This window comes from Notechis scutatus, chromosome 4 (genome assembly GCF_049901735.1).
Source record: "Notechis scutatus isolate UNSWTSFEM ecotype Mainland chromosome 4, rNotScu1.2, whole genome shotgun sequence".
NCBI classification, from domain to species: domain Eukaryota; kingdom Metazoa; phylum Chordata; class Lepidosauria; order Squamata; family Elapidae; genus Notechis; species Notechis scutatus.
The window spans coordinates 136,497,751-136,559,228 of NC_142012.1; the positions used below are offsets into that span (position 1 = coordinate 136,497,751).

Sequence of the window (61,478 nt, forward strand, 5' to 3'; positions counted from 1 at the left end):
CATGGAAAAAAATATTTTATTTTCAGCTGTAAAATTTTAATTATTTATTCTCCAGAAGGTGAAATTCTTGGAATTTCATAATTAAGAGACCATAGTGGTGTAATATTCTGGGAATTAATGTATCAACAAATATTAATGACATCAGTTGGCAAAAGGTACACTTGAGAATAAGATTTTTTGGTCTTTAAAAATGGTTGGGAAAACAGATTTTGTGCAAACACACCTTTATTTCTTAAAACATTTTCCCCAAGTGTTTGAATAAATTGATGAATATTAAGTTGCCGAATCAACTTGTTAAAAGTAGAAAAATACTTTTTCAGACTTAGAAGTTTGGGGGATAAACTAAAAATCCCAGCACCATCTCTTTTAATGAGTAGCAGTTTATTGCTTTGACAACTATATGGCCCAAAGAAAGCACTTCTTTCAAATTATTTTTAAAACATGGAGCCACTTGAGAGAATAAATCTTCAAATCCAATGTCCCCTTCTTTAGAAAATATTAATGCATTAAAACTTACTTTTGTATACAGCTGCTCTGTTTAAAAAGTCAATTAAAATGCAGATTAAATTAAAATATATTACAGTATATTTAAAAAATTGTAAGAAATTATTTTATTGAATGTATAAATTACTGGGTTTAATTTTCCCCTTAAGAACAGTTTTATAAAAATACATTTGTGTGTGCCCAAGTTAATAGAACACTTATATTTAATCAAGTTGCTGGAAGGGTTAAGGTTGGGGTAAGAGTTCAAGCAGCTAGAAAGTCTGAGAAATTCTGCCTACTGTTAGGTTAAAAATCTCATTAGCTTTATTAATAGATAGCAAACATAGTTGTGTGTTAGAAGTGCCTAATTCAATAACTTTTAAATGATTAGCAATTTATATGGCAACAGGATCTATATTGCAACAGATTCCATTAGCAAACCTGGCTGCTATGAAGATAGGCAGGATCAGATCTAGCTACTATTAGGAGGGGTAACTACTAGAAATCCCAGGCCTGAACTGAAAGCAAAAATGGATTTATGCATTCAGGAAGAAGGGAATGGGTAACTATTTTCATAATGTTGCCTAGAAAGCACACGGTTACCTCCACGTGACCACCAAATTAGAACTGTTTATTTTTATATTTAGATATTCAGGATATAAGATTCTAAAACTGCCTTATATAGTTCATTTTATTGTGAAAACCTTTAGATAATTACTAGAAAACCCAGGTCTTATTGGGTCATTGTTTCAAAGATCTTTCCTTACTTAAACAGAGAAACAGAATGACCACAGGAGGGCAAGAAGGAGGAGGAGGAGGAGAGGAGGAGGAGGAGAGGAGGAGGAGGAGGAGGAGGAGGAGGAGGAGGAGGAGGAGGAGGAGGAGGAGGAGGAGGAGGAGGAGGAGGAGGAGGAGGAGGAGGGGAGGAGGAGGAGGAGGAGGAGGAGGAGGAGGAGGAGGAAGAAGAAGAAGAAGAAGAAGAAGAAGAAGAAGAAGAAGAAGAAGAAGAAGAAGAAGAAGAAGAAGAAGAAGAAGAAGAAGAAGAAGAAGAAGAAGAAGAAGAAGAAGAAGAAGAAGAAGAAGAAGAAGAAGAAGAAGAAGAAGAAGAAGAAGAAGAAGAAGAAGAAAGAAGAGAGAGCAAGAGTAACTTTCAACTTCCTGGTGGCTCCCCCATTGAGTTTCTTGGTGGAAAGCTGCCAGGAATCATAAATGAACTTCCTTCCTCTGTCTAAATTTCTCTTGCAGGCTTTCCACAAAGTAAATGAGGAAGCTGATAGGAATTAAGGAGGGAATCACGGCTCCCAGATTCTGTAAGTTAACCTATTTGAGGTACCTTGGTTTAAAAATTATTTCTCTATGATGCACTGTTTCACTCAGTTAAAGGTCATGATGGGAGTTTTAATACTACATGTATTAAAATGTACATGTAGTGTGCAAGTGTTAGGGAGTTGGGCAAAAATGTTATAAATTAAGAACACTTTCAGAAATACAACTGTTAAGTTTATTTTTATCCATTAACAAAATGGAAAGTAAATGAACAGAAATCCAAATCAATATTTGATGTGACTACCCTTTTGTCTTCAAACAGTATCAATTCTTACACTTGCATAAAATCAGAGTATTTGTAGGATAAGAGTCAGGTGTATGATTAACCAATTACACCAAGCAGATGCTAATGATCATCAGCTTCATATATAGGCTGAAACAGTCATTAACAGAAACACCTGTGTAGCGTCAGGGGTCCAGCGATTGCCTTAATTAAATCATGAGCCTCGAGCCAAGCTTCAAAAGAATCCAAAAGATTACGAGCAACATGTCAGCATTGAGCCATATGAAGCCAACTCTGCCACATGTAACTTACGGTCACCTGTGACCCTGTTTCCCCATTCCCCCTGGGTGTCTCATAAATCAGATTCTCCAATGAAGCATGTTCACGTGTTGGGTATCATCAATCACATTCTCCAATGAAGGATTTTCACAGGCAGATCCGGTAGCCTAGGCTACAATCTTTGTAAGATAAGCATAGAATGTACTTCTGTTTTTAATTGCCATACTGCTCCTTCAGGGGTTTTACCCCTCCTGCTTATGGCAACTCGAAAACAGGCATAGGAATGGAGGACTTAACACTGGGTGATGAACAACCAAACTCTGCTACTAAGGTGAGATTGTGAAAGTTTCCTGTCATTGTCACCAGTCATAAACCATGGCAATTCTGCGCATAGGAACAAGACAAAAGGTAGTTATATCCTGCATTAGCAAGGTCTCTCTCAGGAAAAGATTTCAAAGCACACTAGGTTTCAAGATGTCTGTTCAAGCTCTTTTGAAGCACAAAAATATTTTTGTGGACTGTATACACAGTGGTTGGCCAAGGAAACTTAACGCAACAGATGAAAGACACATCATACTTCTTTTCAACACTGGAAGATGTCCAGTAGTGCCATCAGAATAGAACTGGTGGAAACCAATGGAACCCAGGTATACTCAACTGCTGTCTGGAGAAGTCTGGCCAGAAGTGGTCTCCATGGAATACCTAGAACAACTGATGCTGTTTCGATTCAAGGGGTGGTCACACCAAATATTGATTTGATTTCTTTGTTCATTTACTTTTCATTAATTGATAACAACAAATTATTAACACTTCTATTTCTGAAAGCATTCTTAATTTATAGCATTTTTGCACAACTCCCTAAAACTTTTGCACGGTACTGTAGGTACCATATGTCTTCAGAGAGTTCGCATCTTTATTTAATCATCATTCTCTGTATATGAACTCTGTAACCAAAGGAAAAATCTCTATTGTGTTATATAAAGCTCATCATGTAATGATGAGAATGCAGTATTGGCCACCACTTTGAGGTTGGCTGTAAGTCTTCTTGTTCAGTGCCATCATAACTTCAAACTGTCACTGAATGGTCATTAACCAAGGATTACCTACACATATATTTTAAAAATAATAATATTCTGAATAAAAACAATCACACAATATCAAAAAAAAACAAAAACAATTAAGTACACATTAACTGGTCTAATTAACATTAGCAACCCCAACTGCAAGAATATTGCCTATATTTCTGTTACAGTTTTTCATATTGCAGACAATAACTCAAAATGATCTCCATAGCAGGAAAAAAGAAACAGGAAAAACAGAAATCTTTCACAGTCAGGGGAAAACATTCATTACTAATAGCAGCCTTGCAATGCAGAACCAGGCTTACCACTTTTTATCTGCCTAAGCAGGCTGTAAATATTCAGTGCGGGGGGGAGTATCTGTTATACAAATGTACAAATAAAGTACAACAATAACACATGAAAAGATCAGTGAGAACTTCAACTTTGCAGGTTGAAACAGAATTCAACTAGTTCTCTTTCCTATATATGCTATACATTTATTTTTTTAAAAAAATGTTACTCTGTTATATCCAAATACTATTTATGAACTTAAGCTAAAATTAAATTGATCAGCAGCACTTCACAATTTGTGCACAAAAAAGATAGAATCTTTTGTTGTAAAACTAGGTTATACAGTATAGAAGCTACATAAAGTTTCATTTGGTATCAAATTACACAGTGAAATGCTATTGCAATTATTTTTCAAAATCAAATCTTAAAAGCTTTAGTAGTAGTCAAAACTTCATCCTTACCCACTTTGAGAAGGAGAAAGTACTTGTTGCAAGAACTGAAGATTTAATAAGATCAAAGTAACAATATTTATTGCATTTTAAGATTGCATTTTAAAACAGTAAATTAATAGTGCACAGTGGCTTCATTTGAATCTCCTGAAAAGTGAGAAATGAAAAAGGCATAAAATCCCCTTCTACCTCATTAATGTGCTTCTCCAAGGGGCAGTATTTGGTTTAATAAATTGCCATCCCTGTGCTCTAATACATTTGAATTAGTGGTCTGTGTACACTAAATCCATTTATTTTAAATTTGTTTTGTCTACATTGAGTGAAATAAAAACATCGCTCTGTACAATCCACTATGAGCAGTGAATACAACAGCAAAAAGTATGATACAAGTTTATACAGACTAATGTTTTCCCATTTCTCCTATAAAGGAATCAGAACAAACCTAATTAGTATGCAACTTAATTTGGAAGATCTCAAATGACAAAAGGGAAGGCCAAATATTACAGCCCATAATTGTGCCGAAAAAAAGGTTCTTTCTCATATTAACTGGAATACGAATGAGTGTAGGGGGAAAGAAAAACCAAGCCATAATCACCAGGCTTTTATAAATTTACCAAATAGTAAATTAAACACGGTTCTTTAAATAAATGTCCAAAACAGAGCATTATTTTGAAATTCAATCTTACCATCGTGTGTTTTTCTTGTAACCCAACATACACAATGCACAAAGTGCTAAGCAACACTACAGAAAACACATTTACATCAACACTGAAGATTCGGGGAAATGAAATTTCAACGATTTTATTTTTTTTAATGAGCTGTATTTTCTAAATTTGTTTTTATTTATTTTTTCCTGTTTTCATACAGTATTGAAAACAAAAACGCGGCACATTTACATTTTCCCGAGGAAACTGTAAGGATGATCTCTACAGGGATAAATGCTGAGAAGCTTGAAGCTCAATCATTTTGATGTTGAAAAACTTTCTGAAGGAGTAAAGGCTTGATCTGACTGGTCTAGAACATGTATTGTAATTTAATGGAAGATATGGTCGTCTCAATATTTAATGATTTTTAAAAGAACTTCTCAGTTCATGCGAAGAATATAGTCCAAGAATAAATCATAGTTGTGGGACACGTTTTATGCTACGTAAGTGTATACTTTGCGGTCCTCAGGTGTTCGTGCCAAATATTCTCGCTCAATAAGTCCTTCAATACGCTTTTTAATAACAACTGGACTTGGGAGGAATCGTGCCTTCAGTTGTTGAGTTACCTGGAACAGAAGGTAAAGTATTTTAATGCTAGCAAGTAAGCAGGCCTGGATATGACTGTGTAAAAAACAAAACATGTAGGATGCTTTTTCAATTATTGATGCTTTCACAAATTTCATAAACTGAAAAACTAATTCTGTATTTTGGGGATCCTATGGTAAACATCACTAACTATAAGCAAATATATGATAGCTGGAGCTAGGACTGTCTCTAAGCAGGTGCAAGCACTGGGTTTGGAAGGTAATCAGAGATGGACATGCTAATATTTAGGTACCAGGGCAGTAAATTAAAGTCAAAAAGATCCTGAAATGTGATGATGGCAAACAACCTCACTACTGTTGTCCAAAAAAAATGCATGACTGCATCCAGGCAGTGAAATATTTAGATATATATTTACTTTTTTCCTCTCCACGTCAGCTGTAACTCTGTTTAGGAAAATAAAGCCTGCTTACATGTATACATGCAATATTACATGAGATTATACCGACTATAATACACCATAAAGAAGCTAGTGTTTTCATGACCAACTCAAGGGACTGGTTTTGAGACTAAAGTGACCTGGGTCTAAATTATTTACTTCCAGAAAAAAAGGTGTCAATGTGTAAGTTTTTAAAAACAAGCATCACTAGCTTTGGTAGTACAAACTACTTTTATGCTTAGTATTAAGATTATAAACTGGGGCTAGAATTATCACCAATCCTACAGAAATCCTTCCTCAGGAATATGTGCCTAACTCCACGAGTACTTTTAAAGAACTGCTTTAACTCACTTTAATTGGGACAGTTTTCATGAATCTTTTAACTGTGAAACTTTAATTTAAAATTGTTTAGAAACTTTTAACTTAAAGTTAAAACTTAACTTTAATTTCAATGTTTCAGTGATTAATTAAATTACCTCTGCTACTAGCACATTATGTTGCATCTTCTTTCTAGATTTCATTATCCGCACTATAGCAGCCTCTATCTCATGCTTTCTGTCATCATCTACTTTTTGCCTTGTTTCTTTTCTTTCGGGGTCTGACTCTCCTTGTTTGGCAGCAACTGAAAGAATAGAATAGACCCACACAATTAAAATAAAATAAATTAAAAATAATAAACATCAACAATTTGAAAATAGGACAAGTCAAAGTGATCCAGTAGTGTAATAATGAAACCTGTTTGATTTTCATTCCTTAATCAAGGTGAGGTTCTTATGCTCTTCCCAGATAAAATTCCCAGCATCTTTAACTGATTATGCACCCAGAAAATTTTGGAAATTGTCTTTTGGCAATATCTGGAAACAGTGGTGAGATTCAAATTTTTTTACTCCCGGATCTGCGGCGTGGCTTGGTGGTTGTGGCAGGGGAAGGATATTGTAAAATCTACAATCAGAGGTGGTACTTGCTGGTTCTCCAAACTACTCAAAATTTCCGCTACTGGTTCTCCAGAACTGGTCAGAACCTGCTGAATACCACCTGTCGGGAAGGCACCTCTGTCTGGAAGAGTTCTTTGTTCTTCCTTTAAAAGAGGACTGATGCTTTTCATGAAGGAATACTTTAATGAGAGACATTTTGCTTAAGTCTCCCGGGGTAATATATTAACAGACCCAATATAGACAAAAGGATGAGCCTTGGAAGAAACCCTCAGCCAGAAAAAGAGGAATTTGAAAGAATGATTAGACAGAGAATTAGCTGCTATAGAATCACAGAGATCTAACTGATAAATAACAAAGTGAATCAAAATATTTCGGGACTGGATCCAGAAATATGAGAATGAAAACCTTTAGATTTCGCAATTTCAGTGCAATGTCAAAGAGAGACTATCAATTCTAGAAAGGAGAATGGTGTTAGAATGGAAAATAAACTAAGAATTGCTCCCTCCCCTTTCCTTTTTTTTGGTCAGGACAGTGAAATATTTGAAATCATTGGAGCAGAAGCCAGAGAAGAGACCTGTGTTGAAGAGTGTGAGAGTGAGCAATCATGAATCAAACAGTGAAATTGACAGCTAAGTGAAAGTGAACATACCTGTTTGAATCTTGACTCTGTGCAGTTTGGATGTGAATTGATCATTCACTGTAAATATATGTCCATTTTCTATTTCTTTTGATTTTGGCTCCTTTGTAAGAACCCGTTGTGTAGGTTTTCCACATGCGAGGGACTGCAGCGCTCGTACTAGCTCTCTTTCAGGAATATCTGTCTCTTGTTGAATCTCCTATATCAAATTGAATAAAGATTTCGTACACAGAAGGGCAATTTTTTAAAAAGAGCTCTTGGGATACTATCGTTCAATCTCCTGATCAAACAGAGGTCACAAAAAAGAATTTGTGTTGTGATGTCACCAAAAGAGCATTATGAAGACTTCAGTCTCCATAATGCATTGTTAAGGGTCTTCGAACTGGGAATGACAGAGTAGCTGGCGTGAAGAGTGAAACCTGAAATGGTTTTCCCTTCAGAGGGTTAATTCCCATTGTTATTGAAAAAAAACAACCCACTCCAAAATTGGTCACTTAGTGGTTGAATTTATATGGTATGTACTTAAGATATGGGGTGACCAATTAAGATATTTGGGGAGTTGTATACAGACTGTAGGTTATCCATTCTGTACAAGGGCATAGTATATTTTCAACACAGATAATAACAGTAATTCTTCCTCACTCTTTTGCCCTTTATCACTTCAGAAAATAGGCCACTAAAAATAACCCACGATATTCATTGTTTCTCAAAATAAAAGATGTTTTAAACAAAAATATGAAAGTGCATTCAAAAACACAATTCTGAATTTCAAGTTCCAAATTTCTAAAGTCAGTGAAAGTTGTTTTCACTTGCCTAATAATTATGATTATTCTTAGCAAGATTTTTCACAAAATACTTTAAATACCAAACTAAAACAATATTAAATATTTACACAACACAATCAACTTTGATTTAAAATATATTTTTTTAAAAAAAGTTTTAACTAAATTGCCAATCCACTAAATATTCACTTTTAAGATAACTTCTTACTGAATTTCAATGCCATGTATGGTGACATTTGAATGCAATAATCTGTTATACCTATATCACCTGCATTTTACAGCTCATTACACAGCAAAAAAGAACATTACAGAAAAAATATGCAGCATGAAAATGGTAATAGTACCACTAAATACTCTAAATAAAAATAATGGGAGGGAGAAATTGCAGCATGTCAATTTCATTTACAATGGTGTAATATAAATTTCAAGATATTAAACAAAAAATGTAAAGCATAACAAATATGGCATTCTCAGATTTAATTAACAAAATGGTTAGTAAGATTAATTAGTATTCTAGGTATTAGAATTGTATATCGCATATAGGAATTTTCTATGCAGTTGGTCAAAGATATGAATGATTCCATTTCCCCATGATTTATGAAAATAAAGGCATATTCAAGAGATAATGTGTACAGCTAACAAAGACTTAGCTCATACCTCAAAAGTGTATTTTTCTCTGTTATTAAAAAGCATGAGTATTGTCATCTGGAAAGTAGAGACTTGCAATATGTGCTTCCTTGTATTAGAGCCAGTTACTTGGGCACCTCCTACACCAACCTCTGAACCATCTTCCTGTTTTAATTATAAAAAATATCAAAAGTCATTCTAGAAATATTTTCATTTACTTAGTATTTAGTGTACTTACTAAAAAGCCTTAAGTTGTTACATACTTTTCATTTAAAGGTATTTATCTTTGTTTTCTTGTCACAGGATTTAAATTATTTGCATTTAATGATTGGCCTATTTTTTAACAAGCTATTGGAAAATCAAAGTTACCAGTATATCTTTTAAAAAACCTTTCAAACTATAGCTGAAAGCATGAAATGCAAAAGTATCTGTATATTAAGCCAAACCATAGTTTGTTGACAAAGAATGTAATCTGTGGAACAAGCATAGCAAAAAAAAAATCTTTTTTGTCTTCGCTAATGATGTCTTGAATGTCTCTGGATGGTTTTGGGAAAACAGCAGAAACAAACCGCCAGAAGCCACAAATAAACCATATGTATATCACAGTGCTACTATTGGTTAAGTTCCCAACAGATCATACTGTCAAGCTGTGCCTTGTTACCCTGAATGAAACTAAAAATATACAATTTACAGCTGTTTACAGAAATATACAATTACACCTCTACAATGCTTTTTATGGAAAGCATGCCTAGAATGCTGTAAAATCACACTATGAAAATTATGAAGTTGTGGATGTTCTTTAAGAAGAGATTGGACAACAACTTGTCTGAAATGGTGTAAGGTTTCCTGCTTGAGCAGAGGATTGGACTAAAAGATTTCCAATGTCCCTTCCAACTCTGTTATTCTGTTATTTTGTAAGCAGTGATAAAAATTATTTTAAAATAAAGTCAAACAAGATGGGCATGTCAAGCCTGGAAGAAATAACATATCTGAGACTATGAAACCACTATAAAACCTAATAGCCATAGGCACACAAAGCAAGCCAACAAACAAACAAACAAATGTACAATCCCTGGCCACTGACAGACCATCCTGTGCCAAGAAACAAAACATAACATAGTAATTATAATGGCTGCATTAAAAACTATAAACAGAATAATTCCATGTGGCACCTTCCAGCTATATTAGAATTTCCAGCATCTCTTTGAAAATAGCTGGCAACTGTAACACAATACATCTGGACACACAATACATCTGAACACATTTAGCTTTGGGAAGGCTGCTATCCCCATAAAGATACTGTGATGGAGAACAGAGCAGGTAGTCCTTGCTTAATAACTACAAATGTGGCCAGCAACTCCATCACTAAGCACTGTTGTTAAGCAAGATATCACAGGACCATAATGAACCCACCATATGACTTCCCACTTGATTGTTATGCAAATCACCATGTGTAGTTAAGTGAGACATCACCTGACCACAACTTGTGATTTCACTAACTCTGCTTGTTGAAAACTGGCTGTGAAGCTCACAAATTGTGATCATGTGGCTTCAGAGATGCTGTGGCACTTATTAGTGTGCGGACCAGTTGTAAAGTTATTTTTTCAATGCCATTATAATTTTAAACAGTTGCTAAATGGGGCGGTTGTTAATTGATGTCTGTATCTACTATAGGAAGAAATTTGAAGTTTATGTGGTTCTGATTCTCTGACAATTTTTGGCAGAAAAACTAGATACCTTTGTTATATCACACTGTAAGTTCATCCGTACATTCACAAGACTACTTCATATAGTAAATCTCCCAAAATACAATTTTGTGTAGCATAAGATTAACAATGGTGGTCAGTGGCACAAATTAAAGGCTTAATTTCTTTACAAGTTAGCATTTTTTCCAATTTACCCAATATACATATTAAAAATACGTTTAAAATATATTTCTTTAATATATGCATTTTTATTACTCTAATGAATATATTCATGTTTATGTCAATTATTTCAGAATCACATTTGAATGCATTTTTTGCTTAAAGCACATGTAAAGTTTGGAAAGTGGCTATTCTGAAAGATAACTGAATGCCAAATGAAACCTTTTTTGTAAAGTATAAATATAGTAAATTGTCATTAAAAGATGACTCAGACCACACTATTTATAAGCAAAGGCACTTACTTTTTTAACAGGGCCATAGAAGGTGGCATTAAGATCTGCCGAACCCATGTGATGTTGGAGTGTTAGCTGCCGTCCACTATGTTTGGCTAAATAAAATCTACAAAATTCAAGAAAATCAATTGATAGTTGCATAACTGTATTGCAAATTTTCAACAAAAAGTTTTTTATAAACATTTTATTAACAATATTTAATTTATTACAAAACATCAGCTATTTTGAAAATTTCATTCAGAAACTATAGTTCAAATGTTATGTTATCTTAAATATTTCATACTAATTATAATCTTAGAATTGTGAACCAACCAGAGTCCACATATGTAAGATGACTCGGTACACAAATCTAATAAATAAAAACTTATTAAAACAACTGCATGCAATCCAAAAAATGTTTCTAAGCCTTCAATGTCTACATTCCTTTTTCTCAAAAAAAATCTTGCAATAGTAGAATACTATTTTTGAAATACCTAGTGGGGATGCAGAATAATTTAGCACATAAACGCTCACAAAAATCTGGGTGTTGACGATGTTTTAAAATAAACAAATTCCAACCCACCCACCCCCCCCAAAAAAAATCTTAAGAATTTCTTACCTCCTAAATATTTCAAAAGCATGCCTGGGGGCTGGGGGAATGTTGCACTTTGGTGTGGCTGACTGAGTGGGCCAGTAACCTGTTGTGAGAACTCGCACTGTCAGATCAACACCGCCTAGTGAGACCTATAAAAATAAAGGCAAACAATGCATTGTATCCTATTATAATTCTGCCCTTTCAATATTCAACATGTTTTATATATCTAGATATAGGAATTTATATTCCTAGTTTTCATTATACTGGCACATAATTTATTTATCAAATTTATACAGCCGCCCAGTTGACCAGAAGTGACTATATTTTACACACAGTGGTGGGATTCAAAAATTTTTACTACCAGTTCTGTGGGCGAGGCTTGGTGGCCGTGGCAAGGGAAGAATGTTGTAAAATCTCCAGTTAGAGGTGGCATTTGCCGGTTCTCCGAACTACTCAAAATTTTCTTCAGAAGTGGTCAGAACCTTCTGAATACCACCTCTGTGCACACCATAATGTAAAATATGAAGTGATGCTGAAAGAAACATATTCTATTGAAGATAGGGAACTGAAAAATCAATTTCATCAGACACTTCAAACATTGGGACTATAATTGTAAATGAAAGTTTAAATCTAAGATCCCTTTAAAGCTTTCAGAACTGATGGCCATTCTTAACAGTTTCCCAGACAGGTAGTCTTTGATTTATGATAATAATTAAGCCCAGAATTTTGGTTGTAAGTTGTTCAGGTTATAAGTTGAATCACCATGTGACTGGATTTAATTTGATCACATTGTTAAATCAGTCACAACAGTTTTTTTTTCTGGAAAATGACAAAAAAGTTGCAATCTGTGATCACATGATACTGCAACCAATTGTAAATATGAGCCAGTTGCCAAATGCCTGAAATGTGATCATGTTATCTGTTGGGGTAGGTAGGTCAGTCATAACTTTGAGGACAGGTGGTAAGTAACTTTTTTTCAACTTTTGTGTCATAACTTCATTAAGCAATTGATCATAAATTGAGGACTACCTATATATTGTGCTTACCCTTCCATGCAATTTTGCTATCGGTATTAACTATTAACCATTAGCTAAATTTCATTTGTTCATGATGCTGAGAATATAGCTATTATCTATGAAAGTTGGCCTTTCCAAATTAACAAATAGCATATCCACTTTAATAGCTGATAAAAACAATAGGAGAGATTGAATATAACAATGTGTAAAACATTCTACATGTGATCTATTTTGTGAAGGAGTGGTCCAACTTCAAAGTGAAGTATACACATATTGGGTATTTTGTCCATATGTGAAGCAAAATAGAGTTGTTCTATCCCAGAAGTAATTTGGAGCAGAAAGAATAGGGAGAAATTCAAGAACGTAGGTATCTAATGGGAAGAAAGGAAAGTACACAATAACTGAGAACACAGATGGGCCAATGGCAAATGACACACATGAATAACTGCTGAAAAGTGAAAGGGAGCACTATATAAGTAGACCACAATGGAGATAAAAATTTCTACTGCTAAGTGCAATATTTGTTAAGTTTTATCCCATTTACGACCTTTCTAGCCACAATTGTTAAGTGAATCACTGCAGTTGTTAAGTTAGTAACATTATTAAGTGAATCTGGCTTCCCCGCTGACTCTGCTGGTCAGAAGGTTGCAAATGGATGATCACATGACCCTAGGACACTGCAACTGTCATGTATGAGTCAGCTGCCAAGCATCTGAATTTTGATCATGTGATCATAGAGATACTGCAACAGTTGTAAGTGCAGAAAATGATCATAAATCAATTTTTTTCAGGGCTGATGTAACTTTGTAGTCACTAAATGAACTGTTGTCAGTCAAGGACTAGCTGTACATTAACCCTGCCCTCTTCATGTTGCCTAGATTTTGTTTCATCCCAAATCCAGAACAAGATGAGAAGGGTAGTTAGGTAACTTTCAAATTATTGCAATGTAGAAGAGATTTTATTACATTTTTAAAATGTATGAATTACAAAAAGCTTTCAATGCAATACAGTGCTGCCCTAAATACGATCAGATCTTAAATTATTCAATTAGTTTTCATTACAAAAAAATCAAAATCTGCCATCTGCTGGTGAAGCAATTCAGTTAGATTTTTGAAATATATCTAAACAAGGTTTCACATGTAAGGATGGAATGAGCAATTGTATGCAAATTAATGAATATTATGTGTACAAGTTTGTCCCTAAACCTTCAGAACCACAGCAAGCATTTCTTTTGTAGACTCCAGTATGCAAGAAGTGATTTTTGAATGAAGCACTGAACTAACAGAAGTTGATTTATGATTGCTAGAATTATGTACTGCTTTCAGCTGAAGAATTACAGAATTATTGGATTCTTTTGTACCTTGTGTTTTAGTTATTTTGACTTTACAAGATAGCAAGCCTTGGAACCATTGATACATAATGATACTATGGATACTATGGAAATATAGCCTTTCAGTCTCACAATTTTGTTTCTGGAAAATCTCTTTTCTCAGTCGATCTAATTCTAAGTTAATATTATTCAGCTTTCGAGTTGGTTGTTCTAGCTTCATGGCACCAACTCGGCCTTCCAGGCTGCATTTTATCCCAGTTTGCTTGCACCTAGAAAACAACTACTTTTACAAACCCGTTTCTTCCCCAAGCCCCAGTTAGTTGCACTTACACAATCTTGCCCCCCCCCCCCATTTGACAGGGACAGTTCTGCTACACTTATCTTTTGCTAGACACTCTGCCTTAAGGGCTACAGCAGCAGCGCTGGATTTCTCCTCACAAATATTTGCACAACTGCAAACCTTGTCCACCCACTTCACTATTTTGATCTGGTTTTGTCTCACCCAATTTTCTCTTTACCTGATTAACTAGACGTTCAACATTGCTAGAAATAAGGAAGATTCTTTGCTTTATTTGTAGAGATGATTTTATTAACTTTCATTTTCAATCCTTTTAAATTCTAACTTCATGCACTTTTCCTGGCTGGCGTCATAAAATCATCTATTTAGAACAATTATATGATATTGCTGACTCTACATTTAATCCTAGATGCTGCTGTTTCAAATTAAATATATCCAGAACAAAAATTCTTATTTTCCCTCCCAACCAGTAACAGCTGCAAACACAGCATTTAAAAGCCATGACTTTGTCATCAACTCATGGATTTTCTTTATATTTCTCTCTGCCCTTGATAATCAAGCAAAAATATGATTAGTGTTCTCCATGATCTTTTTTAAAATCAGAACTCAGAACTATTTATTACTCCTAAATGAATATTCTAGATTGTTTTTTTTCATATGTCTCTCCAATTTTCTAAACCAATATTTTCTATTTTTGTTAGTATATATAGGGTGTTGAAAACTGATTATTTCCAAAGAGATAGTAGTTGTAATTTTATGCTGAAATAATAGCCAGCTTTAAAAGTTAACACATTTAGCTGATATGGTAACATACTATACTGTGAATATAATAAAAACTCCAGAGAAATGGTTTTCTTTATAGTTCATTAACTATCATTTCCGTTGTAAATATATAAAAACATGCTTAAGATTATCCAATACTTTTTGCTTATACTAGCTTCATAATCCAAATTGGTTGGAAGCAGAATGCAACAACTTTCTTAGTCCAAAGAATATCATTTTAAATATATGTATGTGGCTGTAATATTGACCAACATATTCCTTTGTCTTATAAAGCAAATGGTAGCAGCATTCATTTCTATGTATTTAGAGAAAGAATGTGAAGGAAAAACGTAAGGATCCCAAATTACAAATCACTCCAAGCTATTATTAAGCATAGTAAACTGAGATATATTTATTTTAAAATAAATCTGATTTTTAAAATGGAATCACTCATATACCATGATTTAAACATGCTGGATAAATCATATGCAGCAAACATATGAATCATTCATATGATAGTCCTGATATAGGACTGATAATATTACCTAGTTTGGATAATGAAATGTCTGCAAGAAAACAACTAATCTTAGAGAGCAACAGGGACCCCTAATTTCAACTCTAAGCTACAAATATTTTCCCTATTGATATGAATCATTCTTTCACCTGAATCCTTCTTAAGGGATTTAAGCTGTATTCCAATTATAGGGTCTCAAAGGAGAAGTACATAGTTATTTTAAATTGGCATTTAGTATTGAACTGTATTTTTAGAGCTTGTTTCAGTGACTCTCAAATACCGTCTAGATGAATAAAGAAAATCCCCTGAAAACAGTTCCAGGTGCACAAAATGAAACACTCTCAAATCAGAGAAGAAAAGATGGAGCAATAACAATAATGTGAGATAAGTTTTAATGGTAACTGAAAAATAGGGATTTAGACAAAGAATTTTCATTCCGTTTGCTGGAATGATTTACTTTGCTTTTCTTATTATTAACAAAAGACATTTTGTTATTAACTTTTTAAAGCCTATTAATAAATTGTATTTTCCTTTGTATTTTCTAAAGAAGCAGATGCATGGATATTAATTTCCTATGCAGAAAGGGCATTGGTACTTACCTGATACGCCCGTTCTCTGTGAGCTCTGAAGAGCATCCAGAAGTGGGAGGTGCTTCAGTCTCTTCTGGAAAGGCTGGGCTTAAAACTCCGGGATGCTCCTCCTCCTCCACGGGACACCTCCCCAGCGTCCCCCAGTTTTGCGAAGACTGAGTGCCAAAGTCTGGAACTCATCACCTAATCTAGATCCCTGACCGGAATGGAACCCCACCAGACGGAAAGAAATGGGTAAGGCTGGATGCTCTTCACAGCTCACAGAGAACGGACGTATCAGGTAAGTACCAATGCCCTTTCTCCCATGAGCTGTTCAGAGATCCAGAAATGGGACATACCAAAGCATGGCCTGCCCTTAGGGAGGGCCTCCGTCTGGATCGAAATCCACTCCTAAACTTTGTGGACCCTCTGCAGGACTCTTCTTTCAAATGAAGCGTCCGCTGAGGCATAGACATCAATTTTATAATTTCTGACAAAGGGCGATGGTGTAGCCCAAGTTGCCGCTCTGCAAATTTCATCTATGGAAGCCCGTGTGGCCCATGCTGCTGATGTTGCCGCACTCCTTGTTGAGTGGGCTGTAATGCCCTTAGGAACTGAGATGGACTGGCATTCGTAACTTTTAGCTATGGTAGCTCTCAACCATCTACCAATGGTCGTCGACGATAACTTGTGTCCTAAAGTGGATGGGTTGAAGGATAGGAATAGAGCCTCAGATTTTCGAAATGCCGCCCTGCGGTCTAGATAGATGCTTAACGCCCTTCGAACGTCAAGTCGATGCCATTGATGCTCCAGTCTATGAGATGGTTTCGGACAAAAATTTGGAAGCACCAACTCCTGCGCTCTGTGGAAGACTGAATTTACTTTAGGGGTGAACGATGGATCCAATCTGAGAACCACTCTGTCCGCATGAAACACGCACAGGTCCTTTCTCATCGACAATGCTGCCAATTCAGAAATCCTCCTTGCTGATGTGATCGCAATTAAGAAGACCACCTTATATGTCTGGAATTTGAGACTAGCGGTTCTTAAAGGCTCGAACGGGCCAGTAAGTGCGGTTAACACCTTGTTGAGCTCCCAAGTGGGATAGTGGGTGGTGCGCTATGGAACGAAGGTTGCCCCAGGATATCACCGAGGCTAAGGCCGCCACCTGTCTGCGTAAAGTATTTGGAGATAGGCCCTTGGTCAACCCCTCCTGTAAAAAGTCCAATAATTGTCCTATTGATGGGGCGGTTGGGTCGATCTTAGACCCCCGGCACCAGCAATAGAAAGCGGACCACGTGGCCTCGTATATACGATTTGTTGAGGACCGTCTGGATGCTTGTATGGTGGCAATGGCATCCTCTGAAATCTGTTGGGTCCTTAAACGGCTCCGCTCAACCTCCATACGGCTAGGCTGAGCCATTGTGGGTCCGGGTGAAGTACTGCAAGAGGGAAACCCTCGACAGTGGAATTTCGAAGGTTGTTCTCTCGACAGGTCCTGTAAGTCCGCGAACCACATTCGCCTGGGCCAGTAAGGGGAGACCAATATCAATTCCGCTCGTTCCTCCAATAACTTCTGGATCAACCTGGGTATTACAGAGAGTGGAGGAAACGCATATAGAAGTCCGGGATGCCACTGACATCGCAGGGCGTTGACAGCCTCCGCCCCCTGAGTAGGGTACCTTGAAATATACCGGGGCAATTGGGCGTTGAGGGGAGAGGCAAATAAATCGATCACCGGTTGCCCAAACCTCCGCACTGCTTCCTGGAAGAAAGACGGGTGTAGGCACCACTCTGTCTGATCTACTGTGGCTCCGCTGAGCCAGTCCGCTTGTGTGTTTAAGGACCCTGCTATGTGCTCTGCCTTGAGCGAAAACAGATTTGCCTTGGCCCACTTGAACAACCTGGCCGTCCCCAGCATCAGAAGTTTGGAGTGGGTACCCCCGTCTGTTTACGTGGGACTTGGTTGTGATATTGTCTCTCAATACCAGAACGTGGCGTGATTGGAAAAGGGGTAGAAAACTGCGTAACACCAGATGAACTGCTCGCAGCTCCAACAGGTTGGTGCTTTGTGATTGTTCAGAAATAGTCCAACTTCCCTGTGCAGTGTGGGATTAGAAGTGAGCTCCCCATCCTACGAGGCTGGCATCGGTTCTGATCGTTGCCCTGCAAGGTTCCTTGAAAGGGCACCCCCCGTTTATCATGTTTTCCGACCACCAGCCGAGCGATCAGAGAACATTGTGCGGTACCTTTTTCCGGACGTTGGAAGTGGTTCTTCCGGATCGCTGGAAAGGTAGCAGGAACCACTTCAGATCTCTAGAATGGAATCGAGCCCAAGGCACAATGGAAATACAAGAAATCAGTTTCCCTAACAGTTGAGACAGAACTGCCAGGGAAACCCTCTTTAAGGCTCTGATCTCTTTGGCCAAAGACTGGATACTATTCAACCTGTCCTGAGAGAGAAAAACGTTGCCCTCCACGGTGTCTATCACTGCCCCTAAATGAACTAACCTAGTTGAAGGGATCAAATGGCTTTTATCCCAATTTATGGAAAAGCCGTGACTTTGAAGGGTCTCCAGAGTAATCTTGATATCCAAATTTGCTTGATGTCTGGAAGATGACAAAATTAAAATATCATCCAGATAACATTGTAAACGAATAGATTTGATCCTGAGGGAGGCAGCCAAAGCCACTAGGACCTTGGTAAAAGTCCTAGGGGCCGAAGCCAGACTGAATGGTAGGGCGATATATTCGTAATGCCAATCACAATAGCAAAATCTAAGATATTTGTAGTGAACAGGTCTAATTGGTATATGTAGATAAGCCTCTGTCAGATCTATAGAGGTCAGGACATTGTTCTCTCTGATGCTGAGCAGAATGGACTGGAGAGTAGTCATCTTGAATTTTCTATAAACCAATGATCTGTTCAGACGTTTGAGGTCCAGAATTGCCCTCCAGCCCCCCAAACTCTTTGGGACCACAAACAATAGAGAGTAACAGCCTTGACCCCATTGTTCAGATGGGACCTCTCTCATGGCCCGAATATGCAGATGATTGATAGCCTCCTGCATCAACGCTCTCTTAATGGGGTCCATGGACCTAGGGCTCCTGATGAAAAAGTTCAGGAGGGAGGATTTAAACTCTAACACCAAACCAAATCTAACAGAGTCCCTGACCCACGCATCAGAGGTGGAGCTGTCCCATTGGAGCGGAAGACGTTGTCACCTTCCATTGTGGAGGACTGATTCTCGTGCCTCTAACTTTATTTTTTAAAAATTATTATTATTAATTATTATTATTATTATTATTATTATTATTATTATTATTATTATTAGTTATACTTAGGGGTGATGCCTACCCCTGTGGCTGAAAGTAGAACGCTTCTCCAGGAGTTTAAGTCTATATATACATATCTACATACACACACATATATACACATACACATATATATACGCATATATATATGTATATATATACATATACACATACGCATAGGTGCCTATATCTACATGTAAAACTGTGTATATGGGAAACAGTATCTAAGGATCCCCAACAAGGGAAACCCCCAAGCGCTCGAAGCAAGAAATATTCTGGTCCCCAACAAAGGAAACCAGCTATACAGGGCCTGGATGGATCCTTTCCTGTCAAAAACGTCCCGCTGTTTGAAATGGCACTTGCGGCTTCACTCCAATGTAATGATCCAAAAGCAATTGCAAAAAGAAAAAGAAAAATCCTGTTTAAGGACTAGCCTGCTTATCCAATGCCAGCAAGATAAAAGAGAAATAATGCCAGGGAAGTGGAGTGGGAAGGTACCTGCCCCGGTCCCCAAGAAGGGAAACCAGCAGGGAATGGCGTCTGTGATATTTAGGCGTGAACTTGAAGCCAGCTGTTGAAAATGGCGGGAAGGCAGAATCTCTGATGTTAATTGCCTGAGCAGTTTAACGAGCCGCTGCTGCTGACTCTCTAAATTGTCAGATAAATGATCCTGTCAGTCGAAACGGCAAGGAGAAGTGAGCCGCGGCTGCGAGCGCTCCGCCAAGATCGCAGAGATAAGACGATCGGGGGATTAGATAAGCTAATTGTCTGAAGCGGCCATCTCAGGCTGCCTACGGAGTGGCAGGCTCCACCAGCCACAAAGAACTGCTCTCAAACTGATCGGGGGAATGACCTAATAGAGCCACAAGCCTTGAAATCGCCAAATTAATTAGGGAAAAATTTACAAGCCAAATTAACCCAAGAGCAAACCTGAATTTTGACTAGCTGAATGGAAAACCATTCCAGTCAGGAAGTGCACACCTCTTACTACGAAGGCTGAGCTAAAACTGGGGGACGCTGGGGAGATGTCCCGTGGAGGAGGAGGAGCGTCCTGGAGTTTTAAGCCCAGCCTTTCCAGAAGAGACTGAAGCACCTCCCACTTCTGGATGCTCTGAACAGCTTGTGGGAGAAACATAAATGTAGAAATAGATCTGAGTGTTATGATAAATTTTGCAGTTTTTCTTTAGATGTGTGACACCACCTTGAATATGACCATAACAAAGATTAAAGCTGAAAAAATGGGTGGGATTTTACATTGAAAATCTGTGGGGAAATAATAAATACTTATTAATTAGCAAAGTTCTACAGGAGTGTGAAAAAAATCCAAACTCCTGTACCTGCCAAATTCAATTTCTTATTTTGAATCCACTGCCTTCAATTATTTGTAAAATTAATAAAAGCAAGCATGTAACAAGCAAGTTCAATAAATCAACATCTAGATCCAAAAAAAGACTAAGTTCCAGAATTACCACACGGCCGGGGAGGGGGGGTTATATGAAATAGATGGCCACAACTCAGAGCCTAGTTTTGAAGTGTAGCTACCTGTTCAGAAAGATAAGCATTTATGAGAGAAGTACCAAATATATAGAATAGTATGTACACTCCTGGAAACTGGTGCTTTGAAATATCTCTGCCCCCCACTTCCAGTAGCCATTCTGCAAAATAATTGTTGAGACACTTCTCATACAGTCAGAGGAAAATGACCTCGTATTAAATCTTGTCCAAAACAAGTTGCAGTTGGAACTCCAGCCACATGCCCAAAACAGAGGGCTCTCTAACCTGAGCATAGTTCAGACAAAAAGAAAAGCACTAAAATAAACATTTTGATTTTGCTATATAAATTATGCACTTTTCATACCCAATGATTGTAGGAATTCTCTTGTAAAATTTCTTAGATCTCCCCCCCCCCCCAAACAAATTATTTCCTCTCCCTTGGCAGGGGCACACCTGATAAAGGATCAGACAACCTCTTCTCAAAATTCCAAATGTGACCACCAGGTCAAAAAGTCTGTGAATCCTTGAAGTAAGTCAAAAATTTGCATCTTACCCCTGTGGCCTGTAGATGTTGCCTAAATTCATCCATTGTTGTGTTTGAGATGCTCATGTCCCTGAACATTCCTTCCAATTTTGATGTGAACTGACATCCACATTCAGTCTGCAAAAGAAATAATTATTTATAGCATGATTTAAACAGGGAAACCTCTTAGGTTGGCTATTTAGAATTTCAATACAAATATTTAAGTAAATTTAAGGAAGTTATGAAAAAAACATGGTTCCAGTTACTAATTAATCAGCAGTAAATATCAACAGGCAATTACACTAATTTATACCTTGATTATCAGGCATCTAATTATTCTAATAAATTTTACTGAAAATAAGAATTTACTATTCCAATCTTTTAAAATTCAGCATGGAATAGAGATTGGCAAGATTCTGATTAAATGTCTCTAAATTAATGTAGTAAATATTCACTTAGCCCTTTCAAAGCATAAATCATACTTAAAATAACATTGTATGTGCATATTAATTCAACCACATACTACTTAAAGCAGGAATGCAAAATTTTATGGTTGGGGGATGGGGAAGCAATTTTAGGAGGATTATTTTTTAGGAAACATTAGCCCAAAGAATCCAACTGCTTCTTCCAAGCAAAGGGGGGAAAGCATGGTCTGTAGATATGGAGGTTATTTGCAGCTTGAAGAAAAATACTTCCCTATCCACTGGGATTCTCTCAATAGTCTACAACAGGGGTGTCAAGCTCAAGGCCCATGGGGCGAATCCAGCCCATGGGATACTTAGATCTGGCCCACGGGGCTGCCCTGAAAACAGTGAAGGACCACCCCATAGTACCTCTGCCAGCTAAAAGTGACTTGGGAGGGCCATGACCCTCCCGAGCTCTGTTTTGGCTGGCAGAGCACGTGGGCCACCACAGGCATCCCTGACACGAGTGACGTCAAGCTGGCCATGCCCACCCTGAGCCCCTGAGGTCAAACACAACCTTAAATGAAATTGAGTTTGACACACCCCTGGTCTACAATGACAACTCTTGCATCATTTCCCATCTTTCCAGTGTAAATGCATACTCAATGTTCATAGGAAGCAAATATCTTAATTTTATCAGCTTTAGATTTTTAATGTAGCATTGATATTTGATTTATATTCTGCATTTTTACTGGAGTGCCCATGGGCTTATGCAAAGACAACCCACAATAGCCTTAGGAGGTATGCTAAACTGAGAAAGTGTGACTAATACAATGTGTTGAGATTTCATGGCTGAAAATGGATTCAAACTTGGATCCTCAGCCTTAATATAACTTCTTAGCCACACTACCACAATGGCTTAATAATGCTGACAAAAACAAAATGTTTGAACTAAATATACCTTGCTTAACATTGTATAATATTTACAATTAACTGAAACAACTAATTACACTGCAATTTATCCCACTGAGTAGATGTTATCAAAAAATTAAAGCTAAGTGGAAAAGTCACTGAGAAATTGTTACACTGCTCTTACCTTTAGCTTAGATATCATGTTTTTCTCAGAATCATCTGAAACACTCTTGTTTGTCAGAAGCCTCCTTGCTAAGTGCTGCTTATAATATCGTTCAAATACATCTTTTTCTTGCATAAATCTAAACAAAACCATCGCTTTGTCCAATATAGTCTCCACCTCTTGCTCAGTTAGCTATAAAGATAAAAACAATAGGCAATACATTAATTATTAGAATAGTCAAAAAACTATGACTTTTATAGAAAATATTTCTCAAAACTAAATTATCTTGCTGTTAATTTAGGCAGGGATTGAAAAACAGGTTATAGATTATCTGATTCAGTCTATTTATAAACAAAACAACAAATCAAAATTCTATAAATATAAGACTGTAAGATTTATAAGGTTCATTGTAATGAAATAGTTACTTAATGTTTTAGTTTTGAATCTTTAAAAGCGACTTAAAGAACTATAATGCCAGTCTTTTGTTTCCATGAAAGCTAAGAACCAGCACCTTGAATTATACCTAGAATCAAATGGTTATTAGTGCAGCTCACAATTAGAAGTGTATGTAAGTGAGAGACCAGCTGGAGCTTCCATGTAGTCACGGGCCAAGGGCAGCTTCATGTAAAGTGAATTGTATTCATCCATTTATGATGTAAGTAAGGCAGAAGTGACTGTAGAGGTGGATATAACTGGTACACATGGCAAAGCTGTAGAAAAGGTCACAGCTGCCACCTGCTCTTCAAACAGGAGCATGAAATTGTGCATTGGATCTGTTGGCAGCAGTACTACCCTACTATTAAGAACCAAAGTTTAAAAAAATCTCCATACTCTGGGGTTCCACAATCCCCAAACACTCATTCTTACAAGAGATGAATCTGAACCTCTTTTCTCCATATATAGTAAATCCCTGCAGATCCCAGAACCTCATTAGCACTGAAGGATCTGGATCTGAGCTCCACAACAGAGAATCATTAGCATATTGATGATAGCTAGCTCTGCTCTAACAATATAATTGTTAACTCAGAGCAGGGAGAGAACAGCTCATGGGAGAATCCCACCCATGGAAAAAGCAAGATCAATGCTGCTTTCTTAAAGTATTACAGATCTGAAAACTAACCAAAAGGGATCAAAATAATGCAATTCTTTCAAAATGTGATAGCAAAGAGAAAGATATGAGGATGGAGTAACTGAAAGGCAAATGAGTTACATCAGTCTTCAAATCCTGACTCTCCCATAATTGACTAAGACCTCATGACTGACTTCTCTATGCTTAGCTTAATATCTATATAGGGTTTTTATATGAGCATATTATTAACTTGTTAGCAATTTTCTATATACATGCTTAATTCTAACAAAGGAATATATCTATGGAAGACTATATTCCCTATTTCAATATGGTTTAAGTATGTACACATGCATGCAGTATTTTGCAGGAGTTTACAGTCCTAAAAGGAATTTATTCCATCTATTTTTTAAATACATATTTATTTTCTATATTCACATTAATTTGTAATAGTTATTATTGCATTATATAAATAAATTAGAGTATAGAAATACATATTTTTGTAGCTGTTTTGTCAGAAAAACTGCATAGTTGTAATAAAAAGTATACTTACTCCCTTGACTCCTTTTTTTAGCTTATCGTCAATAAATAATGAGAGATACTCTGGAGATCTAGAGTTGAGGTTAAGGAAATATTCAAAATCACCCGCAATTGTTTGTTTGAAGAGCCTGTCATTATTAAAAGATTCTTGAAGGAAGCGATCAAACCTACTCTTCAAATCCAGTAAGCCCTTAGAACAACAAAGCATATTATTTTTTTAGATTCCTACTACATTCTAAATGAAAATCATAGTTACGATTATTTTGGAACTTATAGGACTGATAATTTTTACTGTCGCCAAAAATTCTTTAACTTGGATGCTGAAATTTCCCTGCCTGTTATCCTATCATATCTTATATTTTTATAGATATATTGTTCTTGCAGTACCATAATAAAACAAATTAAGGCTTGATAAGTATCTCTTAAGACAATTTATGTCCTTCTCAGACTCTTCTGGGGATAATGACTTGGGGTTCATTCTCATGAATTGAATCTTCAATGCACTCTACTCCACACCATTTTTACAATCACAATTATTCAAGCTGAGTTCTTGGGAATGGGAATCCCTTCACTCCAATAAAACCATTATTATCATGCAGAGGTAAATTATGTGACTAATATGTGCAGAAAATAATGCAATATCTTGTTCAGAAGATCCTGCATTGTTTTGTATGTTTCTGAAGATGGAACAATTGTCTCCAAAAAGCTAAACATTTTTCAAGGAATGCCTTCTTAGGGAGAAAAAAAACCCCTAATAATTCAAACTCTGGAAATCATAAAAGCAAAAAAGGGTATCAGGAGATTCTGATGTTATACTATGCTTCTGAATGATATATGCTGTATTGCTGGGCTCCTGTTACTAATATTAAGGTATGATTACTGATTAAGGCTGCTTTTTGTTTTAGTGTTTTTCTTGTTCTTCATTCCCTAATATATTTAAAATATTCCCAAAAGTATATCTTCTGGAGAAGATGAGGTGAATCATATTTATTTTTGATTTAGAATTTACCCAAAAAGCAGCACTCATGATGCCTATAAATTATTATAGGCGCTCATGATGCCTATAATAATCTGCTTCTCTTCCTGTGAAAAGAGGTCTCTCGAAAAGCTTTGTTTGTTTCTCAAGTAAAAAAAGAATTTCACTGAAACAGACAGTCAAAAGGTGCCTTAAACCACTAGACAAATTAGCCAGAAATTCAGACTAGGAAAGCAGTTATATCCAACATACTTCTAACTACCCCTAGACAAACAGAGAATTACTGTGGACTCAAGTATATAAATGCAGTATCCTCATTTACTATCAGTTTAGAGAATCTGGTCAATTATGTTCTTCAGAGTGAAACTTTTACAAATTAGTTTAGAGAAAGGTTTCAGAGGAAGGAAAATTGACTGAAATATTTTGTGCACCTAGCATGAACCATATTAAGAAGCGGTCTAGAGAATTATTTTCTCCCTTTCAGATAAGCTGATGTCTCATGCTGTTTACTTTACTGAAAGTGAAAATATTTTTATTTTTCTTTGCCTCAAAGGTGCTTTTCCAAAAATTGGACTTTGTTTTTTTTCTTTGAAAACATTTCACTTCTCATCCAAGAAGCTTCTTCAGTTATAACTGACTAGTGGAGAATGGAAGCATTTATGTTCTTTGCAGACATCTGGTTGTTAGCACTCTGAGGGTGCTATAGATAATCTTGACATCTATGTCAAAATTGAACAATCCTCCCTCAACAGAGGGAGAGGGATATGACACCACCTATCTCTTGTTTACCACACAGTCCTTTCAGCAGTCCCAAGACGGTCCACATCCATTTACACTCTGACTCAGGTGACTCAGAGGATACAGAGAAACCCCAAGTGGCCCCAATGATTCTCAAGAACTAACAAGCAGATAACTGCAAAGGATATAAATCCTTCCATTCTCCACCATTCAGTTCGAAGTGAATTTTCTTGGATGAGAAGCAAAACGTTTTCAAAGAAAAAAAGTCCACTTGCCTTTTGAGAAAAGCTCCTTTGGGACAATCATGACCTGGATGATTGAGAATCTCCACTGATATTTTGATTTGTGAATATTTTTTTAAATGCTGTTGTAAATTGAAAGTTTATTCAAAATGCCTCCCTTGGATTAAAATGATAAACCTTCTAGGATTTGATAGGAAATCACTTTTCTGAGAAATCTCTGTTTAGAGTCATTAAAAAACCTTATCTCAAATGAAAAAAATGAGCTAATTTGAGAAACCAATAAAAAGTATTAAAATGTAAATACATACTATTTAAATTTTAGGGGGAAATGATTCTCAATCATTTCTCTTTGCTTATCTCTACTATGAAACGTTGCTAAAGCAGTACTTGAATTATGTAACTACACTTCTGCTAAAGGAAACATTTCCATCATAAGAAAAAAAATGAGTATTTAAAGGCTTTGATTACCTGAATATAGTCCACTGGGTTCTTTCCTTCACCTTCTTCAGACACAAGTGCTTTACCTTGTTCCCTCAAATAGGTACTCATACATTCGCACATTGTCTTTAAACCATTTGGGACACGACTAAATAATTTGTACATACACGCAAGATCTGCAGTAAATATATATATAAATGTTATATTATCTACTACTAATATATTTGTAATATTACCCAGCAAATCCAAATATTACCCAGCAATCCAAATATGATATTTCTGATGTTTCACTAAATTCTCCAATTTTCCAGAAGCTGGTTTTCTTGATCATAGCCCTCTCCATCTGAAATCAACTGCTTTGCTTCTTTTTTGTAATCATTTTGTAAGTGGATCATAAGCTTCCTAACAGACAGGAAGCAGCAGGTTAAGCTAGGCAGAATCACATCTGATACCTGTACAATTAGCACAGCCCCCACTCCCCCAAGGCTGTGTGCTCTCTCCACTTCTCTTCTCTCTATGTACCAATGACTGCATCTCAAATGATCCGTCTGTTAAAGATACAACAGTGATTGGTCTCATTCGAGACAACGATGAATCCGCATACAGATGGGAGGTTGAACAACAAGCTTCGTGGTGCGACTGGTACAATCTTGAACTGAATAAACTCAAAACTGTAGAAATGGTAGTAGACTTTAGGAGAAACCTTCCCATACTACTACTTCTTACAATACTAGACAACGCAGTATCAACGGTAGAGATCTTCCAGTTTCCAGGTTCAATCAAGACTTAAAATGGACACTTAACATCAAAAACGTCATCAAAAAAGCACACAAAAAATATTCTTTCTGCCCCAACTCAGAGCTCAAAATGCCCAAGGAACTGCTGATACAGTTCTACAGAGGAATTACTGAGTCTGTCATCTGCACCTCTATAACTGTCTGGTTTGGGTCTGCAACCCCACAAGACAGACACAGACTTCAGAGATTAATTAGGACTGCAGAAAAGACAATTACTACCAACCTGCCTTCCATCGAGAACCTGTATTCTGCACAAGTCAAAAAGAGAGCTGTAAAAATATTTACAGACCCTCATATCCTGGACATAAACTGTTTCAACTCCTACCCTCAAAATGACGCTATAGAGCACTGTACACCAGAACAACTAGACACCAGAAGTTTTTTCCTGAACACCATTACTCTGCTAAACAAAAATTCCCGCAACACTGTCCAACTATTTACTGAGTCTGCATTACTATTACTACTAATCTACTCATCGTTCCTATCACCCATCTCCTCCCACTTGTGGCTGTATGACTATAACTTTCTTGCTTGTATCCTTATGATTTATACTGACTATTTCCTAGTATGATTTGATTGCTTATTTGTACCCTATGACTATCATTAAGTGTTCTACCTTATGATTATTGACGAATGTATCTTTTTTTTATGTACACTGAGAGCATATGCACCAAGACAAATTCCTTGTGTCTAATCACACTTGGCCAATAAAGAATTCATTCATTCATTTATTTTGAAATCACCTGGATTGTCTCAATTAGTATCCACCCATATGGGGCTTCACTATTGTTGCAGACAGCACTGCACAAACTTACCTTCTGTTTTTCCATTTTTCAACATGTGGACTAGACCAGAATTTTCCATTTCCACTATGGTCTTCATATGCTTGGAAATAAGCTCCCTCTCAACAACTTTGACAATTGGCTCTTCTGTTGATTTATCAAGACAGTGCATCACACGTTCTATTTCTTCATTAATTCTAGCTTCTACTTTCTTTATATAAACTGAAGCACTATTTTCTGCTAAAAATTTCTGACTTTCCATCTGTAATAAAATAAAGAGAAATAGAACACTACATGAAACACTACAGAAAGTAAATCAAAACCCATTCAGTTGGTCTTAGTAGTAATTTCTTAAGGGACTAAATCATCACTCTACTACTGTGTTAACTCTTGTATCTGCCATGCATTAATATGCACCAATGTTGATTATCATCTAAGGCAAAGGCTCAATGAACACAGGCTCATGTTCAGAACAAAGGGAAAATCTGAAGCAAGAACCACTCTACGTAAGCGGCCAATAAATATTTTCCAGTCTGGTATTTTTTAATCTGGAATTAGATAACTGGAATTTGTATATTTGGATGTGTGGGCATTCTTATTCCCATTTGTAAATACTGAAAAGCAGCACTGTACCTGAAAGAATTCTGCTGACATCTCCAGAAATGGAGCTTCAAAGTCTTCTTCATAGACTGATCTTCCTTCAAGGCCTAGAATCATTAACATCTGGCAAGCATTTCTTATTGCTCCTCTGTCAAAATAGTAGAATTTGCAGAGTAGGTTAATTTTAGTGAAATTAATATTTGCAAACTATTCAATAAGTGTTTTCTGTAATATTTCCATACCTATTCTGTTTCACATAAAAGTAAATGCTATATGTATCACAGCTCTCAATAAATGAAATAGCTAGAATAGTACTGAGAAAGGTCTTTTTATTATCACCCAAAGGTATACAATCATTAGGAAAGCCAAAAAAAGGAAAGAAAAGAAAGAAAAAAGAAATCAAGGCCAATTTTCAGAAAATTGTTTACTCCAATATCTATTGATGTGCATTTTAGAAATAACTTCATTTTATTCCTGAATAATAAATTAACAAGAAGTTTCCGGGTGCAATTCAGGGCACTAGTCTTCATCTTTAAAGCCCTATATGACATTCAGCCATGTTATTTGCAAGATTGCTACCCCCAATGGTTTCTGCACATCTCACCATATCTAGCACAATGGGCAAACTCTGAGTTCATTGAATGAAGCACTGTCACCTGGTACGTCCTTGGAAGCATGCCCTCCTCTCTTTCATGGCAACTGCCTTGTGGAACAAGCTCCTTTCAGGGATACCAACAGCCCTGACATGTTGGCTTTTTGTAACTGGGGGTTAATTTAATGGAACAATGAGGTGGATATATGTGAATTGTTTGAAAAGAGGGGGCCTCAAGTTGTTTCTTTTCAACAGATTGGTCATTATTTTATTCTTTTGCTGTCCAGAATTCCACTAGTTTGATAGCCATATAAGATAAGATAAAGCTGTGATTATATATTCAGCTGTGAATTACAAAGCAATTGAACTCAGTTGTTGTAGGTACTGTGAACTGCGTAGATACTAGGTTGATCTCCCTCATAATACGCCAAAACAACTAAAATTCCAGAGTTGAAAAATGTAAATGAAATATGAGATTGAATTAAAAAACCCCAATAAAGCCTAATAGCAAAAAAGTGATTGAGAAGTAAAGTAAAAAAGCCCCAAGCCCATAGATTTATCAAAATGATGTCAATGTAATTTATTTGTGGAGACATACCTATCTACCACTTCTCCTTTCCGTTCCCTTGCAATCATGTCTAACAAAGTCTGTCGGAGATGATCTCTAATGCACCCGTACCGTACAACTTGATCTCGAAAAATTATTAATCCCAAATTGTAGACATTTTCCACATTGTTTTGTTGTACATACACACGGTCCTAAAATCAAAGTACAAATACAAATGCAAGGCATCTATATAAGTTATCTATAGTAAAATTACTTAAATCTGCCTCAGCATCTATAAAATATGCTTTCATTCAGTTTCTTACCAAAATATTGCATTCAATATTATCAAAATTACTATTACATTTATTAAAAAAATATACTGGATAAATGTATTAATCATTATTGGTTATTAGTTATTTTAAATAGAACATAATGTACATGTGGCTTCACATGTATAAAACTACAATATCTGATTAAAATGCAATAAAAAGTGTAAAATTGTTTCAGATGCTACGATTACAACTGCAAAAAGAGTGACTACTTAGAATATTTCAAAGAGTGACCATTTGTGTCCTTTAGAGGAAGGCTAACATCCTTTTAAGTACTGTATGTAGTAAACAAAAGGATGCCACAACCTACTTATATTCAAATTTAATAACCTAATTAGAACATAAAAATGGTAAAATAATTTAAATAAATTAGTATTTTACAGTTTCAAAGCCATGAACAATTAAACTGGATGGTGCATGTTTGCCTATTAATCAGATAAATGACAAATTCATTTATTTATTCCAAGCTTATATGGGATGGTAACAATGTTTTAGCTATTAGGGTTGTGCAATGACCTGAATCTGAAAAACATGTTCTAGAATCTCTAGAATATGCATCAATGCAAAGATCATTATCTAGCAAAACATTTTTAGGTCAAAGGCATCTTTTTCTTAGAATCAGTACAGCTTCTTTAAAAATATTAACAAGTGCAATGTGGCTGTTCCCATATACTCCAAATCCCTACTTAGTTACAAATCTGCATTTCTGCCAAACTTTATTAGTTGTAATCCCAACCTCAATAAAGGAAAAAGAAATACTTCCTGATATTTCACTATATGTGGAACTACTTAATGCAATACAAATGTGGAAAGTTTCTCCAATATGTTCAAATCTTCCAGGCTAGGAATAATAAAAACTGAACACTAAATATATAAATCAGGCTTAGCAAACTCAATTTTGCAATCTCTTAATCCTTAAAGTAGTGTTCTTTTAAATGAAAACAAAAAAGAGGGACAAGACATAACCCAGGATAATTAAAACTAAACAGATATTTTTCATTGTTATATGCTGTCTTTAGGGTTGGCATATACAAAAATAGATTAAAGATATAAATTCAGAAAACAAACAATATGTAATAATGAGGAAGAATATAAAAGCCATGTGCCAAATAATTTATTTTTAAAACCAGATAAAATATATAAACAAAAGTTTTTTCCTCTGTGTTAATTATGTTAGTTTGTATCAATTTTTCCAACAGCATGGAGTAGAAAATTTTTGCATTTTAATTGACCATTTTTGTAACCAGAATTTCAGACTTTACTTACCATATACATCAGAATATCTCTAATCATCACCATTGCTGTCTGGTGATCATTCCATGCTTGGTTTAATGTTTGAAGAAAATTGTTATTTAATGAGTTTAATACATCTTCTCGCACCTGCAACAAAATATTTAATTAAATAAATTGTTTAATATAGATCAGAGGTGGGCATTTATATCCTGCATTATCTAGAATGAATGAGGTCAAACACTGACTTTTGGGAAAGGGGACTTAAGGGGGAAAATATAGGGAATATTTTTCCTACACTGAATTCATTAAGTAGTTGTATAGAGAGAGAAAGCAAACAATATCTGAAGCAGGAAAACACTAATGACCTGAAGGACTCTGCTTTCCTGACAAATAGACAAATGAATGCAGTTCATAACTACTATAGGACTACTGCTCCGTCAGCCATTTCATTTTTCCTATTACTGTCCCTCTGAATATGAACAGATGAAGAGAAATTTCAAAGTTCCCCAGATGTGATTATTTTGTGAGAATACCATATTTGAAAAGGATTGATAATTTTTCATTAGAGTTTGGAAGGATTTATATTTTTTACATCATCTGGTTGTTAGTATTCTGAGAGTCATTGGGATCACTTGGGAATTTATCTGTATCCTCAGAGTCACCTGAATAAGTGTGTAAACAGGTGTGGAACCTTCTTGGGATGGATGAAAGGGCAGGTTGCAATCTCAAGAAGGTTTCACACCCATTTACACTCTTATTCACGTGACTCAAGAGGATACAGATAAACTCCCAAGTGGCCCCAATGACACTCAAAGAGCTAACAAGGAGAGGACTGCAGGGAATATAAATCCTTCCATTCCCCACCAGTTAAAACTGAAGAAGATTCTTGGATGACAATTGAAATGTTTTCAAACAAAAAAACCAAAGGAAGTCCAGTTGCCTTTTGGAAAAAGCACTTTTGAGATGACCATGACTTAGATGATTTAGAATCTCCATAGGCTACTATTTTTCTCTTTCATCAGCTACAATCACCAATCTTCTTTTATTCTATAAAATCGCCAACAAGACAACACACTGGAAATATAAAACATGCTGAAGCCAGCAACCCATCCTAAGACGCTAGTGTCCCACTGGATTGTATTGTGCCCAAAAGGCAATCTTTCTGTTGTGTTTTAGGATGTTAAAAGGGTAAAACAGGCAACTTAAATTTTGCAGAAATTTAAATATGCACAGAAGCTCTTTAAAAAAATCCAAAGCTCATAAACTGGGCTCTTTTTTTGCATTTTAAGGAGCCTAATGTATCAGTGTTACCCTTTAAATTTTCTGCAAAACAAAATAAAAAAGATCAACAAAAATCCAGATTCCAACATTTGAGTTCCTTAATCCAACAACATTACACTGTCATCAATCATGTTCTGCATTCTCCAAGCAGACAAGAAATGTACCGAAGCCAAAGTATACCTGTCTCTATTCTAAAGACAGCCAAATGTTCAAAGAACATATCACTTTCCACGTTTTCAGTACATTATTATTGCATTCAGATACCTTATTTATAAGATGCTCCGTAACCACTTCTCGTAATCCAGTGTATAATTTTTCTCCATGTTTATGTAATACCATAGTATATGCATTTCTATACAGTTCTTCAAAGCTAAGACCACTATTGTTCTTACGCTGAATTTCTTGGATTGCATTTTTCAATAGATCCCAAATGCTGTTAACATATTTTTCATCCATGGTCATCTGTATGTGGACATAAAAAAGTACGGTTAAGAGTTTATTAGTGTCAGGTTTTCAAAACATATTTCCTCTAAAACAGCTAAAGGGCTAAATTTACCTAAAAGGTAGATGCTACTACATTTTAGAGAACTCCCTCCCCCAAAAAAAAGAAAGATAGAATGTGTGTGTGTAGATAAGTATAGACAAAATTCCTATAATACTGCTCAGCTTCTCTGCCGTCTCTTCAATTATGATTCTCAAAACCACTGAACACAATCTTGCAAAACAATGTATGCTGCTCAGCATATGTAAGTATACAAGAGTATGGTCAGGACAAAATTTTAACATAATGTCTATTGTATAAAATTGTCCATAAAGTTACCCATCTCATTTTCATATCCAGACATTCCATTCTCTCAACATATAACTATGCATTCTACGGAGAAAAAATATTGCAGAAATTTGGATTCAGCTAGCACAAAACTAGAAATGTCTTGTTTGTCATAAGTTCAATTTTTTCCTCCATGATATCTAGGCTATGGACTCTGTTGTGCCTCCTTAACTGGGATTGACTTCCTTAACTGGGATTGGTCTTAGAAAATGATAAAACTGAATAAACATAACTGAACTTAGAAACTAATAAAGTCAGTCCTAGCTAATACTTGGATTATGAAGAAACAGCAGATCTGTTGGATAGACAGAAAAGTTGAAAAATCATCCTAGAAACAAAATGGCAAACAATGTCCATATATGTATAAAATTATGTAATATATTCATGAAAGCCCTAGGAATCAAACTTAACTTGGAAGAGATTTTATATTTTTAACTGAGAAAGAATGGGGTCAAGCATTGAGCCATTTTCCCCCCTTTCTTTTGCCAACAGAAGAATGGTGTGAGTAAAGGGGATCTAAAGGCCATCTGCTAGAAAACTAGTAGGTTTTCTTGTACAGTTGGTTGATGACTATGAGAACAAACTGCCAATCCACCCCGCTCCCCATATATTTCCCTGTTCCTGTCTTTTTGGTTGTTCTGCCTTCTGCAGTCCCTCACTTTTCCAGCCGACCTTCACCAACTTCTTCCTCCTGCTGCTGCTGAAGTGGGCTTGGCGCAGGCAGCTGCTGGCAGTGGCACCTCCCTGAGATCTTGAAAGGTCACACACAGCCAGTAGCTGTCTCATGAAGGACGGTGGGGGGGGTGAGTCTTGTCAAGAGCAGAAAGATGGTGGCAAAGGTCAGCTGGGGGTAGCAGAGGCAGGGTGACGGAAAGGAGGAATGTAAGCTGACACAAACAGCAGAGAAGGCAGGGGAGACAGGCGGATAGGATAGTTGAAGTGAAGGTTAGCAAGAACAGAAGTGTCAGGTCCTCACCTAACAAGGTTGGAGTCCTGCCCTAATGACCATATAACAGGGACTATTGCTTGTAGAGTGGCAAAACTTCTGTCACTAAGTGGTGAGGTTATGTGATGTCTCTGGGCACCACTAGTAACTGCTTTGCACAGTGATGGATATTCCAGTTCTAATTAGAACTGATAAGTGAGGACTACCTGTATTTAATTTCAGTGGAGCATCCCGAGTTGCAACACTGAAAAAAAAAATCTCAGTATCTGCTTAATCCAATTTGTGGTTTTATACACATATTCTATCCTGATCTTTTCACTTTTCTGAGTGAGAAACAGCTTTTCTAGCCTCTTAGTTACTTTAATTGCCTCTCTCTTTTCTCAAATGTGATTGCAACACTTATCTATCACATTCCAAACACAGGTAGTCCTTGACTCATAACAGCTCATTTAGTGACTGTTTGGAGTTACAAAGGCACTGTAAAAATGATTTGTAACCAATTTTCACACTTACAAGCCTTGTAGCATCCCCAAGGTCATGTGATCAAAATTTAGATGCTTGCCAACTGACTCATATTCATGAAGCTGTAGTGCCTCAGGATCATGGAATCACCTTTTGTGACCTTCCAACAAGCAAAGTCAATGGGGAAGTCAGATTCACTTAACAACCGTGTTACTAACTTAACAACGGCAGTCATTCATTTAACTAAGGCAAGAAAAGTCATAAAATGGGGCAAAACTCACTTAACTGTCACACTTAGCAACAGAATTTTTGGATTCCTTTATGGTCATAAGTCAAGGACTATCTGTATACTGTTATTATAATACATAAATGAATATAGTGGTTGTTTTATTTTCAGTTCCCTATCAAAAGTGTAATTTGCCTTTTTATGTATTCCCGACAACCAACAGTCAGATACAGTCCATGTATGGATGGCATTTTTATTTTTTTGCTTCTTCTACAAGCACACAATTTCTTCACTTCAGCTTTTCGGTAAACTGAAATTAACCAAACAATATATATACATTTCCCTTAGTTTAATTTCAGTTGAAATAGAAAAGTCTAAGGCCCGGCGTTATTATGTGAGAAACACGGTATTGCATTCAGATACCTTATTTATAAGATGCTCCGTAACCACTTCTCGTAATCCAGTGTATAATTTTTCTCCATGTTTATGTAATACCATAGTATATGCATTTCTATACAGTTCTTCAAAGCTGAGACCACTATTGTTCTTACGCTGAATTTCTTGGATTGCATTTTTCAATAGATCCCAAATGCTGTTAACATATTTTTCATCCATGGTCATCTGTATGTGGACATAAAAAAGTACGGTTAAGAGTTTATTAGTGTCAGGTTTTCAAAACATATTTCCTCTAAAACAGCTAAAGGGCCAAATTTACCTAAAAGGTAGATGCTACTACATTTTAGAGAACTCCCTCCCCCGCCAAAAAAGAAAGATAGAATGTGTGTGTGTAGATAAGTATAGACAAAATTCCTATAATACTGCTCAGCTTCCCTGCCTCTTCAATTATGATTCTCAAAACCACTGAACACAATCTTGCAAAACAATGTATGCTGTTTAGCATATGTAAGTATACAAGAGTATGGTCAGGACAAAATTTTAACATAATGTCTATTGTATAAAATTGTCCATAAAGTTACCCATCTCATTTTCATATCCAGACATTCCATTGTCTCAACATATAACTATGCATTCTACGGAGAAAAAATATTGCAGAAATTTGGATTCAGCTAGCACAAAACTAGAAATGTTTTGTTTGTCATAAGTTCAATTTTTTCCTCCATGATATCTAGGCCATGGACTCTGTTGTGCCTCCTTAACTGGGATTGACTTCCTTAACTGGGATTGGTCTTAGAAAATGATAAAACTGAATAAACATAATTGAACTTAGAAACTAATAAAGTCAGTCCTAGCTAATACTTGGATTATGAAGAAACAGCAGATCTGTTGGATAGACAGAAAAGTTGAAAAATCATCCTAGAAACAAAATGGCAAATAATGTCCATATATGTATAAAATTATGTAATATATTCATGAAAGCCCTAGGAATCAAGCTTAACTTGGAAGAGATTTTATATTTTTAACTGAGAAAGAATGGGGTCAAGCATTGAGCCATTTTCCCCCCTTTCTTTTGCCAACAGAAGAATGGTGTGAGTAAAGGGGATCTAAAGGCCATCTGCTAGAAAACTAGTAGGTTTTCTTGTACAGTTGGTTGATGACTATGAGAACAAACTGCCAATCCACCCCGCTCCCCATATATTTCCCTGTTCCTGTCTTTTTGGTTGTTCTGCCTTCTGCAGTCCCTCACTCTTTCCAGCCGACCTTCACCAACTTCTTCCTCCTGCTGCTGCTGAAGTGGGCTTGGGCGAGGCAGCTGCTGGCAGTGGCACCTCCGAGATCTTGGAAAGGTCACACACAGCCAGTAGCTGTCTCATGAAGGACGGTGGGGGGGGGGTGAGTCTTGTCAAGAGCAGAAAGATGGTGGCAAAGGTCAGCTGGGGGTAGCAGAGGCAGGGTGACGGGAAAGGAGGAATGTAAGCTGACACAAACAGCAGAGAAGGCAGGGGAGACAGGCGGATAGGATAGTTGAAGTGAAGGTTAGCAAGAACAGAAGTGTCAGGTCCTCACCTAACAAGGTTGGAGTCCTGCCCTAATGACCATAACAGGGACTATTGCTTGTAGAGTGGCAAAACTTCTGTCACTAAGTGGTGAGGTTATGTGATGTCTCTGGGCACCACTAGTAACTGCTTTGCACAGTGATGGATATTCCAGTTCTAATTAGAACTGATAAGTGAGGACTACCTGTATTTAATTTCAGTGGAGCATCCCGAGTTGCAACACTGAAAAAAAAAATCTCAGTATCTGTTTAATCCAATTTGTGGTTTTATACACATATTCTATCCTGACCTTTTCACTTTTCTGAGTGAGAAACAGCTTTTCTAGCCTCTTAGTTACTTTAACTGCCTCTCTCTTTTCTCAAATGTGATTGCAACACTTATCTATCACATTCCAAACACAGGTAGTCCTTGACTCATAACAGCTCATTTAGTGACTGTTTGGAGTTACAAAGGCACTGTAAAAAATGATTTGTAACCATTTTTCACACTTACAAGCGTTGTAGCATCCCCAAGGTCATGTGATCAAAATTTAGATGCTTGCCAACTGACTCATATTCATGAAGCTGTAGTGCCTCAGGATCATGGAATCACCTTTTGTGACCTTCCAACAAGCAAAGTCAATGGGGAAGTCAGATTCACTTAACAACCGTGTTACTAACTTAACAACGGCAGTCATTCATTTAACTAAGGCAAGAAAAATCATAAAATGGGGTAAAACTCACTTAACTGTCACACTTAGCAACATAATTTTTGGATTCCTTTATGGTCATAAGTCAAGGACTATCTGTATACTGTTATTATAATACATAAATGAATATAGTGGTTGTTTTATTTTCAGTTCCCTATCAAAAGTGTAATTTGCCTTTTTATGTATTCCCGACAACAAACAGTCAGATACAGTCCATGTATGGATGCATATATTTTTTTTGCTTCTTCTACAAGCACACAATTTCTTCACTTCAGCTTTTCGGTAAACTGAAATTAACCAAACAATATATATACATTTCCCTTAGTTTAATTTCAGTTGAAATAGAAAAGTCTGGTTCCCGACATTAAAACAGAAGAGGATCTAATCAACTTTTAAAAGGGTTGAAAACCTGTTCTGAAACTGATAAATAGTTCCAATTGAACTTAGCAATAGTACAAAGAGAGAAACAAAAGGACTATATTTTAAGGGGGGGAGCTTATTAACATTAAGGGGAGATGCAATTACTCAAACCATGCTACAGAATCAATGCTGAATAAATTGTTGTTAAGTATATATTTATTCTTTTTAAATCTCCTACTATTCAAGACAAATCATGAACACAAATAAAAATTATGTGCTGAATACAGAAACCCATAGCAGCACATTATGCTGGCATTGAAAAGCTATTGGAATAACTTCCTAAAAATTCAAGAAAGACAATGTAGCTGTTTTAATTACCGTATTTATCGGCGTATAACACGCACTGGCGTATAACACGCATCTTCATTTTAAGGGGGAAATTTCAGGAAAAAAATTTAAAAAAATTCTGCCTGCCTGCCTTAGTTTCTGGTTGTTTGGGAGCAGCTGAGAATAATAACTATTCGCCTCTTTTACTCAGCCGAAGCTGTTCCGATTCAACCATTAACGAAGGCAGGCAGGCAGGCAGAACGGAGCACTGCGGGCGGGCGGGCGGGCGGACGGGGTGGAGGTGGGGGAGAGGCGACAGGAAAAGCCCCCCGCTTCTTTGAAGCAGTTTCTTCCTGTGCTGGTGGAGGAGCGAGAGAGCAACTGAGAGAGCTGACCCAGAGAGAAGGACAGGCTTGGTTGCTTCCTCCCTCCCCTTCTTTCATTTGTGTCCTTGATCCCCGATCCCAGCAGCATTCACCGAAGGCTTCTTAACATTATATCGGCGTATAACACGCATACATCATTTGCCCCCTATTTTCAGGGGGGAAAAAGTGCGTGTTATACGCCGATAAATACGGTATTTGATGGTACTAGATAAATATTTAATGTCTACATAAGTCAAGAAGGAGCAGGCTGTCAATGGTTAAAGTCAACAAGCATACAAACTCTCACTAGTTCTGCACTGCCAAGTTGATAGTAAGGCATGGAACATGATGTTGCATGATTTAAAGATAATTCAAACATTTGAGTATTTCAGCAAAATCAGTATGATAGAAAGATGGGGAAAGTTTATTTTAATTCAGGCTGAATTTTTGGGGTTACTTGCTTCTTATTTAGAATTTTTCTTCAGGAATTTTGCAAAATGTATTTTACAAAACTAATAATGTTTTAAAATGGGCAAACGCAAGAGTTAGGATGCACAGCATTCCTCAAACATAGGATTTCAAAGATAATACCAAAATCCCTCTACTTATAATAAGGTATGTGAATTATGGATAAAGAAAGACCGAAGTCAAGTGTTGATATCTACCTTTGTGTAAAACGGCTTAAGGAAAATCAGAACTAGTCTCTTATGATTATTTATTTATTTATTTATTTATTTATTTATTTGATTTGTCAATTGTTTACAAGATAATAAGTACAAGTGTATACATAGTTGTGAATATATGAAATGGGTACATATAAGAAAAATAAAAGAATAAGAGAAACAATAGGACAGGGACGGTAGGCACGTTGGTGCGCTTATGCACGCCCCCTACAGACCTCTTAGGAAAGGGGTGAGGTCAATAGTAGACAGTCTAAGGTTAAAGTTTTTGGGGTTTGGGAAGAAACTACAGAGTCGGGTAGAGTATTCCAGACATTGACCACTCTATTGCTGAAGTCGTATTTCCTGCAATCAAGTTTGGTGCGGTTTACTTTGAGTTTGTATCTGTTGTGTGCTCTTGTGTTGTTATGGTTAAAGCTGAAGTATTCATTGACAGGTAGGACATTGCAATGTATGATTTTATATACCATGCTTAAGTCAGACCGAAGACGGCGTAATTCAAGGTTTTCTAGTTTTAGAATTTCAAGTCTGGTGGCATAAGGTATTCTACAACGAGTAGAAGAGTGGAGAACTCTTCTTGTGAAATACTTCTGGACTTTCTCAATTGTGCTAATATCACATATGTAATAAGGATTCCAGACTGATGAACTGTATTCGAGTATTGGTCTAGCAAATGTTTTGTATGCTCTGGTTAGTAGTGAGATATTACCAGAGAAAAAGCAACGTAGGATTAGGTTAACAACTCTTAATGCCTTTTTGGCTATGTAGTTGCAGTGGGCTCTAGCACTTAGATCATTAGAGGTGAGTATTCCCAGGTCCTTTACAGAGCTTGGGTCATCAACAAGATCTTGACTATTCAGCTTGTATTTTATTTTCTGATTTTTTTACCAATATGTAAGACAGAGCATTTATTTGTTGAGATTTGAAGTTGCCATATGTTAGACCATTCAGATACATAGTCTAGGTCTTTTTGTAGGGTAGTAGTATTGTCTGTGGTATTGAACAGCTTTACATCATCAGCGAAGAGAACGCAATTGCTCTTGATATGATCACAAAGGTCGTTTATGTAGATTATGAAGAGAGTTGGTCCTAGAACACTGCCTTGGGGAACACCACTATTGACAGGTACTGGATTTGATAGGGCGTTCCCGATTTTGACCATTTGTTGTCTGTTTGACAGGAATGCTTCTATCCAGTTATTCAGTTGTCCAGAGATACCATAAGATTTTATTTTTAGGAGTAGTTTGTCGTGTACCACTGAATCAAAGGCTTTACAGAAGTCTATGTAGATTGCGTCTATTGCTTTGCCCTGGTCGAGTTGTGTAGTCCATATGTTTTTTGCAGTGTAAGAGTTGCAGATTACAGGATAGTTTTTTTCTGAAACCAAATTGTTTATTGGAGAGTAGGTTGTTTGTCTCTAAATGGAGGATGATGGATTGGTTAATAATTGATTCCATGACTTTACAGGTGACGCAGCATAAGGAGATTGGTCTGTAATTTTCAACTAGGCTTGGGTCTCCTTTTTGAAGATAGGGATGACTGTGGCTTGTAACCATAGGTTAGGCAAGGAGCTGGTCCTGAAAGATTTTTCAAAGATTATGCTTAGAGGTTTGGCTATGGCAGTGGATAGCTTTCTTAAGAAGTAGGCACATATTCCATCCGGTCCAATAGATAGAGATGGTTTTAGGTTGCATAGTGCTTTTTCAACGTTGTCTACTGTAAAATCGATATGTATTAGATCATTGTTGTTATCTGTGGTAATGCTAGGAAACATTGGGCATGATCCATTACTGTTTACAAACACTGAGCCGAAGAATGTGTTAAAGATGTTGGCTTTAATGGTGTCGTCGCTGCAGTCTTTACCATCGGGTCCTATCAAGGGAGGGATGGACCTTGAGTCTTTTAGTTTGTTGTTTACATAATTGTAAAAAGCACGGGTGGAATTGGTGCTTAGAAGGTTTTCCTCTTGTTTAATGTGATAATTGGTGCATTCGGTCTTTATCTGGTGGCATAAATTTTTGTATCGGTTTTTGAAATTAGCAACGTGACCAGATTTGTTTTTCCGCCAGAGTGATCTCTTTTTGGATTGAAGTTTCCTTATTGATATGGGTAATCTGCTTTTTTGTTTTGTTTTTGGAGTTGTTGTTGGAACATATAGTTTGATGACTCTTTTGACTTCAAGTAAGAAAATGTTGTAATGGTCTTCAACAGTATTGCATCCAGTGAATAGAGATTGCCAATCGAGGGATGAGAGATCGTTATCTATAAGATCATAGTTGCCTTATGCCAGTAGAAGAACTGGATGGAGGGTCAGGAATAAGGAAGTAACAGCAAACCCTGGTTTACTGTTCTTTCTCAAATACTTCTATAATTTACTGAAGATAAGCTACTAGTCAGATTCAAGATGATAAAGTACTTCAGAAAGAAATTATATAAAACAGTTGACATTACAGCATGGAACAACCTTAACAAATACATTATTAAACCAAAGATTTGCAAGAATCAAGCTACATGTTATGTATATGTCTATGTTTGTTTTAGCATTGTACTACCGAGAAAATATTTATGGAAGACACTGCAACAATTCACTGTATAAACATGAAACCACTTCTCTTTTAGCAAACAGAAGTTAACAATATTACAAAATGTAAGTTTCGTGCACTATTTTTTCCTAATTTCTTACAATCTTAATCAGCTGTATATGTAACAGAATAGAGATATTCAAAACTAAATCAAGATTTCGTTCTAACTGAAAATATGCATGCTTTCTCTGTAAGTTAGGAAATAAGTTATCTTAATATATCTTTATAGCTCGTAATTTTTAATAACCATAAATATTGATGATCGTTATTTGTGCAGTGAGATATATTACAATATTTTGTGTGTGTGTATGTGTGTGTGTGTGTTCAGAAAGAGTTCAAATATTTAATATTGTATTTATTGATAGTTAGATATATCAATACAGAATAAATAGAAACACTAACTCAGTAATTTAAGAGTCTAATCAGTTACCAAAGTTCCATTTCAGATAAACTTATTTCCAATTCTGTCCATAATCATGAATTATTCAAGAACTCAGCAGTTACATATAGAATGACCTGTCACAATTGCTGAGAGATACGCAAGAGGATGGGTGAAACAAGTCAAGCAAAAAATTGAATGTCAAAGACTGCTGGACTCCAATACACTAAGCTTAAGAATACAAGCAACTGAAAAGTTAAGGTACAGCAATTAGAATACAAGCAACTGAAAAGTTAAGGTACAGTAACTAAGGATCACACCAAATAATGGATCACATAAGACCAGAACATTTATAAGCAATATGCATACTGAATAGATTTTTTCCCCAATAAAGCATCTGCAATAATGTATTACCTCTGAAGTGTTTTCTTTACAATCATTTTCTAGAAATCCTTTAAAAGGATTATTTTCAAGTATTTCAGATAGTTTTATAAAAACTGTCTTCACCATTCATACAGAAACTCAAAGTTCTAGTTTGGTTACTAAGGGGCATAAGACAGTCTGTGACGTCATTAGAATGTTGAGGTAGCTCTTAATGAAATGTGTTAGACTATAAGTGACTACTTGTCACAGTAACACTGCAGCAGAAGACTTTATTAAACTCTGAGTATTTCAATGTAACATGAAGACAGTTTCAGATATATTTGGAATAACCAGGTAGGTCAACTTAGCCATCTGAAGAAATAAAGCAATCTTAAAGATAAACCAGCTAAGGGTATGAATTATGACTACTTTCTGTCTCTATCCATCCAACCGGAGCTGAGAGAGGTTTGCTGAAAACCACACCGCCAGGGAAACATCATCTTCAAGGACCTGATCTCAAGTTGCTCAATCTCAATTTTTCACATGCATAATTCCTCGTCCTCTCTTTGTGGAGCTGCAACTTTGACACTACTGAGAAGCTTCAGTGTACATTACATAAACATAGAATTACATTTATTTAAACATTTATTAAATTGATGTGCTGTACTGTTAAGTGACTCTGGGCAGTCTGCAGCATAAGATAAAAATATAATACAAAACATTTACAAATTAGTAATATTTGTATTTGCTCTCTGGGGGGAGCGGGATGGGGGTAGTGCATCCATCCTTGCTCTACTTGACCTCTTGGCGGCTTTTGATACCATTGACCATGGGATTGTCCTGGGACAGCTTCGGGTGATGGCAGTGAGAGGCCTTGTGCTGTCTTGGTTCACTTCCTTCCTCTGCAGCTGCTCTTAGTCAGTGTTGATAGGAGGGGAGAGCTCCCACCCTCGCCCACTGCTTTACGGGGTTCTGCAGGGCTCGGTACTCTCTCCACTCCTGTTCAACATTTATATGAAACCGCTGGGTGAGATCATCTGTCACCATGGATTGAGGCATCACCAATATGCTGATGATAGTCAGCTGTATGTCTCAGCCCGTGGTGAGTTAAGTGTTGCTGTGTCCCCCCTCTCACAGTGCCTGGAAGCTGTTAGGGGCTGGATGAGGAGCAACGGGTTGAAACTAAACCCTTGCAAGACCGAGTGGCTCTGGGTTTGGGGTTCGTTGGTTCAGGGAGAATTACCACCTTTAGTCTTGGATGGGGTGGCACTACCCCAAACAGACCCTGTGCGTAATCTAGGGGTTTTCCTGGACTCACGACTCCTGTTCGAAGAGCAGGTGGCAGTGTGGCCAGGAGGGCCTTTGCGCAACTGCAGGTTGTGCACCAATTACACCTTTCCTGAATCAGTGGTCCCTACTCAGCCACTCATGCCCTGGTCACTTCCCATCTTGATTAGTGCAACACGCTCTACATGGAGTTGCCCTTGAAGAGGATCTGGAAGCTCCAGTTGGTGCAAAATGCAGCGGCCCACATGGTTTTATGCAGACCCCGGTGTGCACATGTGTCACCTCTCCTGCAGGAGCTGCATTGGTTGCCAATTTGCTTCCAGGTGCAATTCAAGGTGTTGGTTATCACCTTTAAAGCCCTTCAAGGCATGGGTCCGGGTTACCTGAGGAAACATCTCTTGCCAGTGACATCTAACTGACCCATTAGAGGAGGCAGGGAATGTTGCGGGTCCCAGCCCTGAGGGATATACACCTGGTAGGACCTAGAAAAAGGGCCTTCTCCATGGTGGCTCCGTCTCTCTGGAACATCATTCCCCCAGAGATTAGAATTGCCCCCTCATTAATTCTATTCCAAAAGGCACTGAAGACCTGGTTTTGCCAGCAGGCCTGGGGAACCCAGAGAGGGTTGTTGGGCAGATGTTGTGCAAGTGCTGATGGGGCTTCCTGGATTTGAGTCTTCCAACTATGAATGAGAAAGATTGGCATGATCAATAGGAGTGAATTGTTCATAATTTTTATGTATTCTCTCACTAGTGCATCTTGCCTTCCTACAGCTGGTGGTGCTATATGGCTCAGAATAGGAAGCTAGCAAGTCAGAGTAGTTTTAATACATCCACTTATAATTCTCATGGTGTAGTTGAGTATGGCGTTTAACTTACTAGTATGGTGGCTGTTAAGCCATATAGGCACACAGTATTTTGCTGCAGAGAAGACCAACCCTAGTGCCTATGATGACCTGAGGATAGCAGCTGAGGCTCCACATTTAGTTACACATAATTTCTAGAGTATGTTAATATTTATTTTTGCTGCTATATTCTCTAGATGTATCTTAGAGTTTGATCCAATGTTACTTTGGGGATTACAGGAGAGTAAGTTGTTGTTTAAGGCGACCTTTGGGGTTTATATGGTAGCTTGTTATGAAGGTGGAAGCACGTAGTTACAGTTTTGCTGGTGCTAGGAGTAAGCCTCCAGTCAGGGTAGAATTTTCCCAAGATTTTAAGACCTCTGGACAGGAGGCTATTTGCCATTTCCCTATGTTTTTCTTGTACTGCTATGGCCAAATCATCAGGGTATCCAGATTTTACGTTCCCTTGTTGCTGGCATATCTGATATGTATAAGTTGAATAGTGTGAGTGCCATTACAGACCCTTATGGGAGACAGTTGTATAATCTTCTTACCTTACTTTTGTTATCCTCTATTATTATATGAAAGGACCTATCAGCATGTTATTAGTCAACAGACATTTTTTCAGGGGATAGTATGGCACAATTCATATAACAACCCATCCTTCCAAACTGTATTTTATGCTGCAGTTAGGTATATGAACACAGCTGTGGTTTTGAGGCCTTGTTGGAATTCTGTTTTAATATAGCCCCTGTGAAGGGGTGTGAAGCTCGCTTGCCTCCTCGTGCTTCACCCTGGATAGCGCACCAGTATGAACTAAACAAACTAGTAACTGCTGGCAGCCAAACTGCTCTGTAGACTTTCTGGCTATCAAAATACAAGGCAAGGAAGACAATTAAAAAAGAAGACAAGATGGTTAGATATTATCACCAATATCACAATTTTGACCTTAAAATAACTCATTGTAGTAGTTACTGACAATCCAAGCAAACTAATATCTATCAGAGCTTGGTAAGTCCTATGTGAATGATTGACAAATATAAGTAATCCTTATTTAGCAACAACTAAAAAGGCAATTTTGTTGTTAAGTGAACCAGTTGCTAAGCAACGTTGCGACTGTGCTTACTTCAACTTTTTTGCTTTGCAGACTTGTGGAAGTCATAAATGTGGGAACTGATCACAAAGTCATTGTTGCAACATCATTTTACAATGCAGTCAGCAAACAAATAATACTCGTACTAAATTCGCACTGTATTTTTCAGAAGTACCATAAGTCATCAAATACAATGTAGAAAACAACCACAGTCTTTTGTCAAATTTTTCAGCAGTTGATCCATATTTTAACAGTTCTTAATTCAATTCCTGAATAAAAACTGAAAAGTAGAACGAGTTTGGACTGATGTTGTGCTTTCAACTAATCATCAATGGGAAACATTGGTATTACATTTACAGTATTACATTTTACTGTAATACTTTCCAGGAGAAAACTAACCATATTGACCTTTTGAAAGAGAATACAAAATAATCTGATGGCAGTATGTGTCAAACAGACTGTAATATATAACAATCTGATTATTTTTCAAGTTTATATGACTCTGCATTACACATGAGAATGATTGTTTTTACTCCAGGTCAAACATGTGGCAATCATAGTGAGGGCTAAGAGATATGTGTATGACAGAACAAGCAAAATGTCAGTTGTCATAGGACTATCAAAGCCTAACCATTTTTGTAGTCAGGGATTACAAGGTCATAAAAATGGAGTTTCATTGACATCATATACATGTACAAACAGGCACACTGTTTAACCACACTGCTGCAACCACCATCATGCCTATTTTGACACCCCCACCCCCACCCCTGCAGATATCACCAAATATGGGATTAGTAGAGTGAATCAGAATTTATGATCCATGCTAAAGGTTGGGAACAAGATAATCATGTTTCTTCTCAACCGCCCAATTACTTTAAATCAGTGATAAGTTTTATAAGTGATAATTATATAAAAAGTAGATCAACGATTGAAGTATCCTTTCTCTAATATCTTGTCTTGGATATAATTACTTCAGGTGTTTTTTTCACAAACCTGCAACTAATACCAGAGGCAAAGTACTTTGAAGTAGCAAAGTATAAGATTCCTTATCACCTACATCTCCCTGGTTTGGTAGCATTTGAACAATTAATTATGTCTGCTTGGATACTGGAAACATTTTATAAACTTAGTCTAAAAAAACAGAAAACAGTTTATGGAACTTAAAAACATACAAATATGAATCTAAAGAACAACTGTTTTCTAAAGGACTTTAACATGAATTTGCATAAACAATTGAAACTTAAACTTGATTTTGAATTTACTGTTCATACATTATATAATTGATATTTTCTATAACAATGAGTAAAATAGAATTGTTACCTTAAATTGTTCATAGTTCAAAACAATTGGTTGTGTTCTCAGTGTAATGTGAGAATGCTACTAGTCGTTACTTTAATTAACCACAAACAAGTTTGTAAACCATAATAGCTTTCATTTTATATAATTTTCTCTATATAAATATGGCAATGATGACCTACATTTTGATCAGGTACCACATTCTGAAAACCTAAAAATTAGGATAAGAACACTTTAGGCCAAAAATGGCAAATCAATGAGTGAAACAAAGCAATTACATTACAATATGATTCAAACTACTGTTTCTGCCTCCATTATAAGAAAAATAATATAATTAATCTGGAATCCCACTAAAATCCTTTATATTTATATCTAGAAAGGTTATGCAAAACATTTATGAAGAATATTGGAGTAATATGTCAAACTATTAGTGCAGTCATCTCCAGAATATAGTTGCTCCAAAGGCTTTCCATGCAATATACTCATATGTACATAGGTATAAACATTACCACTGTGATTACTAATGAAACAACTTTATATGCCTGTATTCCAAGTTTCATAGAGGATAAAGATGTTTTAATACTTAAAGAACATGTGATTGGGGGGGGTCTGCTTTATGAAGCATCTTTACTGAATGTTTTGTGCAACATTATCTAGTTCATCATAAATAGAATTATTCAGCAAACATTTCTTGGAATTTTATTTAGGCATTGACAAAACTATACCTGGCCTGATTTCCTATGAGTGAGTCAAACTGAAAGTGTCCCAATGAAATCCAATGCTGTATTCTTGAGAACTCCTAGTTTACAAGGCAGAAGTGGACTAAAAATAAGCTATATGTATTGATCACAGAGAACGCAAAAATGTTATCTGTGAATATAATCATCAACAATCCTTATGTCAATCTATATGATTTAATGGCACAAACTACAAATTATTTAGGATAGAATGATGCAATGGATGAAGCATTTTGCATACTTGAAATTTTAAGGTCCAGGCCAGAAAACTTCTTCATAAATGGTTACCAATCATAAATGCGAATCTTTTAAAGTATCACAAGAACCTCTGTAATCTTTTTTGATACAATGTATTATCCAGATTGAAATAACCTTAAATACTTCAAAAATGGTTGATCATCCTTTCTTCTATTATTCATATTATTATATTTCTAAGAGTTTTTCAAAGAGGGACAGAATAACTCAAATACATTAATCTACATATTTTTCTGTTTTATCTACAGCAGAAGTTACTTACAATTTCTAAACTACGGAAGTCTAAAATGAGCGTTCCACAGACTTTCAAAAGATAGTAACAAACTGTAATTTTTAACTGATTTCAAGGAAAAATATAAAATGGATGGTAAACTACAATATGATTGGATGGTAATCATATTAACTGCATTTAATTAAATGTGAACAAGTTTTTGTATTTTCAATACTATTATATTTTGCAGTGCTAAAAACTCTGAAACTCTCAACCCTGAAAAAGTGTTAAACCCATGTCTGGATTCAAAGAAAATTGACACATAAACAATTACAGACTGACTCCATGTATTAAACATGAAGTAATTACAACATGAATAAAAAGCAAAGCAACAGAAATATGATTCAAAGAATGTTGAAAATATATCACGACATCTGAGAATAGACACTCAAAGAATACACATTGTATATTTGTCAATGGCTTATAATTAAAGGCAATGGGACATTTCCATTTTGTTCACATGACATTTTTGAAATGCATACCCACTCATAATCCCCCCCAGTGGTTCCTCCTTGCAGTGAAAATATGTTCTTAAGAATTTATCACTTAAATTTCTTATTTGGGGGAGGAGGATGGAAGAAAGCTCACAAGCCAACAAGATTTGCACAAAATATACAATGTATGCTCTTTTGCAAAGAAAACAGGTATAAAAGAGACCACAGATACGGACTAAGGAGTATCTAAGAAACTTTTAGGAGAGCAGCAGGTTAATCTCATCAGAATAACATATTAAGAACCTCTTCAAAAAATTGGTAATAAGAGCATAACCTCATAAATTAATTCAGTACCTAATCATATGTTCATACTAGTTAGTGACCAATATAAATAATCTGCTCTTAAGTGCTATGCACATCAACTCATCATAAGGTAGGGTTGTTAATTTGCATATGTAATTAATTAACTGATACTGAGATTATATACAAATTGAACTGTTTACATTTAGTATATTGTTCTATACAAAAACAGAAAAAATAGAACTATTTCAAAAATTTCTATGTTACTGTACAAAAAATCTGTGTTTGTCTACACAATTATTACATGAAACTTGACTCAATACTTTTTAAAATTAAAATGTCAAGACTTAGTACATATTCTAGTAATGTGATATTACTAATGAAGCCAGTTAAAATGCATATTGTATTAAGCCATAATGAGATCCAGTTTTAGTTTAACATAATCTGCAGACTTATTTATGTTTTTTATTGATATTTGGGGTTTTTTTGTGGGGTGATCTGGATATCACCTAAGTAAAACATACCATGCTGAGGTTCAGTGCTACATATACATCAGGAAAAAAAACACTGATTTTTTACTGTTCTCTAAACATTCTCTATTATCAGAAATATATTTGATACATTAATTTTGATAGATATTATTTGCACACAGAATCACTAACTTTTATATTATATATAAACTTTCTCTATGCATGTTGTAAAAATTCTAAGCCAGTTACTATCAGAAAACTTTTAAACATTCACTAATATGAAACAATTTTATGGGAGGAACAGTAATACTCTGTGAACAATGTTCACCCACCAACATTTTACAGACTCATCTGTAAGAAAGCAGAATGAAGAATATCTATCCTGACTACAAACTTTCTCTTGTTCAAGTTAACTTTTGTATACATTAAAGTATTTGCTACATAGATCTATCTCATTTACCAAACTTATCAGGCAACTAGAACATGCAGTGAACATTTTCCTCATATTAAAATCCTAAATGTCTTTTTAATAGTAGACATATTGATTACAGTAAAAAATAACAAAACTTCCTTAAAAAGAGTAATACTTTATCCCTGAAAAAATTCCACTGGTTATACAGTCACTTCAAAATCAATTAAATTAACAGAAAAATACTACTGTATTTCGTTGGTTCTTAAGAAGCATCTACTCAAATAGTTAAAAATGCAAGAAGATTTAAAGAGCATTTTAAGAGCAAATCTAGTAAAATAGGCAGAAAATCAATGTAATTTTTTTTAAAAAAACTGACATGTTAAAATTGTGAATTACATGAACTCAGGAGAAACTATAGAAAATCACTAAATTTCTATGTAAACTTGAGTGGATACTAAGATTTTGTTTTTAATCTAAGTACTGCTTCAAAGCACATTATCGATGAGGAATTATAGGCTGTAGTGTTGTCAGTGACAGTTGCCAAATTATTTGTTAAATGGGCATAATTTCTATCTTGAGAAAGGCCAAGTATTATTTGCCATTATATTCCTTAATCAAGTGACATTTTTGCTTAAGTCAAAAAGAAAAGCCATTGCCTTTCAAACTTATACATATGAGTACACCAACAGATTCAACAACTGAAAATCTCCAAGCCTTGGGGTACAAAAATCCTTGATGAGAGAATGCCCTTATGTTTGGGTTTCCAACCTTCAGTTGAAGCAACTGTCAACTGAAATCATCACAAGGTATGAAGCAATTATGGAAGAAATCATCCCCCAAATTCCTCCCAAATGAGAACTGTGCCCTACTTCAGAACTAGGGTGTTTTTGCCTTCAGATTTCAAAACTTGTGTGCAGTTTCGGTTATCGATACTGGCTCCAAAAAACAACTTTGCAAACATCCCAGGTGGGTCCGCTGACTGAGGCGCGACAGGTACGAGGCCGATTGCCGAGAGTTAATTTATTCTTCTAGGTAAAAAAAGGCTCGGCCACTTAGCAGTGAAATTAAAAGAAACAACAGATCCCTTACAAAGGCCTGGGAGAAGCGTCCTTCCCTGGGGCAAATGACGGCTCCTCCAACCTCCCTCTTCGTTTCTTGTGACGGAAACTTGGGCTCTCCATTGCTCGCCAGACCGCGCCACCCGGGCTTGTTGGATCCCTTAGCTGCAAGGCCTACTTCCTCCTACACCACCACCACCCGAGACCCCAGCCTTAAGAGTTAGTGACAGCCCGGGTCGAAGGAGCGAGAGAAAGAGCGCAACGAGGCTCTCAGGCAAATTAGCCAGGAGAGGCCGGCGTCTCGTCCTTTCGCCAGGCCGAGCCAAGCCAGGCCCTGCGCAACCGACGCAGCCTCAGTTCACTCACCGGGAATGCTCGGATCCGCATTTTGGTGTCCCTCCGGCTGCCCGTTCCCTTGCTCAGGTTCGACATTTTGGGGCTCGGCGAGAGCGGAGCCCCTTCCTGGGGACCAGGAGGAAGCGGAGAGGGAAAGGGATCGGGGAGAAGCTCCCTCCGGCGACAACAACAGAGGCGCCGGCGACCTTTACTCAGACAGTAGACAGTAAAAAGCCGAGCCGTGGCAGGCCCAGGCGGCCGTCTATTCTCGCTCGGCAGCGGCGGTAGTAAGCGGCAGCGGTGGTGGCGGCGACTCCCTCAGCCTCCTGCGCCTCCTTTTCCTCCGCCGCGATGGCGGCCAAACATCGCTCAGTGCGCAGGGCCGAGAAGGCCCCCTCCCCTCTCCCTGAGACACAGACACAGACAGATCAGGCGGGGGCGGCGGCGCAAGAGAGAGGGGGGGGAGGGAGGAGAAAGGGGAGGAGCACAGCCGGCGGGGAGGAGGGATGAGGGGGAGTGGCGTGGAAACCCAGCGAGGAGGGGAAGATTCGGCAAGTCTCGCGAGAGGTCCAAACGGCTGCCGCGGCAAACGAAAAGTGGGGTGGGGGGGAGGAAGTATTGTCTTTCTCCTCGATTGCCGCTGGGGGCGCGCGAGCGAACGGGGCTGGTAATTGGACAACGGTGGCGCGGTGGCGACAGGATTGCGTTGTCACGCGGTAAAAGCTCAGAAAGAGGAGGGCTGATTCATACGTAGCGTTGCTCGACTGGTTCCCCCCCCCCGCTTCCCCCCCTCTTCTTGTTTGCCTCCGTGAATACTTGTTTGCGTACACGAATACCTAGTTCTGGCAATCCACATATCTTTTGTGATCTATTTGGTTTCTTCTTGACTGTCAAGAAACAAAAATGAATTTAATGTTTTAAAAAATTAAAAAAATGTTTTTAATGGACAGAAAACTTTGGAAATCGGTGGTTTTCTCAAATCTAATCCAGTGAATGTCACAGGCGTATGTATTACATCGCAAATACATATTCAAGTTTCAAAACCAATCCAGGCTTCCAATAAATGAATTTATAGCAAATCAAAACTCAGATTGATTTTAGACAGATCCATATGAAAATTGTTGTAAAGAGTACCTTTCATCCTAATTGCCTTCTAACCAAAACCTTTTGAGAGAACTCTGAAATAAAAAAGTAGTTTTTATATACAGCTAGTCTTCGACCACAAGTGAGCCCGAAATTCCTGTTGTTAAGTGAGACATTTGTTAAGTGAGTTTTGCCCCATTTTATGACCTTGCTTGGCACAGTTGTTAAGTGAATCACTGCAGTTAACTTAATAACCCACTTGTTAAGTGAATTTGTCTTCCCCATTGACTGTTAGGAAGTTGCAAAAGGTGTTCATGTGATCTTTGGACACAACAACAGTCATAAATATGAACCATTTGCCAAGCATCTGAATTTTCATCACATGATCATGGGGATGCTGCAAAGATTGTAACTCTGAAAAACGGTAATAAGTCACATTTTTCAGAGCTGTTATAACTTTGAAAGGTCTGTATTAAGGCAAAAAGTATGTTGTCAAACAACAGGAATATCAGACTGCTTTGTGCCTGAACACACACCTGAACTCAAGTCGCCATCTTAAGACCAATTTTTTTCCCTGTCACTGTGATACTAAATTAGGATATGAACATATCTAACTTCTCTGTCTACAGTTTAAGCCCCTATCTCTTTGTGGTTTACATATGCCCAGAATTCTGTGCTTCTCTGTGCTATAAGATAATATGAGACAAATCCTTAATATTTTCAAATACAATATAAATCCAGAAAGAGATGTATTAAACAGTGCAAACTATTATTTACCAGAGTAGAATTATATCTTTAAGATCAACCACAATGGCAGCTAATAAATTAGATATATTTGGAAAGGTGTCCTGATGTAACAGCTATATATAGAAAAAAGCATTAAGTTTAGATCAGGGCAATCAAACTAGTGGCCCATGGGCTGGATGTGTCATGCACTGGTCACACCCAGTTTAGCAAAGGTGGAAAAAAGTCTTGATACGTGACAACGCAAGTTTGACATCCCTGGTTTAGATGACCGGAACACATTTCCTATGTGAAAGAAACAAAATCATAGCAGAAACTTCATTTTACTTTTTTATGAGCAGAGCTTAACTTCTTTATTTCCAATTGTTTCAAACTAGCCAATAATATAATCCTGTGCCCACCGAATATGAATAGAAATGTATAAGATTGGTCTGCATATCTCACTTGGGATCTCAAGCTACTTTTAGAGTTTATTCCAGTGAGGTGAAATGATTTCTTTAAGATATGTTTGCTTGATCAAAACAGGCTTGAATAATAGAATTAAATCATTATAGGTTGTCTTTGACTTATGACCACAATTGACCCAAAAATTTCTGTTGTTAAGTGAGACATTTGTTAAGTGATTTTTGCTCCACTTTACTACTATTCTTCCCACAGTTGTTAAGTGAATCACTGCAGTTGATAAGTTAGTAAAATGGTTAAGTGAATCTGGCTTCCCCATTGACCTTGCTCATCAAAAAGTTGCAAATTTGATCACATGACCTTGGGACACAGTAATGGTCATAAATATGAACCAAGCACTTGAATTTTGGTCATACGATTATGGGGATGCTACAAAGGTCATAAGTGTGGAAAATGGTCATAAGTCACTTTTTTCAGTGAACACTGAAAAAACAGTCACTAAATGAACTGTTGTGAGTCAAAGACTACCTGTACTGGCTGGGTAAAGACCATGTAAAGAATTGCTGTATATTCCACCCTGTGTCAACAGAAAATTTGTATAAGATATTTTACAGGTGGCACTTTCCCCCGACAAGGATAGCAAGAATGTTCAAGAATAAATCTGAAAAATGCTGGAAATGTCATCAGATACCTAGCTCATACTACCATATGTGGTGGACTTGTGAGGATGCTAGAAAATATTGGACTAAAATCCGCATGTGGTTGGAAAAAATGACAAAGAAACACACAGATTTGAAACCGGAGTTTTTTTAATTGGGAATCTTACCAGATACATACAGTAAAGATTTGCAATATTTGATTGTAAATGTATTAACAGCGGCTAGGATTGTATTTGCTAAAAATTGGAAAAATGAGAAAATACCATTACAGGAAGAAATTATTAAGAAATTATTGGAATGTGCTGAGATGAGTAGATTGACATTTGAAATTAGAGAGCAAGAGGATAAACAATTCTATAAAATTTGGGACCTTTTCTATCAATGGTTGGATGATAAAATATAATAATAGAATATTTAGAATGTTAGATAACAAGGAATATCTTTGCTTTTTCTTTTTCTTTTGTTATTTGACATCATATCTATAAAGTGTTTCTAGGATAGATTTGGTGTGATTATATGATTTGTTATAGAATAAACTATTTAAATTATAGTTATCTCATAAAGTACGAATGCATAAAATTATAGTCAAATGATTTTCTAATAGCGATACTAGGATATATAAGTTTGGACTGATAATATGAGTTATTATGTAATGTAACTGTAATTGAGACTACGAAATGAATGCACAAAACTGATGAACCAACCGACACACTGTTTGTATATATGTATGGAAGAGAGCTGATGTTGCTATGTTTTGTTTGTTTTGTTTGTTTTTAAAAAATCAATAAAATTGTTTTCAAAAAAAAAAAGTTGCAAATTTGATCACATGACCTTGGGACACAGTAATCGTCATAAATATGAACCAAGCACTTGAATTTTGGTCATACGATTATGGGGATGCTACAAAGGTCATAAGTGTGGAAAATGGTCATAAGTCACTTTTTTCAGTGAACACTGAAAAAACAGTCACTAAATGAACTGTTGTGAGTCAAAGACTACCTGTACTGGCTGGGTAAAGACCATGTAAAGAATTGCTGTATATTCCACCCTGTGCATCTTGCTCAACATGTTAAGGAACCATATTTTACAAACCACAGTGTGGAAGCTTATCATACAAATGCTAAGCAAGAGCAAAACCAACCACAATAAGGCTATCAGTGTGAGTGAACTCTGTTATATTACATTTTTAGTGGAATGAATAGATACAACAAATAGACTTTCAGGTAGCCAACGTGAGGGACAACTTCTTCACATTAAATAACATTTTGAGGGGCCATTAGAGAGACATAAACAAATGAATATTTTGCTTCTTCAGAGATACATGGAGAAAGTGCTGAGGTATTTTTTTCCTCTTAAAACTTTGAGATTTGCTAAAGATCATGATGGAATGAAAATACTGCTTCATCATAAAAAACTAAAATACAAGTCATAAACATAAGGTTGTCCTAACAGTAAGGAAGAACATTTCGTGAAAACAACGTTTAACAAACCTGATAGGTGTGTCCATTCATTATGCAAGTTTCCTATTAAAGGTTTAAGACTGAATGACACACCAGGAAATGAATTGCTTATGTCAAACTAAAACAACAGCATATATTTCTTGTTACATTTTTACTAGCTATCAGTATTCTTTTAATAGAAACAAAAGTATCTTTTATAAATGAGTAGTGTTGCAATATGTTGAATTTAACTATACCCCTGTAAATATATTGCATTTCTACCCATAATCTAGATTAGACAACTAAGAAAGCTATTAAATTCTAAAATTTAATTGGTGGATTAATTAATTTTACAGGACCATCTATATAGATATTGTTTTTCAGAATGCAAAACAAGCAAAAAAAGAAAATGACTTAATTTCTTTTGAGGCATATATTCTTATTTCTTGATAAAATAGTAACAACTTAAACTTCCCCCACTAATTACATGAATTACTGACTTTGAAATGCAAAGAATGGCATAATATATACGTGACTCTGTCATTTTGCATATCGGCATAAAATTGAATGTTTTGTGGAAATATCATTTTATAAGTTAACAGAACTGTATAGGCTTCTGGGTCATGAACTCTTTCCTTATCCATCTCCCTGCTTGGAGAAATTAATTTTAAAAACATTATTCTGTCAGGCGCAAAGAATCAGCACCATGATTTAAGTTCCAGTTAAGAAGATTTATTGTTCAAGATTATACATAAGAATCTAGTCAACTAATGGTCAGCACTAAATTGGTGCTAGGTAAGAGTCAATGGAATTCAAAGGGGGCTGGAATTGGAACATTTGTGGACACATAATGATTCTAGACTGAGTCATCTCTTGACTCTGTCCTCAGGCTCTGCCTCTTCTACAGGTTCTCTGGAGATATATATATATATATATATATATGGATCTTTGGTTATTCGGGTTTTCTCCCGCATAAAATTGAAAGTATCCTGGCGACGTTTCGATGAAATCTCATTCATCATCTTCAGGCTTGTGTCTATTCATGCCCACACAGCATGAATAAACGAGATGATACCTCCCACCTACCAGCCATTTGGAAACCCACCCTCATTAATAAATGAGTACCTAATATGAAGAATGACACCAGACCCACACCCACGAGGGCAACACAAGATGCTACCACCACACTTCCACGTAGAAAGCAGTCTCACACCCACACAGAAGATGAGACACGACCAGAAGCCATACCGCAGCTGCATCACTACCCGCTTTAAACCCCTCCGACCCATACATGAAGCGAACTGACACCCACCATGAAGATGTGGCACGACCACGAACGTGAAGCCAAACAACAGGATCACAGCTCACCAGCTCAAATCCCCCAGCAACTAAGACTAACCTGAGCACTACCAAGCCCCCACCTGAACAGAACACACCCCCAGCCAATCAGAACACAGCCAACCCCCCAACCAATCAGAACACAGCCAAACCCCGAACCAATGAGAACACACCCCCACCCAATCAGAACACAGCCAAGCCCCCACCCAATCAAGTCACACCCTCACTAGCAGTTAAAAGGAAGAAGCAGCTGCAAGCTCACATTACTTTGAGAAGCACAAAGCCGAAGACACAAGCCTGAAGATGACGAATGAGATTTCGTCGAAACGTCGCCAGGATACTTCCAATTTTATGCGGGAGAAAACCCGAATAACCAAAGATCCACATACAAATACCCGCGAAAACCTCCTGATGATAGCAGATGAGATTCTGCCGAAACGTTGTCACAACTTTAAAAGCACAACTACAATGACATGAGAAAATACCCAAACAAAGCTGAATACCATACACATACACACACACACACACACACACACTATTTGTTATTTACTTCTAGCTATTGTTAAAAAAAGAGGAATTCATAAAGATGAGATCAAATGCTGCTATTTGTAGGTGAATTCCTGTGGTATCTCTGTACCAACTTTGGGCTGTTTGTTGTTTGACAGATTTGTCACATGGACTTTTTAAACCAAGAACCACAGAATGGAATGTTGAGATGATGCAAGACCAGTCTGACATCATTATGCATATTCCCAAAATAAATACAAAATAAAAATACAAAAGTTAAACATGCTAGAAAATAGCAAAGTAAAAAAGCTTCCAGTTAGCAACTAATAATCTGGAACATGAAGTAGAAACATAACTTCCATATTCATACTATAGCCATCTTGTTTCCATACTAACAAAAAAGAAATATGTCCAGCATTTCAACAACTATCAAGGAACTTAAATGGATTAAGAAAAAGGTAAGTTTTAATTAAGAATTACTATGAAGTTACTCAGAAAGTTTGAGTCACAAAAATATGGTTTTATTTTAACTGTTTTCCCCATTCTATCCCCCCCTTCCCTTACCCTTCCCTCTCCTCCCTCATTTGCCCTCCTCTCTTTCCCTCTTGGCCTCTGCCAAGGCCTGTTTGCTTTCTCTTCTATATATAATTTGTAGATGTGTTGTTTTTAATGGTAAAATTAATAAAGTTTTTCTTAAAAAAAAAAGAAAGAAAGTTTGATTCCGTTTTCATTCAAGTCTTTTTTTTTATTTAAGGCCTTCCTTTGAACTGCCTGACATAAACTACATAATTAAATGCATATATAACATAATGTGGAAGAATTAAACATGTTTTCATAATAGCAGACTGAAAAAATTAAATATAATTTGCAGTTTGACAAAACTGATTCATACAATATGCAAAGCTTGAAAGTGGTCTGCATCATTTCAGACTGATAATGGGAAATATTTTTTCTTCTAGATACCATGTTTCTCATATAATAAGGCCGGGTCTTATTTTTTTTTTTGAGCCCTGAAAAAATGGCTAGGCCATCTTTTCGGGGGTGACTTAATTCCCCCCCCTTGTGTCTTTGGGCGGGCGGGCAGCGATGGCTTGGATGTTGACCTCGGCATTGGTGGGGCACTTCATATCGGGGTCAACGCAGGCAGCACCGTATCCGGGTGTGCAACAAAAGTACTTCCTAACAGCAAGCCCCCCCACCATTCCCCCCCATTTTGCATGTTTTAATATAGGCCTTAATTTGGGGGGAGGGGCTTAATTTCATTTCATGCCTATAAAACATGCTGGGACTTCCTATTGGGGGAGGCCGTATTGTTGGAGAAACAGGGTATTTGTATTATGTGTGCACCTCCAAACACATTAAATTATTTATTACTAATGTGTAGAGACAATTTAGCTTGCTTATATCCAAGCCTTATTTAGGAACTACATCTATATTTATTTATTTATTTTATTTATTGAATTTATATTGCCGCCTTTTTTACCCATTGCAACTCGAGACGTCTTACAGAATGTAAAACCATATTTAAAATAATAATAAAAAACAATAAAAACTAACAAAAAGAATCAAATAAATTAATTTGATTTATACAAAATTATGTGATCAGGCTTAGTTTTGGGGGAGGAAAATTGGGGGGGGGGAAATTGTGCCTCTGCCTACCAGCATCCATCGGTATTCATCTGGCTAGCATCCTGTCAGTATGTGAGAGAGTTGAGGCTGTTTGGAAACTGAAACAGTATTTGCTGTGTGAGCAAGAAGGAGACAGCACGGAACCTGGGCATGGCTTAACTCAACTGTTCTGTAGTAAAGCTGCTTGGTGCTCTGAAACTGAAACTCTTCACCTCTGCTTGTGTTTTGCATTTGGAACAGATTTGGTTTCAGGTGGGGAGAGGGAGTAGAACTCCTTAGCATCAGAGCATGTTAATAATAATATACGACATACTAATGCTCAGATGGTCACTTCAAAAAATCCTTTCTTAGTGAGTACCTAGAAGTCAAGAGGAACATAGATGCAAATTTCAAGTTTGTAGGCTTTATGATTCTGGATATTTTGTGATGATGTGCGAGTGGTATTTCGCTTTTATATATGTATAGATTAAACTAATCAGATGTTTAAAAGTAAGCCATTTTTATATAATGATTAAACTCATAAGGCTAAAAAGCAGAATACAGAGAGTCCTAGTCCTGCTTTAGGCTTAAAGGCATCTGGGTAACCTGAGGCCAGTCACTCTCTCTCAATTCTAGAAAGGAAGTAATGGCAAACTATTTTCCAAAACTGTATATAGATCCCCATCTAGTCACCAAAATCAAGAATTGAAAGCATGTGCACACACAAGATATTTAACTTGGGGGTTCTGGATTCACAACTCCTGCTTGAAGAGCAGGTGGCAATTGGGCTAGGGGAGCCTTTGTACTACTTCATGTTGTGTACCAGTTGTGCCCTTTCCTGCATTGAGAGTCTCTACGCTCAGTCACTCAAGCCCTGGTCATCTCACAATTGGATTATTGCAATGCACTCTACTTTGGGCTACCCTTGAGGACTATTCAGAACCTGCAACTAGTATACAATGTGGCAGCATAGGCAGTTGGGGCCCTTGAGTTGGCCCATGTTACACCGCTATTGCATGAGCTGCATTGGCCTCCAGTTTGCTTCTGGGTACAGTTCAAGCAGAGGAGGTTCTGGAGAACTGGTAGCGGAAATTTTGAGTAGTTTGGAGAATTGGCAAATACCACCTCTGACTGGAGATTTTACAGTATCTTTCTCCTGCCATGCCCATCAAGGCATGCCCACAGAACTGCTAGTAAAAAAAAAAAAATGGAATCCCACCACTGAAGGTATTGGTTATCATCTTTAAAGCTTTTTGTGACAAAGGTCCAAGCTATCTGGGAAACCGTTTCACCCCAATGGGATTGACTGTCCCACCCATACGAGTAGGAAGGACATGCTGCAGACTTCATCAATCAAGGACTTTCAGCTGAAGGATCCAAGAGAAGACCTTTTTCTGTCATAGCTCTTGTCTTTTAAAGCGGTGGTCGCCAACCAGTGGGCCAGGGACCACTGGTGATCCATGAGAAAATTTTGGTGGTCCTCAGAGAAATGTCACCCCCAAAGCAATTAATCCAGGCTGCGCGGGAACACAAGGCTTACGTCACTTGCATTGTGAACAACAAGTGGTAGTGAGGGGAAGGGGGGAAAGGGCAGAGGGAGGGAAGTTGCCTCACTCACCCCATGTGCCTCGCCTGGCCACCGGGCTGCTTCTTTCCCCTTCTTTCTTTTTCTGCTTTTGGCTGCATACAAGGAAATCAGCAAGTCTTTCTTTCTCTCCCCCAAACTCTGCCAGAAATGAGTCTTTGGGACCCTGCAAGGCAACCTGCACCA

General features: G+C 36.9%; 1 protein-coding gene across 2 annotated transcripts; it reads right to left on the reverse strand.

Annotated features, from left to right (window-relative positions):
- Positions 1-4,887: 4,887 nt before the first annotated feature.
- On the reverse strand, positions 4,888-52,407 carry CUL3 (cullin 3). Of its 2 annotated transcripts, XM_026664255.2 has the most exons (16): positions 51,958-52,407; positions 35,859-36,056; positions 31,725-31,838; positions 30,181-30,341; positions 29,024-29,138; positions 28,424-28,652; positions 26,842-26,987; positions 24,431-24,607; positions 22,833-23,003; positions 21,363-21,470; positions 11,536-11,660; positions 10,947-11,043; positions 8,810-8,944; positions 7,383-7,569; positions 6,275-6,420; positions 4,888-5,382 (listed from the first exon to the last, which is right to left on the reverse strand). In XM_026664255.2, the coding sequence occupies exons 1-16, from the start codon at positions 52,021-52,023 to the stop codon at positions 5,251-5,253; spliced, it is 2,307 nt and encodes a 768-aa protein (XP_026520040.1). In that variant the 5' UTR covers positions 52,024-52,407; the 3' UTR covers positions 4,888-5,250. The 2 variants fall into 2 exon arrangements, with proteins under 2 accessions (XP_026520040.1, XP_087821156.1); XM_087965030.1 differs by lacking the exons at positions 35,859-36,056; positions 51,958-52,407 and adding an exon at positions 33,237-33,434.
- Positions 52,408-61,478: the final 9,071 nt, after the last annotated feature.

Coding starts and splice junctions, on each gene's coding strand:
- CUL3 (XM_026664255.2), bottom strand. CDS start 52,023: ATGTCGAACCTGAGCAAGGGAACGGGCAGCCGGAGGGACACCAAAATG. Junction 29,139..30,180: donor AAAGGAGAAGTGGTAGATAG/GTATGTCTCCAC, acceptor CTATTTTGACAG/AGGAGCAATAAGAAATGCTT. Junction 21,471..22,832: donor ACATGATATCTAAGCTAAAG/GTAAGAGCAGTG, acceptor TTTCTTTTGCAG/ACTGAATGTGGATGTCAGTT.